Source organism: Muscardinus avellanarius (genome assembly GCF_963383645.1).
Source record: "Muscardinus avellanarius genome assembly, chromosome: 1".
In the NCBI taxonomy this organism is placed as follows: Eukaryota; Metazoa; Chordata; class Mammalia; order Rodentia; family Gliridae; genus Muscardinus; species Muscardinus avellanarius.
In genome coordinates this window covers 189803554-189875642 of record NC_137786.1, presented here as the reverse complement: position 1 = coordinate 189875642, position 72089 = coordinate 189803554, and the positions used below count along the sequence as shown (strand labels likewise).

General features: G+C 38.4%; 2 protein-coding genes across 2 annotated transcripts in view; both read left to right on the top strand.

Annotated features, from left to right (window-relative positions):
- PSMA1 (proteasome 20S subunit alpha 1) overlaps positions 1-10492 on the top strand; it is a gene marked incomplete at both ends in the record, with an annotated part of 14425 nt that extends 3933 nt beyond the window's left edge. Inside the window, 6 exons of the mRNA XM_080690253.1 lie at positions 535-623; positions 1355-1425; positions 1543-1672; positions 4083-4162; positions 8832-8942; positions 10436-10492. Coding sequence (XP_080546379.1) covers positions 535-623; positions 1355-1425; positions 1543-1672; positions 4083-4162; positions 8832-8942; positions 10436-10492 — 538 coding nt within the window. The remainder of the gene's footprint in view (positions 1-534; positions 624-1354; positions 1426-1542; positions 1673-4082; positions 4163-8831; positions 8943-10435) is intronic.
- Positions 10493-17633: 7141 nt separating this feature from the next.
- On the top strand, positions 17634-59155 carry COPB1 (COPI coat complex subunit beta 1; the record flags this gene model as incomplete). The annotated part of the gene is made up of 21 exons (XM_080707520.1): positions 17634-17724; positions 21671-21900; positions 22796-22965; positions 25298-25412; positions 28927-29019; positions 31892-32029; positions 33512-33631; positions 35834-35941; positions 36035-36181; positions 37552-37697; positions 40245-40341; positions 41108-41268; positions 43487-43607; positions 44776-45003; positions 45134-45313; positions 50870-51014; positions 53198-53317; positions 55745-55890; positions 57095-57184; positions 58471-58626; positions 59090-59155. 21 exons carry the CDS (start codon positions 17634-17636, stop codon positions 59147-59149), a joined length of 2862 nt encoding a protein of 953 aa, XP_080563646.1. The 3' UTR covers positions 59150-59155.
- Between the last annotated feature and the right edge of the window lie 12934 nt (positions 59156-72089).

Sequence of the window (72089 nt, the reverse complement as noted above, 5' to 3'; positions counted from 1 at the left end):
AACTAGTATGTAGTATCTCCTTTAGAAGAGAAGTAACATTGGGAGGAGCATGTAAAGATGCCCTCTGCTATGGATTTTACTTCTTGCCATTGCTCTGTTGGCTAAGTTTTAGTCTCAAGACCAAAAAAAAGCAGATTAGGTACTCTTGCTGGTTCAAGACCTAGAATTAAGACAAAATCTTGTTGGCTGGGTGTGGTGGTTTGTGCCTATAATCCTACTCGGAAGCTAAGGCAAGAAGATTGGGAGTCTGTGGCCAGCCTAGGAAGAATAAGAGATTGTTCTTTGTCTTTGTTTAGACTTCTCTCTTTTTTAAGTGACCTAAGACAAAGATTTTCTAGAACTAAGGAATCATTTTTAAAACTTAATGGCCTCACAAAAATACATTCTTGTGGTCATATCTTACCTTTCTGAGTTCCTTATATGGATGTGATCTATGAAAATGTTTGGAAGAAAGCCAAGTGAAATCAAAGAGCTTTACTTAGGTTGGATTAGATCTGTGTGATTTGACATTATCAATATTTATTTCTTTTTTAGTAATTTCATGCGCCAGGAGTGTTTGGATTCCAGATTTGTATTTGACAGACCACTTCCTGTGTCTCGTCTTGTCTCTCTAATTGGAAGCAGTATCCTTTTTTTATGTTAACATTTATAAATGTGAACTTTAAAGGGTTTTGGTACTTAATCCTTGTGTTATTTAGGAATATGTAATACCTAACATAGGTAAAGTTGTAAGAACCCTAAGATATTAAGTTGTTTTTGTAGTAGTTCTTATAAGGAGTTTTTTCAGACATAAGTAAGCTTGATTTTAAGAAAATTGTCCAAGCATCATTTTTAGAGAGGATTTAAAGTTTTTTTTAATTGGTTTTAGATGTCCCACAAAGCCCTGGACCCCTTATATCCAAAACAAATAAATGAGGTTTTATATGGGAAGAGAACATTGTGCTAGCATGTATTCTTGGGTGGTATAGAAAGTCAAACATATTTTTATATTGGACCAAAAAACATTGCTCTAATTTATTTTCTTCCTGTGGATTATACAACAATTAGGAAGAAGCTAGAGGTCTTCGTTAATAATGTTTGATTTTCAAATAAATATAAGCCAGGTGTGGTGATGCACACTTGTAATCCCAGTACAAGAGGGAGGCTGACACAAGAGGATCACAGGTTCGAAGTCAGCTTCAACAACGTAGCGAGGCCCTCTGCAACTTAGTGAGACTGTTTCCAGATAAGAAATAAAATTGGGTTGGGGGTATATCTTGGAGATAGAATGCTTCTGAGTTCAATCCCCAGTACTAAATTAAAAATATGGTTATACTTTATAATGTGATAGAACAAGCTCTTTAACTAGTTTAAGAAACCCAGATACCAACACAGCGGTATGGCCGGAGACCCTATGGTGTCGGACTGCTTATTGCTGGTTATGATGTAAGTTGATAGGTTGTTTTTATATTTTAATGTTTTTTAAAACTCACTAGAAATTTTTGTAATTTTTAGCTCAACCAAAGTCAGGAATTATGTGTTTTGTTTTTTTTTTCTTTGTAGGATATGGGCCCTCACATTTTCCAGACCTGTCCATCCGCTAACTATTTTGACTGTAGAGCTATGTCCATTGGAGCCCGTTCTCAATCAGCTCGTACTTACTTGGAGAGACACATGGCTGAGTTTATGGAGTGTAAGTAACAACTTTGCTTGGTTTTGGTTTTGTTTTGTTTCTTTCAGTCTTTATACAGTGAACAAATGTTGTATCCTAAACGACAAAAACTGTCAGCCTTACATAAAGTTTTTTCTTTTAAATTAAGCCCATGAAGTGTTTGTTTCTGTCATACATATTAGTTTTTACTCCTGATCACCACAGTAATTTCAATCACTAGTAGAACTCTTTGAAAATATGAATGTGTCCCCAATCTTAAAAATTTCTGATTCATTTGGGAACCATGTACTAGCTGCCATTTGTAAGTTCTCTTGACAACTTTTAGTGTTCTGTGATTCTATTCTTATTTTAAGTCACATAGATATTGCTGAATTAAGTAGTTCATAAACAAGTAAAAGGGGGGGTAGTAACAGGAAAGGAAGGTAAAAGATGTAAGTTAGAGCAGGTTTTTAAGTACTTTTCTTCTCATTGTAATGAGGGTTAGTATCAGGGATTTAACATTTTTGTTGGTTATCTTATAAGTTTTCTTGCAGCAATATAGTATTCCAAGAAGAAAATAGTGGACTCAATGAATATACAAAAAATAATGGTCATATTGGTATTACTTTTCAAAGCAACTGTGTTGTAGGATGATAATGGACTTAATATTAGGAAAACAGATTTCTAGGGCCAGATAACTTTGAGAAGTCGTGGATTAAAGCTTAACCTTTCAAATTATGATAATTGGGTTGAGGATTCCCAAGATCACCCCTAGATCCAGAAATTTAGGCTCAGGATTTAGCATGTACTTGTTCTCACAGCTAAGACAGATACATAAAGAGCTGGATCATTAGAGAGAAAAAAAAGACCAGAGCCCAGAGCAATCTATATGCAAGCTTCTTTATGCTCTTTCACTTCTTAGAAAGAGTCCCAGAGCATACTTATAGAGCATGCAGGTGATATTTCTGCCCAAGCAAACTCTTTAAGAAACTCAAGTTTCCAATGATTTATAAAAGACTGGTCTTAAAAGCACCCTTTGCCTACCACATTCCAAACTGGATATGAAAATTCATAAGGATTTCTATAGATTGAATCTACAGAAATTTGGGGATATACTGCTATTTTAATATCTCTCACTTAAGATGGGTCAGTTTACAACTCTGTGTGTGTGTGTGTGTGTGTGTGTGTGTGTGTGTGTGTGTGTGTGTGTTTTCCTAGGAATTGAACCCATTCTACCTCCAAGCTACATCCCCAGCCCTATTTTATTTTTATCTTGAAACAGGGATTTGCTAGGTTACTAAGAGTTTCCTTACATTACTAAGGCTGTCTTTGAACCTGTGATCCTCCTGTCTCAGGCTCCCAAGTACTGAGCTTACAGGTGTGTGCTACCATGCCCAACTTAATTTATAATCTTTTAAGTTTGTGATGGTGCAAAAATAATATGCATTCAGTAAAAACTGAACTTCATATTTTGAATTTTGCTATTTTCTGGGCTAGCAGTATGCATTAAGATGCTCTCATAAGGCAGCAGCAGTGAACCACAAGTCTCAGTCAGCCACAGAATCACAAGAGTAAACAACTGGTATTCTTCCATGTGCTGTGTTGCTAAGGTATACTTTTCAGCAGATTGGGTGTATCAAATGCATTTTTTACTTAAAACATACTCCGTTTAGGAATAAAGATAGTTTGTTTCCTCCTTCCCAACCTGGGTATGTTTTATTTCTTTTTCTTATCTAGTGCCCTTGTTAGAACCTTCAGTGCAGTGATGAGTAGACATGCTAAGGAGCAAATCTCCTAGTTAGCCCCTTACCTTAATGGGGAGCCTTCAGTCATTTACTATCGAGTACCATGCCAGCTGTGCATTTTTTGTAGATGCTCTTTAGTAGTGTAAGGAAGTTCCTTTCAGTTACTAGTTTGTTCAGTATTTTTCTTGTGTTAGAATTTCGAGTTTTATCACAGACTTTTTATGCATCTATTAAAGCAGTCATGCAGATTTTTTCCCTTTAGTCTATTAATGTAGTGTTACATTAATCAATATTATTAAAATAACTTTGCATTTTTGAAAAAAGTACCATTTGGGAAGTATATATAATCTTTTTTCAGTATTGATGGATTCCATTTATAGTATTTGGTTGGCATCTGTATTCATAAGGGATATTGATTTGTAGTTTTCTATAATGACTTTGTCAGGTTGTGGTGTCAGAGTAATACTGGCCACAGAATGAGTAGGAGACCGCTTTTATAAAGAGAAAGACAAAGGCTAAAATTGCAGAGAACACATTCTACAAAACTGGTTGCCATTTTTAAATCAGGATTTTAATTTAACCTAGTAAAAGAACAGGTCACATACAGTAACAAAATCTTGTATCCTCTCATTAAATAAAATAATAGTCACAATGTTATTGCTATTTAAAAATTTCATGAGAAATAACAATAAATTTTTTACATATAGGCAATTTAAATGAACTGGTTAAACATGGTCTGCGTGCCTTACGAGAAACACTTCCTGCAGAGCAGGACCTAACTACAAAGGTAAATATCATGTTTTTTAATTGTAGATATTAACAGTTCTTTATAAGAGCTTTTAATCTCTTACAAGCAGACTTGGAAGAAGGTCGCTTTGGCTTACTCTTTTCCTTTAATCTATTCTCTAAGTGAACTAATTTTGGAATTTTGTTTGTTTGTGGAACTGGAGATTAAACCCAGGAGAGAGTACTACCTCTGAGTGACACCCCAGCCCTAATTTATTAAAATTTTTTTAAATGACCCTGCTAAGTTCCTAATGCTGGCCTCAAACAATCTTTCTGTCTCAACTTCTCAAGTACTAGGATTACAGGTGTGTACCACCATGCCCAGCTTAAAATGTTCTTTTTTAAACACTTCTTATTGGTATAATACAGTAAGACCAGTAAGTGTGACAATGTCCTTTATTTATTTTTGAGCAGAGAGTCATCTTTGTATTATTAGTGAATAATAATAATAATACAAATAAATATATACTAAGCATTTACCATGTGCAAAATACTTTCTAAGCATTGAGAACAACAAAAAAATCTTTTGGCCTTCATTGAATATACAGTCATTTGGGGGGGGAGATAAAAAATATACAAAGTAATTTTTTTTTTCAGGTCTAGGATGGAAGCCAGGGGCATTCAAACTCCGAGCTACACCCCCTGCCCTATTTTTTATTCTTTATTTTGAAACAGGGTCTCACTAAGTTGTGGAGGGCCTCACTAAGTAGCTGAGGCTGTCCGTGAACTGCAGTCCAGTCTCAGCCTCCCAAATGCTCAGATTACAAGCATGTGCCACCACACTTGGCTCAAAGTAAATTATATAGTATAAGTTATATAGTATAAATGTATATAGTATAAATTATATGGTTTACTAGAAGATAATAAATGCTATGGAAAAAAATAAAACATGTTTAGGTGAAGGAAAATGATTTGGTACAAGCTGGATGTAGTGGCACACAAATGTAATCCCAGTACTTGGGAGGCTGAGTCAGGAGGATCACAGGTTTGAGGCCAGGCTCAGCAACTTAATGAGACACTTTTTCAAAATAAAATAGGGCTTGAAGCCAGACATAGTGGCACATGTTTGTAATCCCAGCACTTGGGAGGCTGAGACAGGAGGATCACATAGGTTCAAAGCCAGCCTCAGCTACTGAGTGAGGCCCTGTTTCCGAATAAAGTATGAAATAGGTCTGGGAGTATAGCTCGGAGGTAGAAAAGCTCCTGGGTTCTACCCCCAGTACCACAAAAAAAGTAAATAAATAAATGAAATAAAATAGGGCTGGGAGTATTAAGGCAATAGCTCTTAAGGGAGAATGCCTCTGAGTTCAACCCTCCATACCATATTACAAAAAAAAAAAATAGTGTGGTAGATGTCATTTAAAGGAGGGTTAGCAGACACAATGGCATATGCCTGTGATTCAAACTCTTTGGGAGGCTTAGGCAGGAGGATTGTGGGTTCAGAGCTAGTCTAGGAAACTTAGCAAGTCCCTGTCTCAAAAGTGAATCAAAGCCGGGCGAGGTGGCGCACGCTTGTAATCCCAGCATTCGGGAGGCTGAGACCGGAGGATCACGGTTCGCAGACAGCCTCAGCTACTTAGTGGGGCCCTCTGCAACTCAGTGAGACCCGGTTTCAAAATAAAGAATAAAAAATAGGGCAGGGGGTGTAGCTCGGAGGTCAAATGCCCCTGGGTTCCATCCCCAGGCCCGCAAAAAATAAAAATAAATCAAGTATGGTGATCAGCCAGGTATGTTACAGATCTGTAGTACCAGCTATTTGAGAGGTTGAGGTGGGAGGATCAGTTGAGCCCACAAGTTCAAGACAGGTTCAAAAATATAGTGAGACCCTGTCCCTCGAAAATAATAAAGTGGGTTGATCAAGCATGGCCTAACCAAGAAAGTAAAATTTGAGGAAAACCTCTAAAGGAAGGGAGCTGTGAAGATGCCTCGAGCAAGATTATTCGAGGGAATGCTAGTACAAAGACCTTGAGACCAGAATGTTCACAGTATTCCACACACACAGGAGGCCAGTGAGAAAGAAGGAGAGGAGAAGGGAAACCACCAAGAGATGGAAGTGACGCCAGACTGTGTGTCCTATAAGCCACTGTAGTTACTTTGCATTTTACTCTGAGTGGGCTATTGAAGCAGAGGAATACCATGATGTGGTTTACATTTTAAGAAACCTAGGTGAGCTAGACATAGTGGCACATGCTTGTAATCCCTGCGGTTGGGAGGCTGAGACAGGAGGATCACACATGTTCGAAGCCAGCCTCAGCTACTTAGTGAGGCTTTCAGCAACTTAGTGAGACCCTGTTTCCAAATAAAATAGAAAATAGGTCTGGGAGTATAGCCCGGAGGTAGAAAGCCTCTGGGTTCCACCCCCAGTACCACTAAAAAAAAAAAAAAGAAAAGAAAGAAAGCTAGGTGGAATTTTGATAACAAATTATAGTGGAAGGAGGGGGTGAAAATAGTTTTATGGCCATCACAGCCATTTAGGAAAGAGGTGATGATTCTAACAGGGTCTCAGAAATGATAAATTTAATTTTAAATGTGTTTTGAAATTAGAGCCAAAAAAAAAAATTTGCTAACAGCCAGGCATGGTGGCACACCCTTGTAATCCCAGGAGGGATTACAGGAGGATTACTGTTCGCAGGCAGCCTCAGCTACTTAGTGAGGCCCTTTGCAACTCAGTGAGACCCTGTTTCAAAATAAAGAATAAAAAATAAGTCTGGGGGTGTAGTTTAGAGGTAGAATGCCCCTGGGTTCCATCCCCACAGTACTGGGGGGGGAAATTTGTTAACAAACTTTTAAGGGAGGGGTCTTCAAGGTTTTTGACCTGATCAATTGAAAGGAAAGATTTATGATTTGCTGAGATGGAGAAGAAATTGGAAAGAATTTGTTTGGGGAGTAAGAGCTGAGAAAAAAGTCAGTTTGGGACATGTTAAATTTGAAATGCCTATTTTTCCGATTGGCAATATAGAATAAGCAGTTGTCAACACCCCCTGACTTCCATGGGAGTGGTCTAGTGTGGAGATTAAATTATGGAATCAAATAGACAGTCATTTTGAGGAGTAGGCCAAAGACACTAACCTTTTGAAGACTGAGAGGTTACTGAAGAAACTAAGAAAGATGGCCAGAGAAATAAGTAGGAAACTTGGAAAACAAGGCATCTGCAAGTGAAGAAACTTCCAGGAAGGGAATTGAAAACTGCTAATAGATCAAGTAGAGTGTGGATTGAGAGCTAACGAGATTAGCAATGAGGCTGTCACTCAGGACTTAACGGGACTTATGATTAGTGGGACTGAAGCCTGATGCTGGGATCTGGAGAGAGTGAGAAGAGAAGAACTGGAGGCAGCTCTTTGGTTAGACTAGAAGAGGATGTAGTAAAGGATTGTTCATTGTATTTTTTTAAAGATGGGAGAAAGTATGTCGTATTTGTTCCATGGTTATAAGAAAAATCTGATGTAAAGGAAAGTATTTATATAGAGAAATATGGGAAAAAAAACAGCCACAGCACCATTCTGTAACAGTAAATAAATAGAAAGGTTGGCATTACTAGCCTGGGCAACTTAGTGAAGCCTGTCTCAAAATAAAAAGGGCTGGGGATGTAGTTTAGTTGTATAGCACCCTTGCGTTCAAACCCTAGTACCACAAAAGGGTGGGGGGTGGCCTTAGAGAAGAGTTTGGACAGTTTATTTATAATAACATGAAGGGAGAGATCCTAGAGGTTAGTTATTGCAAAGAGCAGAGATAGTAGGAGCTTGTGAGAATTCTCTTCCAATTGTGTCTGTTTTCTCTGAAATAGGAATAAAGTTTTCCTATTTCTCCTTACATCAAAGATTACATCTTTGATGTAAGGAGAATGCAGAATACAGAGTTGTCAAAGAAAAGAAGAAATTGAATGATATAGGAGCCAGAATATTATTATCCAGAATGAAGCCACTAAGACCTACTTGAGGTTAATCATTAAAGTGACATTGTCAGCGATATAAAGCCATTTTGTTATAATTATTGGATAATTATTATAGTTCACGTGTCTTTTTAAAATAATATTTTCAAGGCTGGGCAAAAGAACCAAGTATATAACCCCAGTGCTTGGGAGGCTGAGACAGGAGGATCGCACAGGTTCAAAGCCAGCCTCAGCTACTTAATGAGACCCTGTTTCCAAATAAAGTATAAAATAGGTCTGGGAGTATAGCCCGAGGTAGAAAAGCCCCTGGGTTCCACCCTCAGTACCAAATAAATAAATAAATAAATAAATAATAAAAAATAATGTTTCTAGATGACATAAACCTTTGGGGTTACTTGTAATAACCAATAGTGAATAAAATTTAAAAATGAAAAGAGCCTACAAGTTTCCTTCTCTATATATGTAAGTAGTTTTGTTTTTGTGTGTATTACTGAGAATTGAACCCAGGGCATTCTCCCACTGAGCTACACTGCCAGTAATATTTTACTTTTCTTTTTGAAACAGGGTCTCACTAATTTGCTGCGGCTAGCCTCAAACCTGCAGTCTTCCTGTCTCAGCCTTTCAAGTACTGGAATTACAGGCTTGCACCACCATGACAGGCATAAGGAATTTTTAAAGTCTTAAATACAAGTGCTTATACTTTTTTCACCCAACATTTTATCATACACATTTTTCTGACCTAAATTCTTTACTTTTTTATTTTCACTCTTTCCTCCCTTAGAATGTTTCTATTGGAATCGTTGGTAAAGACTTGGAGTTTACAATCTATGATGATGATGATGTGTCTCCATTCCTGGAAGGTCTTGAAGAGAGACCACAGAGGAAGGCACAGGTATGTAATTAATCATAACGCAAGAGGTTTTCGTTCTCTTCTAAGATACTGTTCCTGTCACAACTCTGTGATTTACCATTTTTGTCTTTAGTTACTAAGATAGGCCCATAATTCAAATGGCAATAGGAAAATTAAGAACCAAGTAAGCTAGACGTGGTAGCGCATGCTTGTAATCCCAGCATTTGGGAGGCTGAGACAGGAGGATCTGGGTTCACAGACAGCCTCAGCTACTTAGTGAGGCCCTTTGCAACTCAGTGAGACCCTATTTCAAAATAAAGAATAGAAAATAGGGCTGGGGGTAGAGCTTGGAGGTAGAATGCCCCTGGGTTCCATTCCCAGTACTACACAAGAACCAAGTAAAGTAAAATCTTGAAGAACAGCAATCTCTATGAACACAAAAAGGGAGAAGAGTTAATGATTTGGTTATCTATTGCTATGTAATAAACTGCCTCCAAAATAATAAACTACAAGTTTAAAACACCAAACATTACTATCACAATTCTGTTGCTCAGCTAGATGGTTCTTTTGCTGGTTTTTTTTTTTTGGGGGGGGGTATTACAAGTGCTGCAGTTGGATGTGTGGGTGGGGCTGGAATAGCCAAGATGACTTTACTTATATGTCATCTTTACTCACCTGATAAGTATCTTAGAAGGGCACTAGTTGGCTGGATCCTGGCTAGAGTGTTTGTGCCTCTGTCTGTGTAGTGTCAGGGTCTCTCCTTCAGCTGGTCCTCTAGCTGGGTGGCAACTCAGATCTTGCAAGAGCTTAAAAGTGTAAACTACAGCCATTCTTGCAGCTAAGACCAAGGACTGGCACAGCATCACTTCTGCACATCCTGTTAATAGAAACAAGTCACTGGGTCAGATCACATTCTTGTGAGTGGGAACTGTCTTGAAGATGTTTTCATCGGGGCCAGCTTTGAACACTAAATTGGCTCTTCATAGTGGCAGAAGCATTGAGAAATGTTGGTGGAAAAAAATAAAAATTTTAAGAATGGAATTTTATGTAAACTTGGTTATATTATTGGATATAAGGGAGGCTTTTAACTTTGGAGCTTGACAAAGTATGGTAAAGTAGAATTGTTCAGTGATTTTTAGGTATTCAAAAATGAAATATATATATATATATATATATATATATATCAGTACTGAGGATTGAACCCAGAGGCATTCAACCTCTGAGCTCCATCCCCAGCCCTATTTTTATTCTTTATTTTGAAACAGTGTCTCACTAAATTGCAGAGGGCTTCACTAAGAAGCTAAGGCTGTGTGAACCTGGGATCCTCTCCTGGCCTTGGTCCAAGTATTGGGATTACAAGCATGCACCACCATGTCTGGCTAATAGATATTTTTAAAATATTTATTCTGAAATTGAGTATCCAAGATACTTCCTAATCCTTTTTCCTCATTTATTTATAATGCAATAGTTGTGATTAGGAGTGTATGTTGATCAAGTACTCATTTTATATCTTTTCTTTTCTCTTCCCTGTTAAGCCTGCGCAACCTGCTGATGAACCTGCAGAAAAGGCTGATGAACCCATGGAACATTAAGTGATCGGGGTGTCTGCATCTGTATTGTCATACATGTGAGAAAGCAGGAGCACATATGATGAGAGTAGTCTATACTTTGAACCAAAAGATGCAGTGGTGGAATGGTATGTTTTAGGAATCAGTCCAGATGTGAGTTTTTTTCCAAGAAACCTCCCTAAAACCATATAATGGGGTGCATTTTTCTTTGAGAGGGTCTATATAATCATTTTCTAGAAAGTATAGGTATACCAATGTTTTTATATGAAGAAAATAGTGTCTTTGCGGTTTTAAAGACAACTGTGAAATAAAATTGTTTCACCTCCTGGTGTTCTGGTTTTTGTTTATCAAGTAGCTTCAACTATAAATAGTAGTCCAGGATTACAATTGCCATGTTTGCCACATTATATTATCTTGTTTTTAGTGATCTGTAAAAGTGTTTTCTACTACCGCAACCCTATAACAGTTTTCCAGTATATGGACTGGCTACTTGAAAATCCATGGAGATTTGGCTCTGAATATAAATTCTGATTAAACCTAAGAACTCCCAAACATGTTGGCACATACCTATAATCCCAGCTACTTAGGAAGCTAAGGTGGAAGGACTACAAATTCAAGGCCACCCAACAATTTAGCTAGACCTTGACCCAAAAATAAAAAGGAAAGCTGGGCATGGTGGTGCATGCTCTTAATCCCAGCATTGGGGAGGCTGAGACAGGAGGATCATGGGTCGCGGCCAGCCTCAGCTACTTAGGCCCTTTGCAACGCAGTGAGACTCTGTTTCAAAATAAAGAATAAAAAAAGAATAAAAAAAAAGAATAAAAGGTGGCGCACGCTTGTAATCCCCGCGCTTGGGAGGCAGAGACAGGATCGCGCAGGTTCGAAGCCAGCCGCGGGCGCTGGCTTAGGAGACCCTGTTTCCAAATATATAAAAATAGGTCTGGGAGTGTAGCCCGGAGGTAGAAGGGCTTCCAGGAACCCCAGTACTACCAAAAAAAAAAAAAAAAAGAATAAAAAATAGGACTGGGAGCCTACCTTGGAGGTAGAATGCCCTTGGTTCCATCCTTAGTACCTCAATAAAAATAAAAAATAAAAAGGAACTGGGTGTGGTGGCATGTGTCTGTAATCCCAGTACTTGGGAGGCTAAAACAGGAAAATTGCAGGTTTAAGGGCAGCCTCAGCAAGTGGTTATAAACCTAGCAAGACCCCATTTCCAAGTAAAAATAAAATAAGGCTGGAGGTATAACTCAGAGGTAGAATGCCCTTGGGTTCAATTCCCAGTACCACACACACACTAAAAGATAAAAAGTGCTAATGATAGAGCTCGGGGATAAAACACCCCCTGGGCCCAGTCCCCAGTACCAAAAACAACTTAAGAAACTACTGTTTCCCAACAACAAGCATAGATGGGCAGTTTGGGCATAGCCCACTGTAGGCCCTGGGTTTGATTTCCAGCACCAAACACACACATATGTATAAGAAAGCTTGTTAAAGTGTGAACAGTTTTTCTGTCCAATCAGAGGATGACAGTAGTTACAGCTCTGGACTCACTTTTAAACTGTTGCAAAAATTAAAAAAGGCACATTTAAATTCAAATCTCTTCTCCTGCCCAATTCCACTCCAGCATAATCTGTAGGTTGCCTTCTATTATTTCTATGAGCTATGTGCACAGGTATTGCAGAGCAGGTTTTTTTGTTTGTTTGTTTGTTTGTTTGGTACTGGGGGTGGAACCCAGGGGCTTTCTGCTTCTGGGATATCCCCCCAGACCTATTTTATATTTTATTTGGAAACAGGGTCTCACTGAGTTGCTGATAGCCTAAGTAGCTGAGGCTGGCTTTGAACCTGCGCGATCCTCCTGTCTCAGCCTCCCAAGTGCGGGGATTACAAGCATGCGCCACCACGCCTGGCTTGCAGAGCAGTTTTAATCTTAGACCATGTAAGATGAAATTAGAGGAAATATTTTGCTGCTATTAAAGCCTAAGTCCCCCCACCCCACCAAGGTAGCAAATCTTCCAAGAAAGGAAAGTTAATAAATACTAGACTAGATTTTAGAACTTTCTAATAATTAGCTGTTATTGGCTTTGGGCAAGTCATTTAGCCCTATTTTAAGGAAGTCCATTGGAGAATTATTGAAGGGAGAATTTATGATAGCTTATAAACTCAAAAATGTATAAAATACTAAGTTTTCTTTTTCAGGTTTCCTCAAATTTAAGAAGCCTTAGTTGTTTCAATCTTTGTGACTTGAAAGGAAAATGGTAAAGGAACTGGCAACCTTGTTAAAGAAAAAAACCTAAGAATTGGAATGTGTGAGATGTCAGTGTCTGCTCTGGAAGTAGCCTGAAGGATCTACCACTTAAACTTGAGAGTAGTCCACAAGTACTTTATGGCTTTGGAACCACAGTGGAATTGCATCAAATATATGACTTTCAGCCAGTCATGGTGGTGCATGCCTGTGCACCTCAGTACTTGGAAAGCTGAGACAGGAGGATTGCAGGTCCATGGCTAGCCTCAGCAATTTAGTGAGGCCCTCAGCAACATAATGAGACCTTGTTTCAAAATAAAAATAAGTCTGGGGGTGTTGCTCAGAGGTAGGACACCCCTGGGTTCAATCGCTAGTACCACACATACACACAAGAAAATCAGTGAACAGAGGTTCTAATACCATAGTCTAGGGAGGAAACAAGTAGGCAGTTAATTTTCTCTTTTCTCAGGTCTTTTCCCCTATGTTTAACATTGGGTGGCTGGCTGCTGAGTGATTCTGTTTCAAGGTGAAGGTGAAGATGTGTGTGTGTGTGTGTGTGTGTGTGTGTGTGTGTGTGTGTTGTGTGTAAGGGATTGATCTTAGCTGAAACTCAGCTGAAAAGCAAAACATTGGTCTGTTACTTTGGGGGCAATTTTAGTAATTTTTGAATATGTAATTTTTAGTCTTATATACGTTATTTATTTATTTATTTATTTATTTATTTTGTATTGGGGCTTGAATCCAGGAGCAAATCTACCTTTTAGTTACACCTCAAGTCCTTTTTATTTTCTATTTTGAAACAGGGTCTTGCTAAGTTGTTAGACCTGGCCACCAAACTGCAATCCTCTTCTCTCAGCTTCCCAACTCTACTGGGTTTACAGGCATGTATCACCGTGCCTGGCTTGGACACTGACTTTAGAACTTAAAATTTTCCCCACCCCAATGAGACTCACTCCATTGTATTACAAAGTTCACTGTCATGTCTTTTATGTTTTGTCCAGTCTATTGTACTCAGTTTTTCCATTTAGTCTGTGTTGAATGATTATAAATAGATTGCTAAAGTCTTACAAACCCTATCACTTTCAGGTAAAGATAGCAATTCACCTGGAATTTACTGAGCACTGGGTCAGCTGTCTGCTGAGTGATTCTGTTTGAAGATGAAGAGTGTGTTGGGGGCGAGGGAGTCTTTTTGGCTGGAACTCAGCTAAAAAGCAAAACACTGGTCTGTATTGCATCTGTATGTGTAGCTCTGAAGAACCAGCATGGTTAAAAAGAAAAGGCCATAAAATAGATGATAAGACCCAGGTCCTAATCCTAGCTCTTTTAGTGTTTGACCATTGTATGATTTGAGGCAAACCTCTTTTCTTTAGGCCTTGATTTTCCAGACTTCTCAATATTGATGATTCTTTATACATGACAGAGTCTTTGCACTCACTTAAATTATAATTTTAGAGCATTCAAAATATATAATTAAATGCTAGAGTAAAAAATTCTAAAACATAAGTGCATTTTATAACAAGTTAGAATTGGTGAGGCCATATAAAATACATAGCAATACATACCCTACCAGTGATGCTTAGGTGCAAACCTAAAATGCCTTTTTTTTTCTATTTTAATAATTTCCTTGCCAGGTGTGGTGGTGCATGCTTGTAATCCCAGCATTTGGGAGGCTAAAAGGAGGATCTCAGTTCATGGGCAGCCTCAGCTACTTAGGCCGTTTGCAACTCAGTGCAAAATAATAAAAAATAGGACTGAGGTGTAGCTAGAAGGTAGAGTGCCCTAGGTTCCATCCCCAGTACCACAAAAGAATAATGATAATTTCCTTAATAATTCAGAGCCATTATACACCTTAAAATTTAACACAGTGAACTGGGGCAACTCAAGGGGATATGGTTAATCTTAAACTACGTGGCCCTCATCTGCTGAGCTTTCTCATTGCTATGTCTAGTCTTTAAACCATTATTTGGGCTCCTTTCTTGCTGATGAATTGTCACTAATTGGTAAGTCAAGTGGTCTTTGAAACCATATAACTGCATTTATAAAGATTTCATGTAAAAAACGAATCCACAGAAGAAGAACAAACATTTTGCAATGATAATTGGGAATTAGGTTAAGAAAAAGCCAATCTCAAAAGGATTACTTTGTAAAATTCCTTTTTTTTTTTTTTTTTTTGGCGGGTCTGAGGATGGAAGTCAGGGGCATTTGACCTCCGAGCTATACCCCCTGCCCTATTTTTTATTCTTTATTTTGAAACGGTCTCACTGAGTTGCAGAGGGCCTCACTAAGTAGCCGAGGCGGTCCGCAAACTGCGATCCTCTGGTCTTAGCCTCCCGAATGCTGGGATTAAAAGCGTGCGCCACCACGCCCAACTTATAATTCCATTTTTATAACATCATTGAAATAAAATTTTATAGAGAATAAATTAGTGCTTGCTGTAGATAAAAGAGGGAAGTGGCTGTGATTTTAAAAAGGATTCTCCTGTATCATGACATTTGTCTAGTTCATGACAATTGTCTAGAACTAGATGAGTGCAGTAAAACTGGTGCAATCTGAATAAGGAGGAATGAATATCTGTCAGCTTCCTAGATTTGACACTACCATAATGTTATATGTTACGATTGGGACAAAGTGGATAAAGAGAATATGGGTTCTCTGTTCATATCAATCTACAGTTATCTTTTTTTTGTGATATTGGGGGCACAACCCAGGGACATTCTACCTCTGAGCTACACCCCCAACCCTATTTTTTATTCTTTATTTTGAAACAGGGTCTCACTGAGTTGCAAAGGGCCTCACTAAGTAGCTGAGGTTGTCCTTGAACCGCCATCCTCCTGTCTTAGCCTCCCAAATGCTGGGATTACAAGCGTGGGCCACCATGCCCAGCTCTACAATTATCTTTTTTTAAATTTTTATTTGTGTGTGTGTGTGTGTGTGTGTGTGTGTGTGTGTGTGTGTGTGTGTGTTGCTGGGGATTGAATCTAGGGGCACTCTACCTCCAGGCTACATCACCAGCTGTATTTCATAATTTATTTAGAAACAGTCTCACTAAGTTGCTTAGAGCCTCACTAAGTACCTGAGGCTGCTTTCCAACCTGTGCGATCCTCTTGTCTCAACCCCCCAAGTGCTAGGATTACAAGTGTGTGCCACCATGCCCAGCCCTATTTTATTTTGAAACAGGGTCTCACTGTGATCCTCCTGTCTCAGCCTCACAAGTACTGGGATTACAGGTGTGCACCACCATGCCTGTCTACAATTATCTTGACTGAAATATTTGTAAAAAAAAAAAAAATGGATGCACAGATCCCAGTATTTGGGAGTCTGAGATAGGAGGATCGCAGGTTCATGGCCAGCCTCAGCTACCTAATGAGGCTCCGTTTCAAAATAAAGGATACAAAATAGGGCTGAGGATGTAGCTCAGAGGTAGAATGTCCCTGGGTTCCATCCTAGGTACCACCAAAACAAAACCAAAAATGAATGCACAGGATGAGAGGGGACATCTAATTAAAATGTTGTAAGCATGCAGCCTTTGTAATATACTTTAGGTGCTCCAGGAAATTTTTTGCTCAACCGTTCCAAAAGGAGAAGTCTCCAGATGGATTCTAGCTAGAATAGGTACTGTTTGTGCTCTACTTCCTCATTAAGGTTAATAAGAACAGGTTCTGGGAGGCTTTTTTTTTTTTTTTTTTTTTTTTTTTTTTTTAAGATGGTAAGCTGGGGGTGAGATGTGGAACTTCAAATGGCAAAAAGCTCAGGTGCTTTTACAATGAGGTCTTTGGAGATAAAATCCTTCCAGAGTGATTGCCTCCCTTGATTCTACTAGGTGCTCAGAAAGGATCAGAAAAGAGGCCATTACTGAATAAAAAGCAGAAATTACAAAAATGGAACTTTTGATAGTTAAGAAACTCCATTTCAACTAGAAAAGGGCAGATAAATAGTACTGGAGATGTTATGAACATAAAATAGATCTTATTATAACCAAATGGCCTTATTTAAAGAACTGAAATTACTTTCCCAATATAAGTAATTACTTTCCTAGCTTATTAGTGGTTAAAAAAAAAAAAAAGGAAAAAAAAAGGGTGGGGGAGCTCCTAGCTCCCAGTCCAGGGCTCTTTTCTACTAAACCATATAGCTCTGAAAATCGGTTTGCCCTCCCCAAGTGCTTTCTCTCTTCGTTTTTAGTTCCTGGAAAAAGAGAAATTCCCAATTAACTTCTAAATGACCATAGCGCTGAAGTCAGCGCTTGGCGTAGAAGGAAAACTTCATAAAAAGCTTGCTCCCACTCTGCTTCGCGGCCTAAACCAATCCTGCGCGGGAGGGAGGAGGGGGAAAAAAGAACTCCGGACGCGAGTGCGGAGCGCCACCGCAGGACGGAGCAAGCTTGTCCCGGCTGAGACGCCGTACACGCGGCGGCCGGGCCGGGCCCGCCGCTCCCCGCCTCCTTCCACGTCAGCGGAGGACTCGCCGAGCCGCCGCCGGCCGCGCCGAGGAGCCGGGCCCGACCGCCGCCCTCCGAGCCAGGTAGCGCCGGGAGCCGGGCGCGGGCCGAGCCTCGGGCGCCGGGCGGGCCGGGCGGGGGCGCCGAGCCTCCCCGCGGGGCCGGCGGGGCGGGGGCGGCGGCGGCCTGCGGCGGGCGGGGGTCCGCGAGCCTCCCGGCCTCCGGGGCGGGGGCGACACCGGCCGCGCGTGTGCGGCGGTCGCTGCTGAGACCGTGGTTATTTAGGTGTGTGGTTGACAGTGTCGATCGACCCCCGCCTTTGGGGGCCTTAAAACTCATATGTCAAACGGGATCAACTTAGTTCACTGCTGGTTCGTGGGAATTTTTTTGTGCCTTAAAAAAAAAATCTTGTAATGATGTCACTTTGTTTTCCTAGGTTTTCTGGCATCTCTTTTATCTCCTAGCTGGGTTGATTATATCCGGAAACCATGACGGCCGCTGAGAACGTGTGCTATACGTTAATTAACGTGCCAATGGATTCAGAGCCACCATCTGAAATTAGCTTAAAAAATGATCTAGGTAATGCTTCTTTTTTTTTTTTTTTTGGTGGTGGTACTGGGGGTGGAACCCAGAGGCTTTCTACTTCCGGGCTATACTCCCAGACCTATTTTATATTTTATTTGGAAACAGGGTCTCACTAAGTTGCCGAGAGCCTCACTTAAGTAGCTGAGGCTGGCTTCAAACCTGTGCAATCCTCCTGTCTCAGCCTCCCAAGTGCTGGGATTACAAGCGTGAGCCACCACGCCCGGCGGTAATACTTCTTAAAATTAAAGTTTTTAGCTGACATAGAAGAACATGTTGCCTCCTAATGCTATGTGATGTTTTGATACTCATAAACATTGTGTCATGCTTAAACTGTGTTAAACATAGGTCTCCTCAAACAAGCATTTCTTTATGGTGAAAACACTTCAAATTCTTGCATTAGCTATTTTTTCTTTTTGAGTTGATCTAGTTAAGTGGTTAACTCTTACCTAGCTTTTAAAAATACACAGTGCATAATATAGTCACCCTACTGTGCAGTAGCACCCCAGAACTTCCTATTCTTATCTAAGTGTAACCTAGTACCCATTCCTTAACCTTTGCAACCTCTCCATCCCTCTACTCTCCCCAGCCTCTGGGAACCACCATTCTTTCAACTTCTGTGATTAGATAGGTAAACTTTGGTAATATTTGAGAATGATATTAAAAAGACAAACTGAAAAGAAACTCATTTACATTTCCTGTTCCTTTATAACTAGAAATATTTAAGCCAAGTGTGGTGGTGCCTGCTTGTATTCACAGTTCTTGGGAAGCTGAGACAGGAGGATCTTGGCTCAAGGACAGCCTCAGCAAATAGTGAGATTTTCATCAACCCAGTGACACTCTGTTTCAAAATAAAAATAAAATAGGGCTGGGGATGTAGCTCAGAAGTAGAATGTCCCTGGGTTCAATCCCTAGACACACACACACACACGCACACTAATAATAATAATAAAAATGTTTAATTTTCTCTAGGTATTTTTTTCTAGAATGTCTTCAACATTCAATAGCTCTTTTGTCTTATGAAAATAAAAAGTTGTTTTCTTTAGACTTATTGATTTCTTTTTTTGAAGATTTAAAGAAGTTTATTAAAAAGATAGAAATACAGAAAATAGAAATACAGAAAATAGTTACGTGAAAAATATAGAGCCACGTGCCCCATGTTGAAAGTTAGCCCCATGTGGTCGCCAAAGTATGTTACGGATTGGGAGAGTATGGTTGTGGGGAAACTGTTCCCGGGGACCCCTGTTAGGGTCCCAGACACAATTTCCCTCAAACCACAACAAAACCCAAAACGACCAAAAAAAGAAAATTACCACGGGTTCTTGTCCTAAGCTAAGAATAAATATGTATAGCTTGGACAGTTGCTGAAGATTTAAAGAAGTTTATTAAAAGGTAGAAATACAGAGGATAGGTACAGCTCCATACCAGACTGGCATGGAGGGGTGACTCGAATGAATACACCCTGTAATACTGATTTCTGATAGTAGAGTAATATCTCCGTTTAGCTCAGGAAAGCTACAAAAACCTAATTTTCTAGTTGTTAGTTATCCTCAAAATAACATAATTGCATGTGCAGTTTAATGTTATTATACTTAGATGTAGATGATAATTCTCTATAGGTAACAAGTTGAGAATAGGTATTGAAATGGTTTTAATTTCTTTTTAGTCTTAGCTAATAAAACCAAAATAACTTGTTCTTTGAGTTCTTTGAGCAAATGAAGTCAACACTGGAATAAACATGAAATTTTCCTTATAGTTTTAAGTTTTTAATCTGAAAACTTTTTTTTTTTTTTTTTTTTTTTTTGGTGGTGGTACTGGGGTTCCTGGAAGCCCTTCTACCTCCGGGCTACCCTCCCAGACCTATTTTATACTTTTTTATTTTTTGAAACAGGGTCTCTTAAGTCAGTGGGGCTGGCTTTTAACCATATGCCACCATGCCTGGCTGAAAACATTTTTTCAAAGAAGAAAACTTTATTTCTGAACTTTGAACATGTATACTGTCTCTTTTTTAAAAGTGTGTACTGTGGCCGGGCGTGGTGGCGCACGCTTGTAATCCCCATGCTTGGGAGGTGGAGACAGGAGGATAGTACAGGTTCAGAGCCAGCTGGGCTGGCTTAAGAGACCCTGTTTCCAAAAATAAAAAAGTATAAAATAGGTCTGGGAGTGTAGCCCGGAGGTAGAAGGGCTTCCAGGAACCCCAGTACCACCAAAAAAAAAAAAAAAGTGTGTACTATGAGCCAGGCGTGATTGCACATGCCTGTAAATCCAGTACTTAGGATAAGACAGGATGATCACAGGTTTAAGACCAGCCTCAACAATTTAGTGAGACTCTCAACAACTTAGAAGACTCTGTTTCAAAATAAAAAAAGAAAGAGCTGAGATTATAGCTCAGAGGTAGAGTGCTCTTGTGTTCAACCCCCAGTACCACAAAAACAAACAAGGTCTATATTATATAAATGATTTTTTTTTCTTGGTGGTACTGGGATTCCTGGAAACCCTTCTACCTCAAGGATACACTCCCAGACCTATTTTATACTTTATTTTATTTTATTTGGAAACAGGGTCTCAAGCCAGCACGGCTGGCTTTGAACCTGCCCGATCCTCCTGTCTCCACCTCCAAGTGCAGGGATTACAAGGATAAGCCACCATGCCCAGCATATAAATGATTTTATTAAAAAAATTTTTAATTTTATACATCTGGGGATTGAAGCCACATGCTAGGCTTTAGCTACAACCAGCCAAATAGGCTAAGCTACAACCAGCCTGCTATTTTTAGAGAAAGGAAAAGAATACCTGTTTTACAACATTTAACTGATACCATTAGATACATTTCCATATTCACATAAGATCATTGAATGGATTGCACATTGGTAGATATACTTCATTACTAATTTTTCTCATAAATTAAATGTTTCATTATTAGATCCCCCAAATGGCTATCATTGAGAACATAAATCACAAAATCTATCCTAATTGCAACAGTACCCTTGTCTTAACTCTAGCTGCTTTAACTATTCTCCAAGAATAAATAAATAAATAGTCTCTAATTTTGGGTATATTTTTGCCCTTAGGAAAAATTGGAATTTTGAAAAAGTTTATAACTAGTTTCTAATTTTGAGTAACAACTTTTTGGTTAAATATTGTGTTACACCGGGTGTGGAGGATCGCACAGGTTCAAAGCCAGCCTCAGCTACTTAGTGAGGCTCTCAGCAACTTAGTGAGACCCTGTTTCCAAATAAAATATAAAATAGGTCTGGGAGTATAGCCCGGAGGTAGAAGACCCCTGGGCTCCACCACCAGTACCTCAATCAATCAATCAATAATATTGTGTTGCTTCACTTGTTTACTTTTCTTTACCTTTAATTGCTGGCTCTGAACTCTAATAACTATTCATTCCCTGAATTGGGAGGTACTTAGGATATTTTGGTAAATTGAATTGACACTTGAAAACTTTTAAAAGTATTGTTACCAGTGAAGTTCTACTAAACATTTGGGAATTTACTAATTTGTGAAAGATAGTAAAATACTGGAGCAAAAGAAGTTATCAGATTATAGTGATACAATTTTATGAGTTTTGGACTTTGTGTCCTTAATGTTATCAAACAGAGTTGGGAAAAAAACATTTAAAAAAAAAAACCAGGGCCAAGTGCATTTAGGAGCTTCGCAGGTTTGAGACCAACCTCAGCAACTTAGTGAGACAAGAAATCTAACCTCGTGTCTTCATAATATGTAAAGAATATGAGGTTCAAAGATAAATGAATAAATTGTGCAAAGATACATGACTCTTCGTGTTAGACCAAGTGAAGAAATCTTGTCACTTGGATTTGTGCTTTTCTTACCATTGCCAGTAATAGAGCATGTTTTGTTTTGTTTGTTGCTTTTAAAATTTCCTGAGAAATCATCTTTTGAAATAATTGTGTTTTTTTTTTAATTATTGAATCAGAAAAAGGAGATGTGAAATCAAAAACTGAAGCTTTGAAAAAAGTCATCATTATGATTCTTAATGGTGAAAAGCTTCCTGGACTTCTGATGACCATCATTCGTTTTGTGCTACCTCTTCAGGACCACACCATCAAAAAATTACTTCTGGTATTTTGGGAAATTGTTCCTAAAACAACTCCAGATGGGAGACTTTTACATGAAATGATTCTTGTATGTGATGCATACAGAAAGGTAAGCCAAACCATAATTATTTCTGAATATTACTTTAATTTTATTTTTTATCTTTTAGTGTGCAGTACTGGGGGTGGAAACCAGGGGCTTTTCTACCTCTGGGCCATACTCCCAGACCTATTTTATACTTTATTTGGAAACAGGGTCTCACTAAGTTGCTGAGAGCCTCACTAAGAAGCTGAGGCTGGCTTCGAACTTGTGTGATCCTCCTGTCAGCCTCCCAAGCGCTGGGATTACAAGTGTGCACCACCATGCCCGGCTATATTGCTTTAATTTTAAATAATTATAAGACTCTAATGGAATTGAGTTTTAGTTTTTAAAATAAAATCTTGAATAAAATATAAGTTGCAGATATGGAATCAACATCATAAAAAGTAATTTTGAAAAGTTCAATTGCTACTTTTTTCAGATATTTTCCCTGCATTTTATGTGTATATGTTATTAATTAAAAACAATGATACATGTAGGATATATACATATATCACAATGATGAAACTGATAATAATTGCTTTAATCAATAGGAATCTAATGGAAATTGTCTGATAATCTAGGTACTTTCCTCAAACTTTGATTTTTTTTTTCCCATTGAAAATTTTTGCATTTAAAAATTTATTTACAGCCAGGTGTGGTGGCACACACTTGTAATCCCAGCATTTGGGAGGCTGAGACCCAAGGATCACAGTTCAGAGACATCCTCAGCTACTACTTAGTGAGGCCCTTTGTAACTCAGTAAGACCCTTTTTCAAAATAAAGAATAAAAAATAGGCCTGAGTGTAGCTTGGCGGTAGAATACCCCTGGGTTCCACCCCTAGTACTGCAAAAAATAAATAAGTAAATAAATAATAAGTAAATTGATTTACATAAATGATATTTTCTATTTTAAATTTTATATCAGGATCTTCAGCATCCTAATGAGTTTATTCGAGGATCTACTCTTCGTTTTCTTTGCAAATTGAAGGAAGCAGAATTACTGGAACCTTTAATGCCAGCTATCCGTGCTTGTTTGGAACATCGACACAGTTATGTTAGAAGGAATGCTGTTTTGGCCATCTACACCATCTATAGGTAAATAAAGAAGCTTCCTTGACTTAGTTCTGTGAGGAGGACTTTTTAGTCTTTCAGAGGAGAGGTTCTAAAGTCATTGTAGGCTATGTGTAGCTTGTAGATATGATTTGTTGATCTGTACAGTTTTTTTTTTTTTTTTTTTTAAGTTCAACATTGAGGCACATGCTTGTAATCCCAGTACTTGGGAGGCTAAGACAATAGGTTCCGGGTTCGTGGCCATCATCAGCTACTTAGTGATGTCAGCAACTTAGGGAAACTCAGTTTACAAGTAAAAAATTTTTAAAAATGGGCTGGGCATGTAGCTTGGAGGTAAAATGACCCTGGGTTCAATCCCCAGCACCACAAAAAAAAAAATTTAAAAAGAGCCAGCAACAACACTAAAGCCTAGTTTCTGCCTTATAACATTCTGTTGAAATTGAATAATGGTAGCCCCCTTTAAAGATTACAGTGTAGCTCACTGGTAGAGCACTGTGCCTAGCACAAATGAGAACTGTTCATTCCTCAGTGTTGCCAAATAAGTAAAAAACCTTTAAAAAGTAAAAGACATGCATTTTCCAGTTTAGAACAGTATCATTCTCAATTGGATTATTCTGATCTACTTAGTTCATTTTTTTTTTTTTAATGAGATAAGGTCTCATAGGCAGGCTTCAAGTTTGCAATCCTCCTGACTCATCTTCCTGAGTAGCAGGGATTATAGGCATGTACCACTGAGCCTTGCTGAATTTTTTGCCTTGTTACCTTGTTTTAGGATTTTTTTTTTTATATATAATGTGCTTCTTGTCTTTTTACTCTTTAGAGGCTTTGAGGAAGAAACTTTCTTATTGAGAAGGGCTTTAATTCTTAAGTGATTCCTTTTAGAAAGCTGAAGATTTGGGATTTTTAAAAAAAACAATTGAAAGAACTATGTAAATGAGACTAGAATGTTTGGTTTGGTTTTTATAATCACTGATGTCAGTTTATTTAGAATTAGAATGTAATTTTATGTTTTTACTTTAATATATTACTTGAGATATAATTGCACAGTTATCTTAATGTTTTAGTACATTGTATCTGTTGAGGAAAGTAATAGTCTCAATAATATAATTGAATACTTTTGTTTTTCTTTGCAGTACTAGGGATTGAACCCTGGGGCATTCTACCTCCAGCCCTGTCATTTATTCTTTATTTTGAGACAGGGTCTCACAAAGTTGCAGAGTGCCTCCCTAAGTAGCTGAGGCTGTCCTTGAACCCGATCCTCCTGCCTCAGCCTCCCAAATACTGGGATTATAAGCATGTGCCAACACACCCAGATAATTGAATACTTTGAATCTTACCATGTACACTATACAAATTTTAGGATTTAAACTATATTGTACATAAGCCGGGCATGGTGGCACATGCTTGTAATCCCCGCGCTTGGGAGACTGAGACAGGAGGATCGTGCAGGTTCAAAGCCAGCCTCAGCTACTTAGTGAGGCTCTCAGCAACTTAGTGAGACCCTGTTTCCAAATAAAATGTAAAATAGGTCTGGGAGTATAGCCCAGAGGTAGAAAACCTCTGGGTTCCAACCCCAGTACCACCAATAAATAAATAAATTAATTAATTAATTAATTAAACTATATGGTACATGCAAAAAAGGTGACATTTATGAGACAATTGGAAATTTGAACAGTGATTGGCTAAATGATGATATTAAGATAATTTTTAAAGTATAATGGAATTATGGTTATTTATAAATTTTATATAATGGATTATGATTAGTTATAAATTTAGTTATAAATTCTTCTAATGTAGTTATAGAAGAAATAATTTGTCTGAGATTTGCTTCAAAATAATATGGGAGAAGTGAGCAAGGATATAAGTAAAAAAATTGAGAATAATTGTTAAAACTAGGTGATGGTTTTTATTAAGCTGTTATGGATCATTTTGTGTATTAAAATATGTTTAAATTTCTAAAATAAGACATTGTGAGTAAATGAATAAGTACATACAGTGCATAGGTAATAAAATTCAAGGAACTTTTCTTTCTCCAATAATTCTTAGTGAAGAATCTTTCTTCATTAAGGAAAGGTTGCAACTTTGTATTGATAATATATTTTTGAAGCATATAAAAGGTAATTTAGAGATATCAGTTAGAATGCACATTCAGTAAATTAGCATTTTCTATATTGAAGTAGAAAACAAAATTTGATAAGTGATGGTATAACCATGATTTCTTTTCTCACCTCTGACAAAGTTTCAAGAATTGATAGTGTTATAAAGTTGAATTAAGTTTTAATTTTGTCATTATCTAGAAAGTTACTAAGAAAAGCAGGTTTTTATTAAATATGAATATTACCTGTTTTATTTAAAGAAATTTTGAACATCTTATACCTGATGCTCCTGAGCTGATACATGATTTTCTGGTGAATGAAAAGGATGCCAGTTGCAAAAGGAATGCATTTATGATGCTAATTCATGCAGATCAGGTGAAGTACATTTTTAGAAATATTTTATGACTGTAAGTGATCATAAAAGTAATACATAGGCCTGATCATGTTTTCAGGATGCAATTTTAATTATACTACTTGTGGTTTGAATATATTAATGTTTTTAAAAGTTGGGATTTTTTTGTGTGTGGTACTGGGGATTGAACCCAGGGGCATTCTACCTCCAAGCTATACCCCACCCCGATTTTTTTCTTCTTTATTTTGAAACAGGGTCTCACTAAGTTGCAGAGGGCCTCACTAAGTAGCTGAGGCTGGCTATAAACCCGATTCTCCTGTATCAAGCCTCCCAAGTACTGGGATTACAAACGTGCGCTACCACACCTGGCTGAAAAAGTTTTAGATTTGTACAAAAATATTTTTTCTTAACCCTAAATACTACTTATGTACTGTATATATTCATTTTTTTAAGTAAATAATCAAAGAGATGTTCCATAACAGCCACTTCATAATTTTGGAATTTGGGGTGCTGGGAACCTAGCACCCCAAATTTTTTTGCAGTACTTGGGGTGGAACCAGGGGCATTCTACCTCTGAGCTATATCCCCAGCCCTATTTTTTATTCTTTATTTGAAACAGAGTCTTACTGAGTTGCAAAGGGCCTCACTAAGTAGCTGAGGCTGGCTGAACCTCCTGTTTCAGCCTCTCAAATGCTGGGATTACAGCGTGTGCCACCACGCCCGGCTGTTTTTTTCTTTTAAACAGGGTCTCCCTAAATTGCTGAGGCTGGCCTTGAACTGGCATCTTCCTGTGTCAGCTTCTTATGTTCTTTGATTATAGGTGTGTGCTACTGGGCCCAGTCAGATTGAAATTATTATGATTGTAATTATGTATTCTGTGGCACTCTTCACCGGGCTTTGCCCGTTGTTGTTGTTGTTGTTGTTTAAATGTTGTTATAGATCTGAAATCATTTAATAGAGAAAAACAGTAGCTTTGTATAGGGTCCCCCTTAGCATGTCTATGGAAGTACAGTGGCCTTCAGTATAAATGTGAATCCTTATTAGGCTCTTTCAGTATCGTAAGAGTATGCCAGCTCCACACCCACCTCTGCTGGTGGCTAAAGTGTAAGGATCTGATTTTCATTAGCAGTGACCCCATGCATCTAGATGACATCTGCTTTTGACTCGTAACTAATATTTATCAAAATGTGGGGAATTATATTCATAAAAACTGAAAAATATGGATTCTGTCCATTCTTCTGAAATCTAGATAATATCATATTCCCCCAGATCTTTCTATAAAATTTTTTTTCAGTTTTTTTCAATTGTGGTAAGATACATAAAACATAAAAATTATTAAAGTTTCTTATGTGTATGTGGTGCTTGGGATTGAACCCAGGTAGCACTCTACCGCTGACATAAAATTTACCATCTTAACCTTTTTTTGGTGGTACTGGGGATGGAATCCAGGGATATTGTACTTCCGAACTACAAGCTACACCCCCAGCCCCATTTTTTAGTCTTTTCATTTCTGAAACAGGGTCTCACTGAGTTGCGAAGGGCCTCACTAAGAAGCCGAGGCTATCCATTAACCACAATCCTCCGGGTCTCTGCCTCCCGAATGCTGGGATTACAAGTGAGCCACCACCCCCACTCATATTAACTTTTTTTTTTTTTTTGCGATACTAGGGATGGAACACAGGGGCATTCTACCTCCAAGCTACACCCCCAGCCCAGTTTTTTATTTTGAAACAGGGTCTCACTGAGTTGCAAAAGGCCTCACTAAGTAGCTGAGGCTGTCTGCGAACCCTATCCTCCAGTCTCCACCTCCCGAATGCTGGGCTTACAAGTGTGCCACCACGCCTGGCTTTCATCTTAACCATTTGTGGGGGGTGGGGGGTACTGGGGCTCCTGGAAACCCTTCTACCTCCAGGCTACACTGCCTGACCTATTTTTTATATTTTTTTTATTTAGAAACAGGGTTTCTTAAGCCAGCAAGGCTAGCTTCGAACCTGCGCGATCCTCCTATCTCTGCCTCCCAAGTGTGGGGATTACAAGCGTGCGCCACCACGCTTGGCTCATCGTAATCATTTTTTTTTTTTTTTTTTTGCGTGTCTGGGGATGGAACCCAGGGGCATTTGACCTCTGAGCTACACCCCCTGCCCTATTTTTTATTCTTTATTTTGAAACCAGGTCTCACTGAGTTGCAGAGGGCCTCACTAAGTAGCTGAGGCTGTCCGCGAACCGTGATCCTCCAGGTCTCAGCCTCCCGAATGCTGGGATTACAAGCGTGCGCCACCACGCCCGGCTTCATCGTAATCATTTTTAACTGTACAGTTCAGTATATGAAATACAGTCATAATGTTGTGCATCCATAACTTTTTTCATCCTGTGAAACTGAAACTCTATACCCATTAAGCAATAACTCCCCATTTCCACTTCCCCCTAGCTCTGGGAAAGGGACATCTTTACACTTTCTATCTATGATTTTGACTAGATTATTACCTCATATAAATGGAATCATTTAGTATTTGTTCTTTTGTAGCTAGCTTGTTTTATTTATCATGTCTTTAAGGTTAATTCATGCTATAGCGTATATCAGAATTCCCCCTTTTTTTTTTTGAGGCCGAATAATATCCCAAGCGTATATTACATTATGCTTATATATTCATCCACCAGTGGACACTTGGATTGCTTCCACCTTTTGCTAGTGCGAATAATGCCATGGATATGAATGTATAGGCATCTATTCAAGTATCTGCTTTCAGTTATTATGAGTATATACTCAGAAGTAGAAATGCTGGGTCATGTGGCAGTTCTTTTAATTTTTTTGAGCTACGACCATACTGTTTTCATGACCATTGCATTTATATTCTGAACAGCAGTGTGCAGTGATTACAATTTCTCCACATCTTTATCAACATTTGTTATTTTCAATTTTTTGATAGTAGCCATCCTCATAGATATGTAGTGATAGTAGATATTGTCATTTGATTTTCTTAAGCAAGATTTTAAGAAGCTACTTATAGGCACAGTGTTTTATCCTCCTGCAGAACTGGTTTTACTCATTTATATTTTGGATAATTTACTGTTTACTTACAATAAAGGGACACAATCAGAAGTAGTTAAATTTATTAATATTTTTACTGGAGAGATGCTAAGGCCCTAGTTCTCCATAACTTACCTTTAGATATATGAGGACTCAGGTGATTTTTCTTTAGGTCTCAGTAATAAGAATAGCTACTCTTAAGCAGCTGGTTGGTTTTGGTTGCATGAATACCCTCAGTCATGTAAAACATAGTATTCTTTTTTTTATTTAGCTACTGAAAAAGTTATTAGCCCAGATTTGTAGCCTGTGTCTAGAAAAATGTATTTTATTCTCTGTCTTACATTTATACTGTTAACTTCTTTCTTAGTTTCTTACTTTTTTCCATTTAATTTGTTTACCTTAATTTCTTTGTTTTATTTTTAAGCATAATAACATGTACCTTTTAAAGTTCCGTTAAATCATTGTATTGAACAATGTAGAGTATGATAAATATATTCTTATGTTTTAAGGATCGAGCTTTGGATTATCTAAGTACTTGTATTGATCAAGTTCAAACATTTGGAGACATTCTACAGTTGGTTATTGTTGAACTAATTTATAAGGTAAGTGGTAATTTATGAAGAGTAAACTCTACAATTTAGAATGAGTGTTTTTCTGGGGCATTGATTAATTGCTAGGATAATATATTTTAATAATGAAAATGAGTTACAGTGTACCTATTTAAGCCTCTTTTTCTTTTTTTATTTCCTTTTGGTTTATTGTATTCTCTAAGTAATTGCATCCATCCTTTTTAAACTTTTGTAATGAATTCTGTAAAAATCCATGGCTTGAATCAGTACAGCTGTGGAGAAATCATTATTTACTTCCCAACCACTGAATAGTTATTAATTAGGCTTTGGAATAAAATTTAAAATTTATTTTGAATGTACACCAGACTACTTTAGAAATCTAAAACCAAGTTAAAAAGCTATAGATGCTTTTTATCTCCCTTGCTTATTAAAAAAAAAAAAAGAATAGAGAAACCCTAAATATAGGCATACCTCTTTTATTTTGCTTTGTAGATACTGTGTTTTTTACAGTTTAAAGGTTTGTGGCAGCCCTGTGTTGAGCCTGTCTATCAGCGCCATTATGTACTCCACGTTTCTGTTACATTTGGGCAATTTTTGCAGTGTGCGTGTGTGTGTGTGTGTTTTACTGGGGATTGAACCCCAGGGGCATTCTACCTCAGAGCTACACCCCCAGCTCCATTTTTTATTTTTTGTTTTGAAACAAGGTCTCACTAAGTTGTTGAGAGCCTGTGCGATCCTCCTGTCTCAGCCTCCCAAGTGCTGGGATTACAAGCATATGCCCCACCACGCCCGGCTTAGTTTGGTAGTGTAGAACTGAGCCCACCATATCTCTGAGGTATCCTGGTATGTTAAATGACATTTTAGGCCACTGATTAGTAGGAAGGCTAAAACCAGGTAAAATGCAACACATTCAGATTTTAAAATGAGACATTTTATTGGAAGCTTTTTTCTTCCTCTTTGTACTGCCTGGGGTCAAACCCGGGCCTTGCACATGCTAGGTAAATGACTTCTGTTATTGTTTTTGAGACAAGGTCTCATTATTTTACTTACTCAAGCTGGTATTGAACTTCTAGGCTCACATCATCCTCCTGTACTGGCAGTACTTCAATTTGCTATATCCTGTGAAAGAATTAGGTGTTGATGCTCTCATAAAAGGTGTAATACCATCCAGTTTTGCTCTGGATAGATAATAGGCCAACAAAAATACCGAATAAAAATGGCTTTGTAAACTAGGATAGATAGTAGGGACAAAACACCCATGCAGGCGAGAAAAAAAAAACTTAAGGAGAAAAGAAAAATAAACTTAAGGAGAAAAGGTTCATATTGGCTCTTGGTTTCAAGGATTTCAGTGTATGATCACTTGACTTATTTCTGGGCCTGTGATGAGGCAGAACATGAGGCAGAGGAAAGTCACGCATCTGTTGGCAGCTGGGCCAACAGTATATAGCTGTCCATGTTTCTGCAGGAAAGGGGCCCCGCTCAACACAAGGTACCAATCATTTAGAATTGGCATTTATTAAGAAACTGTGATCCTAAAAAATAGTTCCTCTTAATTGTGTATAGTTGAGGGATTCCTCGAAGCTTCTCAAGAATAAATAGTCTCTGCTATCTAGTGGCTTCTTTGTTTAGTAGGGACTAAATTATATTAAGAAGGAATAGTTTTTAAGTCATATCTAAGTAATAGATTTGGCTGTGTATATTTTAGAATAACCTAGTATTATGTTTAAAAAAGAAGAAACAGGAACTTGTGCTTCAGATGTGTAGATGTGTTTAGAACAAGATAGAAGGTTTTTTTGTTTTCTCTTGTTTTTTTTTTTGTGGTTTTTTTGTTGTTTTTCTTTTTGTTTTTGGTGGTACTGGGGTTTCTGAAAGCCCTTCTACCTCCAGGCTACACTCCCAGACCTATTTTATGCTTTTTTTATTTTTGGAAACAGGGTCTCTTAAGCCAGCACAGCTGGCTTTGAACCTGCGCAGTCCTCCTGTTTCCACCTCCCAAGCGCAGGGATTACAAGTATGCGCCACCATGCCCAGCAATAGAAGATTTTCATTTCCTTTCCAATAGTGAATATAGTCTCAAGTAATAGGAAATACTAATTTAAAGTAAGAGTTTACTTTTCATACTTGAAGAACTGGTGTTTTTAATTAGATGTTGAAATTTGTCATCTATTATATGTCCTTTTTGATATGGCATCCAGAATAAAAACTTAGACCAAATTTAATATCCTGTCACAGTACTGTGTGTGTGTGTGTGTGTGTGTGTGTGTGTGTGTGTGTGTGTGTGTGTGGTAATGGAGATGGAACCCAGGGCCATTCTATCTCTGAGCTATGCCCCCAGCCCTATTTTTTATTCTTTGTTTTGAAACAAGGTCTCACCGAGTTGCAAAGGACCCCGCTAAGTAGCTGAGGCTATCCATGAACTGTGATCCTCCTGTCTCAGCCTCCCAAGTAATGGGATTACAAGCTTGCACCCCCACACTCAGCTGGCTAACACTTATATGCCATTCTTACATATTCTTAGTTTTCAAATTAAGAACAATTTAAAGCCAGGTATCATGGTACATGCCTGTAATCCCAGTACTTGGGACCCTGAGACAGAAGAATTGCAGGTTTGAGGCTATCCTGGGCAACTTAGCAAGACCCTATCTAAAAAACATAAAGGATGGGGATGTATCTTAGCAGTAGAGCACCCCTGGGTTCAATTCCAGTACCACAAAAGGGGGAAAAAAGAGCACTAGCTCCTATAAGCTAATTTTTAAAAAATTCAAGTGTCAGGAATGGGGGGTGTGGATCAGTGTCAGAATACTTATTTAGCATGCAGGCGACCCTAGGATCTATCCCCAGCACTTGAGGAAGGGGAAAGCATTGTTTCTGAAATCACTGAAAAACTAAATGTTTTCTTTTCCAGGTGTGTCATGCTAATCCATCAGAAAGGGCTCGCTTCATTCGCTGCATCTATAACTTACTACAGTCATCTAGCCCTGCTGTAAAATATGAGGCTGCTGGGACATTAGTAACACTGTCCAGTGCACCAACTGCAATCAAGGTACTGCTTATTTCTTTTTGTGTCAGATTAGATGATAAACATACCAACTTAGCGCTAGTGCTTTTTCCCTCTCAATTAAATTAAAAACTAGGTCTGGGGAAAATGAGTCAGGATCCTAAGTAATAGATCCTTAAAGTTTCAGTGAGTATTTTCAATAATGAAGTAGTATTTATCTTTTCTTTATATTACCCTAACAATACTTTATCAGAACAGGGCATTTTGGCACACGCTTGTAATCCCAGTTACTTGGGAGGCTGAGGCAGAAAGATCACAAGTTCAAAGCCAGCCTGGACAGCTTCTAGAGACTGTCTCAAAATGAAATCTAAAAAGGCTGGGAAGGTTGAGAGAGGAGGTTTGCAGGTTCATGGGCAGGCTCAGCTACTTAATGAGACCCTGTTTTAAAATAAAGAATAAGAAATAGGTCTGGGGATATAGCTCAGAGGGAGAAATCTCCTGGGTTCAATCTCTGGTACCACAAAAAAAATATTTCATTCATTTAAAAAAAAAAATAAGCTGGGCATGGTGGCACATACTTGTAATCCCAGCCTTTGGGAGGCTAAGACAGGAGAATTGAAGTTCACAGACGGCCTCAGCTACTTAGGCCCTTTGCAACTCAGTGAGACCCTGTTTCAAAATAAAGAATTAAAAAATAGGTCTGGTGGTGTAGCTTAGAGGTAGAATGCCCCTGGGTTCAATCTCTAATACTACAAAAAAAAAAAAAGGACTGGGTTTATAGCTCAGTGGCAGAGCACTCTTGGGTTTAATCATCATTACATCAAATAAAATAAATATTTTTGCCTATAGCAGTTCCTTTTTGTCCTTTTAATTTGTAATGCTTCTGATCTTTTGTAAGCTTGAATACTATTAAGGGTTTTTTTGTGTGTGTGTGGTTCTGAGGGTGGAACCCAGGGGCTTTTCTACCTCTGGGCTATATACTCCCAGACTTTTTTTTTTTTTTTGGTGGGTCTGGGGATGGAACCCAGAGGCATTTGACCTCCGATCTACACCCCCTGCTCTATTTTATATTCCTTATTTTGAAACAGGATCTCACTAAATTGCAGAGGGCCTCACTAAGTAGCTGAGGCTGTCTGTGAACCACGATTCTCCTGTCTTAGCCTCCCAAATGTTGGAATTACAAGCGTGCGCCACCACGCCTGGCTCCCAGGCCTTTTTTTTATACTTTATTTGGAAATGGGGTCTCACTAAGTTGCTGAGAACCTCACTAAGTAGCTGAGGCTGGCTTCAAACCTATGTGATCCTCCTGCCTCAGCCTCCCAAATGCTGGGATTACAAGCATGCACCACCACATCCAGCTAGGGTTTGATAAATTTTAGGAAATAGAGATCCATATTCCTTTGAACAAAATGCTTAAACTCATGCAGGGATTAGTGGGTATACTTTGGCTCTTTAGGGGTCTTTTGTCTTTTGCATATTCATATTCTATGTTTATGGCCTCTTAAATAGGTTTTCTTTTTTATATAGGCTGCTGCTCAGTGTTACATTGATTTAATTATTAAGGAGAGTGACAACAATGTAAAACTCATAGTTCTGGATCGATTGGTAGAATTGAAAGAGCATCCTGCTCATGAACGAGTCCTCCAGGTAAGTGTCTCAAAGAAAGAGATCCTAATAATATATGTTTTCAAAAAATCATGTCCAAGCCTTGCCATCTTAGTTAACTTAAAACTTTGAAGATGAGGTAGTTTAAATTTTGGTCATTTAAAGTATAACTCTTGAATCACCATATAGCCTTTTGGGGTATTACCTTTTTTTTTTTTTTTTTTTTTTTTTTTGGTACTGGGGTTACTGGAAACCCTTCTGTCTCCGGGCTACACTCCCAGACCTATTTTACATATGTATATTTTTTTTCTTTTTTTTTTCATTTGGAAACAGGGTCTCTTAAGCCAGCTTGGCTGGCTTTGAACCAGCGCGATCCTCCTGTCTCTGCCTCCCAAGCGCGGGGAATTACAAGTGTGCGCCACCACGCCTGGCTGGGGTATTATCTTTACCATAAAAAATATTTCTAGCCAGGCGTGGTGGCGCACACTTGTAATCCCCACGCTTGGGAGGCGGAGACAGAAGGATCACATAGGTTTGAAGCCAGCTGAGCTGGCTTAAGAGACCCTTTTTCCAAATAAAAATATTAAAAATAGGTCTGGGAGTGTAGCCCAGAGGTAGAGCGTTTCCAGAAACCCCAGTACCACCACCAAAAAAAAAAGTCTAACATGCCGAGTGTGGTGGCACACACTTGTAATCCCAACATTTGGGAGGCTGAGACAGGAGGATCTTGGTTTGCAGACAGCCTCAGCTACTTAGGCCCTTTGCAACTCAGTGAGACCCTGTTTCAAAATAAAGAATAAAAAATAGAGCTGGAGGTGTAGCTTGGAGGTAGAATGCCTTTGGGTTTCATCCCCAGTACCGCCAAAAAAAAATCTAAAATGAATTAATATGTTATCTTTTTTCTATTTGTGTTATACTAGATATTCTTAGCAATAGTGATATGTTTATTTTAATTTGAATATAATTTATACTTTTTAGAAAGTAATCATAACAATTAATTTAGAATAAGAATCAGATGCTAGAAAATTAACAGCATACCTATTTAACCCATGAGAGTAAAGATGGTTATAAAAATAAAGTCCCATGAGAGCTGTATGCAGTGCTGGTCTTAGAGTAGAACAAAAATGAAACATTGCTGCAAAGTGCATTATTGGGACAGTTTGATAAATTTAGTGTGTGTTGTGGTAGATGCCCATAATCCAGTACTTGGGAGACTGAGACAAGAGGATCACAGGATTAGGGCCAGCTCAGCAACTTAGACTCTTAGCAACTTAGTAAGACCCTGTTCCAAAATGAATGAATGGATGGATGGATGGATGGATGGGCTGGAGTGTAACTTGGAGGTAGAATGGCTCTGGGTTCAATCCCTAGTATCACACCCCAACAAAACCTACAAATTTGATAATTGTGTTTATATAAAAAATTGTCTAGAACATGTGCCACCATACCCAGCTTAAAGTGGGTTTTTTTTTTTTTTTTTTTGGTTTTGGTTTTGGTTTTTCCTGTGGTACTGGGGGTGAAACCCAGGGGCATTCTACCTCCAAGCCACACCCCCAGCCCTATTTTTTATTCTTTATTTTGAAACAAGATCTCACTGAGTTGCAAAGGGTCTTACTAAGTAGTAGCTGAGGCTATCCACAAACCACAATCCTCCTGTCTCCCCCTCCCAAATGCTGGGATTACAAGTGTGTGCCACCATGCCTGGCTCTCCAGCCCTATTTTCTATGCTTTATGTGGAAACAGCATCTCACTAAGTTGCAGCAGGCCTCCCTAAGTAGCTGAGGCTGGCTGTAAACCTGTGATCTTCCTGTCTTAGCCTCCTGAATGCTGAGATTACAAGCATGCACCACCACACTGGGCTTGAACAATGTCTTTTTTCATGACACTGATTTGTTGAACAGACTAAATCAATCCTCCTTTCTATAGAACACCCCTCTTTCTGGACATGAGTGGATATTTCTTATAGCTATCGTTCAGCTTGTTCCTCTGACTTTCATATTTCCTATGTAAATGTCAGATGTAAAGCTTGATAGATTCATAGTAAACACTGTCAGTTTGAATTCATCATATGTGATATTAGTTCATACTGTATTATATCAGGAGACCCAAAATATCTGGTTCTTCTACTAGTAGTAATTTTGTTATTAAAGGATTGTGATGATTGATAGAACCATTCTGCAGTTAAGATTTTCTTTTTGTGACCAGAAAGATTAGTGTTAATTCTTGATACTTTGCTCTCTTCAGGATCTGGTAATGGATATCCTAAGAGTATTGAGCACACCAGACTTAGAAGTACGCAAGAAAACTCTGCAGTTAGCATTGGATCTTGTCTCTTCTAGGAATGTTGAAGAGGTAAAAAAAAAAAAAAAAAAAAAATTTGATGGCACTTTGCAAGCAGTCAGGCCAAGCATGATGTAATTCTCACTTATTTTACTTTGTCTCTAGCTGGTTATTGTCTTGAAGAAGGAAGTGATTAAAACAAACAACGTGTCTGAGCATGAAGACACTGACAAATATAGACAACTCCTCGTACGAACATTGCATTCCTGTTCTGTCCGGTTTCCAGATATGGCTGCAAATGTTATTCCTGTGGTATGTAATTCTGATGACCTTAATTTGGAAATGCTCTACAAGAATTTTTTTTTTTTTTTTTTTTTCAGTACTGAGGATGGAACCCAGGGGCATTTTACCTTCAAGCTACACCCCCTAGTCCTATTTTTTATTCTTTATTTTGAAATAGGGACTCACTGAGTTGCAAAGGGCCTAAGTAGCTGAGGTTGTCCACAAACTGTGATCCTCCTGTCTCAGCCTCCCAAATGCTAGGATTACAAGTGTGCTTTGAAGAAATTTTTTCTTAATTTTAATTATTCAACAGTTAATCTGAAACATCAACTCTCTGGAACCACTGAATCTTACAGTAAGAAGAGATCTTTATCTGCACCCTTAAGCTCAGAAGACTAAAGACATAGACTACTTTTTTCCCACATTTTCTTTTTTTCCTTTTTTTTTTTTTTTTGGTGGTACTGGGGTTCCTGGAAGCCCTTCTACCTCTGGGCTACACTCCCAGACCTATTTTACATTTTTATTTGGAAACAGGGTCTCCTAAGCCAGTGCGTGCGGCTGGCTTCGAACCTGCGCGATCCTCCTGTCTCTGCCTCCCAAGCGCGGGGATTACAAGCGTGCACCACCACGCCCGGCCACATTTTCATTTTAAAAAGTGACAAAAAATAGCTCTGCATCTTACTTGTTTTATAAATATTTATGCAGCATATTTTATTATTCAGGTAATTATAATAAATAATGGTTTTGTGCACACATAACAGGCACACACCACTGGGCATTGCATGTTAGGCAAGTGCTCTGCTACTAAACTATATTATCAGCCCTTTTTATTTTATTTTGAGAGAAGGTCTCACTAAATTGCCCAGGCTGTCTTTAAACTTGCAATCTTTCTGCTCAGGCTCCATGGTAGCTAGTATTACAGGTGTGCTCTGCCGAGCCTGGCTCAAGTTGAGAGTTTCTATATTTTCTTCTATAGTGAGTTTTATAATAAACTTTGCTATACATAGAAAAGCCATTGTGGTTTTATTTACATAATAGTCTCTCAACTTACCTTTTGTTTTATATTTTAAGGTGGGTTAGGTCTGGGTGTGGTGGCACACCCTTGTAATCCCAGTACTTGGGAGGCTGAGACAGGAAGATTGCACAAGTTCAAAGCCAGCCTCAGCTGTTTAGTGAGGCTCTCAGCAAATTAAGAGACCTTGTTTCCAAATAAATACAAAAATTAGTCTGAAAGTGTATCCCGGAGATGAATGCCCCTAGGTTCCATCCCCAGTACCAAAATAAAAAAAATAAAGATGGGTTACATTTTTTGTAACTTTTTAAATTTATTCTTGTCTTAGATCATTTTCTTTCTGAAGATCATGTAATTGCTAATCCTATTTGCGCTTTTGTTCTTATAGCTAATGGAATTTCTCAGTGACAATAATGAAGCAGCAGCTGCTGACGTCTTGGAGTTTGTTCGTGAAGCCATCCAGCGCTTTGATACCCTGAGAACGCTAATTGTTGAGAAGATGCTTGAAGTCTTTCATGCTATTAAATCTGTCAAGTAGGTTTTCTGTATTTTTAGTTGTAATGTCAGTAAGCATTTTATTCATTTCTATCTTCAAATAGCCAATTGTTCAGATATATAATGGAAAGAGCTAGGCAGAGTAGCACATACCTGTAATTCTAGCTGCTTGGGAAGCTGAGATAGGAGAATTACAAGTTTGAGGCCATCCTGGGAAACTTATGCTACACCCAAAGACAGACCTTTTATTTTAAGCCCTATCTCAAAATGAAAAATGAAAAGAACTGAGGGCATAGCTCATAATTTACCCCAGTACTCCTGGAGGAGTGGAAAGTGTGTGTGTGTGTGTGTGTGTGTGTGTGTGCGCGCGCGCGCGCGCGTGCTTATCAAAAGTAACATGATAACAAACATTGCCTTGTCCCCACTCTAAAATCCATAATCTGTAAGCAAAATAATTTTTTGGATGAGTTAGCTATTTTTCTCCATTCTGTTTTCCTCTAAAACGTTGTAAATCTTAAAGTAACTAAACATAATTTTATAGCATAATAGCATAGTTTGGGGATATCATTATTATTTATATTCCCCCTTTTTTTAGTATTGGGGATGGAACCCAGGATATTCTACTTCTGAGCTACACCCCCAGCCCTATTTTTTATTCTTTATTTTGAAACAAGGTCTCCCTAAATTGCAGAGGGCCTCACTAAGTAGCTGAGACTGGCTGAGAGCCCACAATCCTTCTGTCTCATCCTCCCAAGTACTGGATTTACAAGTATGCGCCACCACTCCCGGCTTATATCCACTTTTAACATTGAAAGATTGAGAATACAATCTGAATCTGACCATGTGTTTTTCCTTTCAAATAGCCCTTTGCTAATGAGAAAGAATTGTTTGTGGTTTTTGTTCTTTTTTATGGACTGGGGATTAAACTTAGGGGCATTTTACCTCTGACCTATGCGCCAGCCCTATTTTTTATATTTTTGGTGTCAAGGATACACTGGGGATTTAACCTAGGGGCATTCTACTTTCCAGCTACACACTCAGCCCATTTTATTTTATTTTTATATACTTTCTTGTAACTAGAAATTTAACTGAGGGGCATTCTACTTCCAAACTTAACCCCAGCCCTTTTTATTTTTTATTTTGAAACTTAGCATGTCCCACTAACACTAAGTTGCTGAGGCTGACCTTGAACCTATGATTCTCCTTTCTTTTTTTTTTCTTTTTTTTTTTTTTTTTTTTTTTTGTGGGTCTGGGGATGGAACCCAGGGGCTTTTGACCTCCAAGCTACACCCCCTGCCCTATTTTTTATTCTTTATTTTGAAACAGGGTCTCACTAAGTTGCAGAGAGCCTCACTGAGTAGCTAAGGCTGTCTGCGAACCGCAATCCTCCAGTCTCAGCCTCCCGAATGCTGGGATTACAAGCGTGCGTCACCACGCCCGGCTTGATTCTCCTTTCTTACTCTCCCAACTACTGGGATTACAGGCACACATTGCTGGTTGGCTAAAGTTTTATTTTTGATAGCCATGGTCTCTTGAAGCTTCATTTTCTCTGATTGATTTTTTAAAATACATATATTTAAAATCATAGGGAAAAGATGACTGATTATTTTATTCGTTTAATGTTTTAAGCTAGAGAATTACTGCTGTCATTTTTCCCCTTTGAGGATCAAACCTAGGACCTCATGCATGCTAGACAAGTACTCTACCAGTGAACTACATTTCCAAACTTTTTTTTTTTTTTTTTTGCGGGTCTGGAGATGGAACCCAGGGGCATTCAACCTCCGAGCTACACCCGCTGCCCTATTTTTTATTCTTTATTTTGAAACCGGGTCTCACTGAGTTGCAGAGGGCCTCACTAAGTAGCTGAGACTGTCCGCGAACCGCGATCCTCCGGTCTCAGCCTCCCGAATGCTGAGATTACAAGCATGCGCCACCACGCCCGGCAACATTCCCAATCTTTACTTTATCTTCTTGCATTTTTATATTCACTGTTCTGTTCAGCACTTTATTTCTTCTTTTCAGTGACAAATAAGTGAATTTTTAAAATTAAGATAATAAGTTTTATAATAGAAGGTGATAAAGCTAAATTTATCTTAACTGAGCTCTAAATGGACACTTCTGGGGAGCATTTTGGTATTTCTAAAATTGCTAAGCCAGCCGGGCATGGTGGCACACGCTTGTAATCCCCGCACTTGGGAGGCGGAGACAGGAGTATTGCACTGGTTCGAAGCCAGCCGCTGGCTTAAGAGACCCTGTTTCCAAATAAAAATATAAAAATAGGGTTGGGAGTGTAGCCCAGAAGTAGAAGGGCTTCCAGGAACCCCAATACCACCAAAAAAAAAAAAAAAATTGCTAAGCCAATTTAAAATATTTCTAATAATGATGAGTGAGAAGAGTTATTTTCCTTGTGGCTGCTGGAAAAAATCAAAACTTGTTGTCATACTCTTTCTGAAGTATAACAGTCCATAGTCCCTTAGAATTATAGAATCTTCTTTTCTTCTTTGAGCTTAAGTTTCACAAAGAAAGATTTCTGCTTCAGGATTTGTCTTCCAGTTCTGTGTTTCAGATTTTGTATTCTTGTCCTAGGATTTATCGAGGAGCATTATGGATCCTGGGAGAATACTGCAGTACCAAGGAAGACATTCAAAGTGTGATGACAGAAGTCCGCAGGTCCCTTGGGGAGGTAAGTTTTATTTTAGGTAATCCTGCTTTAGGAAAATTTGATGAGCTGTGCATGTAGCTCAGTGATAGACTACTTGCCTAGCATACATGAGGCCCTGAGTTTGATTCCCCAGCACCAGCATGACCAAAAAAAAAAACGAATGCCTTATAGTAAGAATGACTACAATATTTATATTCTAAACTAACAGCATTTCTACATCTAATAAGCATTTTTGTAGAACACCTGGGTTATACTCTTGGTTCTGCCAATCATTAGCTTTGAGACTGTGAATATAATATGTTCCTTAACTGATTGGACTTCAATTTTTTATATATAAATTTAAAAAATTAAAATTGATAATGATTAAAGTGAGAATTCAAACTCAGCAATGTCCAACTCCAAAGCCCCTGTTTTCCCCACATTACAATATCCTGGGAAGGAAAGCAGAGTTCCAAATTTAAAAAAATTCCACTGAGAGGATGTCTTCTTTTTCTAAATAATTGACTATTGAAATGTACTTTTGTGCCAGGCTTGATGGCGCACACTTGTAATCCCCGCATTTGGGAGGCAGAGACCAGAGGATTGCAGTTCATGGACAGCCTCAGCTACTTAGCGAGGCCCTTTGCAACTCAGTAACTCTGTTTCAAAAATAAAAAGACCAAAAACAAGGGCTGGGGGTGTAGCTCAGAGGTACAATGCCTCTGGGTTCCATCCCCAGTGCCCCCCCCCCCAAATGTACTTTTGCTTGCTATTGATATTATTGCTAAACTGATGTTTCCAATTTTAGATCCCAATTGTAGAGTCAGAAATAAAGAAAGAAGCTGGTGAATTAAAACCTGAAGAAGAAATAACTGTTGGACCAGTTCAGAAATTGGTTACTGAAATGGGTACCTATGCAACTCAGAGTGCCCTCAGCAGTTCTAGACCCACCAAGAAAGAGGAAGACAGGTAACTGAAGAACTGCCAGCTAAACTACTTGTATAACTCTTGGTTACAATACAGTCACTTGATTTCTCTTCTTAGTTTGTTTTTGTGATCACAGTTTAAAAATCTTTGTATGTAAAGTACTTGAAAAGAAGCCAGGCATGGTGGCACACTCTTGTAATCCCAGCATTTGGGAGGCTGAGACAGGAGGGTGGTGGTTCATGGACAACCTCAGCTACCAAGTGAGGCCCTTTACAACCCAGTGAGACAGTTTCAAAATAAAGACTAAAAAATAGGGCTAGGGGTGTAGCTCAGAGGTAGAATGCCCCTGGGTTCTATCCCCAGTGCTGCAAAAAATAAAAAATAAAAAAAATAAAGTAATTGAAAAGAGAGAGATATTTAAGTCCCCCTCCCCAGGAATTATGTCAGCAGTTTTTTGTTGTTGTTGTTTTTTATTTTGGTTTTTCTTTAGGTGGTACTGGGGTTCCTGGAAACCCTTCTACCTCTGGGCTACACTCCCAAACCCATATTTATATTTTTATGTGGAAAGAGGGTCTCTTAAGCCAGCAAGGCTGGCTTTGAACCTGCGCGATCCTCCTGTCTCCGCCTCCCAAGCGCAGGGATTACAAGCGTGTGCCGCCACTCCTGGCATATCAGCAGTTTTAATCTTTTGCTTTTTCCATCTGTTTTCAGTGAAGTAACTTTTACTTATTTTTTATTTATTTATTTATTTATTTATTTATTTATTTATTTATTTATTTATTTATTGGTGGTACTGGGGGTGGAACCTAGAGGCTTTTTACCTCCAGGCTATACTCCCAGACCTTTTTTATATTTTATTTGGGTCTCACTAAGTTGTTGAAAACCTCACTAAGTAGCTGAGGCTGGCTTCGAACCCATGCGATCCTCCCATCTCAGCCTCCCAAGCGTGGGGATTACAAGCATGCGCCACCACGCCCGGCTGAAGTAACTTTTATTTAAACTAAAGTTATTTCACTCACATAAAAATGCCAAGTCAAGCCGGGCTTTGTGGTGCATTCTTGTAATCCCAGCATTCAGGAGGCTGAGACCTAAGGATCACGGTTTGCAGACAGACGCCGCTACTTAGTGAAGCCCTTCGCAACTCAGTGAGACCCTGTTTCATAAATGAAAAGACTAAAAAATAGATCTGGGGGTGTAGCTCGGAGGTTGAATGCCCCTGGGTTCCATCCCTGGTACCACGAGAGGGGGGGGCGGAGGGAAAGAAAGATGCTAAGTCAAGGTAAATGTGCTCATATTTGAATTTGGTTGCCTATTAGCATCTGGAAAATTTTTGGAAGATCCTCTTCCTCCTCTACTTTGTATTTTCTCCTTCCTCTTCCTCTTCCTCCTCTTTCTTCTCTATTTTTTCATCTTCCTTTTCTTCTTGCAGTGCTGACAGATCACCCCAGGTCTTGTGCATGCTAGGCAAGTGCTCTGTCACTGACCTACACCTCAGTCCAAGATATTTCATCTATTTGACAGAATAACACTTTGATGTTTTCTTCTTTATTTTGTTATCCATTTTTATCTTCTTTTGTTTTGTTTGTGGCACTGGGAATCGAATCTAGAGGCATTCTACTTTTGAGCTATACTCCCAGACCAATTTTATTTCTTATTTGGAAACAGTCTCACTAGGTTGCTGAGCGCCTCACTAAATTGCTGAGGCTGTCCTTGAACCTGCAATCCTCCTGTCTCCGCCTCCCAAATACTAGGATTACAAGTATGTACCACTATGCTTGGCTTTCCATTTTAATTTTGAAGATAATGAAAATGATGCCTGAAATTTTATTGCATACTTACTATGTAGTAGGCATTGTGCTAAGTAGTTTATCTCTTATAGTTTTTGACAACAACCCTTTGAAATAAGAGTGTATCACCTCCATTTGACAGAAGAGGAATTTGAGACCTAGAGAAGTTGTAAATTACCATTAAATAAATAGGTAAACTGGGATTTGCAAGTGTCTCATTAGCTTCAATACATATACACGGAAACTGTTTTTTTCTTTCTACTATTTGGTCTTGAGTCATTTGAAGTATAAAAGTTATGTATTTTCCCTTTTTTTTCCTTTTTTTTTTTTTTCTTTTTGAGCTAAAGAAGGAGTTAACTAAGGTCCTTATCACTAAAAGATGGTGGTGAGCTTGGTGTATGTGATTCAGTCATACAGAAGCTGTTTGCTTCTTCAGAGGTTGATGGGTCTCATCTTCCCTGATTGCTTTGCAGACCTCCCCTGAGAGGATTCCTTCTGGATGGAGATTTCTTTGTTGCTGCCTCCCTTGCCACTACTCTGACTAAGATTGCATTGCGCTATGTAGCTTTGGTTCAGGAGAAGAAAAAACAAAATGTAAGTTTATTTATTCTACATTTTCTCAAATTGATTGTTTAGCACCTCATATATGTATTCAAAAAATAATGCTTACGTTCCTGTCATAAAATAATACCTTGTGTTTAGTACAGTGGAGGAAATATTAGGATTTATGAAGTCACTTCTGTTTGCTAAGATTAGTCAAGGACTAGTGAAGGAAATGCCTTCTCTTTAGCATCTTTATCTAGTCACTCATTATTATATTATAAGAAGTATCTTAGATGATTCTTATCTAGAGTTTATATTTTATCACAGCTTCTGACCATTCTGATCATAGGGCTGGGTATGTAGCTCGGAGGTAGAATGCCCCTGGGTTCCATTCCCAGTACCGCAAAAAAAGGGGAGAAAAAGAAAGAAGATGACTTCGAATAGCAGGCCAAACAATATGGATGTCAGTATGAAGAATGAGGAAAGTCACTAAAGGCTTAGGCATGGAGAGTGAAATACTTGATGGAGTACAAAATTAAGACAGTAGTAAATGATCACCAATAATGTGACAACTTGACATTATGTGCCTCCTATAGTTAGGATCGTGGCTTAAAGTGTGGAACGTCCTTTATATTAAAAAAGATGGTCTGGGTTCTTTTAAAAAGTTGGCATGACTAAAAATAAACCAACAGGCAGGAAATTGATCTAGATTAGAAGAATAAAGAAAATAATAGCCAAATAAAATGAATGAAGTTGATCCTGGACTTAAGAAAGTAAAATTGGTTTTATTAGAAACTGTCATAATTCCTAGGGGATAAATGCTAGTGTATTATTAGGTGAAAGTCGTAATAAGAAATGTAGTCAGCCCCCCAAAGTAACTATATTACATATGAGAGAATAAGAAAGCAAATATGGCAAAATGTCAATAAAGGTAAAGTGTTTTTATTCACTCATTCTATAGTTGGGATTGAAAGGAAAACCATTAAAAAGCCACTGTCATTTTTCAACTATGGGTTAATAGAAGTCTTAGAAAGTGGCAGTTAGGATAAAAAAAGGAAGAAGGATGCAGAAAAAAAGATTGAGGTAAAATAGAAAGGATCTAAAGTCTTACTCAAGTGAAATGAAAAGTGAGGTGTATTTTTTGAATTATGAGTTAAAATAAAGTGACATTGTTGCAATGGGAGAATCAGTGCAATAACCAGTTTCTCTGCTTTTCTAGTCTTTTGTTGCTGAGGCTATGTTGCTCATGGCAACTATTCTTCATTTGGGAAAATCTACTCTTCCTAAGAAGCCAATTACTGATGATGATGTAGACCGAATTTCCTTGTGTCTCAAGGTCTTGTCTGAATGCTCACCTTTAATGAATGACATTTTTAATAAGGAATGCAGACAGTCCCTTTCTCACATGTTATCTGCCAAACTTGAAGAAGAAAAACTGTCCCAGAAGGTATATATGATAAGGCCATAAAAGTACTTTGTGGGTTTTTAAAGTTTGTTGATTTTTTTCAGCCCCTATAAAGGCCTGTAAAAAACTATCTTTCCATAAAAAAGAAATGTGTATTATTTCTTCAACACAGAAAGAATCTGAAAAGAGGAATGTGACAGTACAGCCTGATGACCCGATTTCCTTCATGCAACTAACTGCTAAAAATGAAATGAACTGCAAAGAAGATCAGTTTCAGCTGAGCTTGTTGGCAGCAATGGGTAACACACAGAGGAAAGAGGCCTCAGATCCCCTGGCATCTAAACTTAACAAGGTAACAAAATATCAAAGATACTGTAAGTTATTTAAGTTGGCTACTTAAAAAAGTAGTGATCATTGAGAGGCTGGGACAGAAGGATCACAGATTCAAGGCCAGCCTTAGCAAATTAGTGAGACCTTGTTTCAACATAAAAGGGCTGGAGATGTGGCTCAGTGGTAGAGAAGCCCCTCGGTTTAATCTCCAGTATCAAAATAAAACAAAACTGTAGTCATCAAAAAGTTGCTGGTGCTGTTGTAAAAGGAAAAAATAGCTAGTCTTTTCATGTGTGGCTTTTTGGAGGAATGTCTGTTCAAGTCATTTGTTCAAGGCAAATTTTTTTGTTTGACTTGCAAAAATTTTTATGTATTCTAGATATTAACCCCTTATTCAATTTGTAGATTATTTTCTCCCATTCTGTGTTTGTATGTTTGTTTTTAACTATTAAACCAGGATGGATTTATTACCTCCACTGGTAAGCAGTAGATTAAGTCATTGAATATTCTGTTGTCCTGAATACTTATGCAAATTTTGTTGTTACAGAGATTTTACCATATTCTTTAAAGAAATTGTATTTACCTCCTGAAGAACTGCATTGCCAAGTTTTGGAGGGGAAATAGAATAATTTAAGTCTACAATTTTCTTTTTTTTTATTGGTGCACTGTATTCATACATCATAGTGGGATACAAACTTTTGTAGACATACATGCACACATCGCCCAGTCAGCCCCCACCCGATCCCCACCCCATTCTCTCCCCATTCCTCCCTCCCATGCTTGGCTTAGTGGTTGACATCTAGTATTATAGCAATTTATCCAAACTTAAAAATGATAATCTCACATAACAGTTTCATTTGTCTGATACCAAGCTTTTGATGACTTAAAGATAACATTTCAATATTTCTTTTTACTTTCTTTCTTACCAGAGAATATTTTTTTCTATTTTTTTAGGTGAAACTATCATATATTTATATATTTATTTTTCAGAAAAAAAACTCTATCCTAATATGTAATATGGACTTTAGATACCCACAACGATCTTGAAAAAGAACAAAGCTAGAAGATATATATTATCTGATTTCAAACCATATAAAGCTACAATAATTGAAACAGTGTAGTACTATTCTAAAGGCAGATATGTAAACCATTGGAGTTAAATACAAGCCTAGAGCTAAATTCTTCCCTATATTGTCAAGTTATTTTTGACAAGGTTTCCACGAACATTTGGTGGTGGAAATGATAATCTTTTAACTAAATATTGTTAAAAAAATAATAATTACATGGAAAAGAATAAAATTGGACCCTTACCTAATCCCATATACAAATATTAACTCAAAATAGAAAAAAGACCTAAATATAAATCTTAAGACTATAAACTTTTAGGAGAAAATCTGGGTCATAAAACCTCACAACATTGAAATTGGCAGTGATTTCTTGGTTATGATTTCAATGACACAGGCAACAGAGGAGTATACAGACTCCGTAAAAAATAAAAAAATAAAAAATTGTATATCCAAAGACAATGTAAACAGAGTTAACAGTTACTAATAGAATGGGATAAAATATTTCCAATTGCTATATCTGAAGGTATATTAATATTCCAACTAGAAATCCTAAAAATTAACAACAATAAAGGCAAACAATACCATTTAGAGATAGCTAAAAGACTAACATAAATAATGAATCTCCACAGATAACCAATCTTAATTGTCTGTTGGATGGAAACTCTTGTTTCTCTGGTTCTGGTGTGTGTTACCTATTTCTTCTTTGTAGTTAATCTCTTTGAGTATTTTCTCTAGCGCTGGTTTTGAAGACATAAATTCCTTCAGTTTCTGTTTGTCATGGAAGCTTCTTATTTCTCCATCTAATTTGATAGAAAGTTTTGCTGGGTAGGAAATTTTTGGCTGGAAGTTGTTTTCTTTCAGAGTTTGGAATATGTTACTCCAAGCCCTTCTGGCTCTCATGACTTGGTTTGGGAAGTCTGGAGTGATTCTAATTGGTTTTCCTCTGAATGTCACTTGGCCCTTTGTTTTTGTTGCCTTTAAGATTCTCTGCTTGGCTTCCACATTGGTCATTTTGACAATTATGTGGCGTGGGGATCCTCTTCTCTGATCCTATCTGAAGGGAGCTCTATAGGTTTCCTGGACCTGTGTATCAACCTCTTGCTCTATGTTTGGAAAATTTTCTGCTATTACTTCCTTGAAGAGATTGTTGATCCCTTTGGTTTCACTTTCTTTTCCCTCCTCTAATCCAATTATTCTTAGGTTAGCTCTCTTAAAATGGGCCCATATTTCTTCAATATCAGATTCCTGCTATTGGATATTTTTTTCTAGATTAGAAACTATGAGTTCATTTTTGGAATGATCATCTTCTAAGAGCGAGATTCTGTTCTCCATGTGTTCTAATCGGTTGTTTGTGCTTTGAATTGAGGCCTTTACTTCATTAATTGCATCCTTTATCTCTTTTTGGCTCTCTCTGAGTTCTTTTCGAAGCACCTCTATTATTTCTACAGTTATTTTCCTGATTTGATCTTCTAGAAATCTCTGATTTTCTGTTTTATCGGGTTCTGATGTTGTGGGGTTGTGGGCATTCATTGCTCCAGTATTATTCCTCTTTCCCATGATTTAGGAAGTTTGTGCCTTCTCTGGGTTCTTCCCTTAGGTCACTATGACTTCACTTAAGGTGTTCTGGATCTTGAGTCAGTAGTATCTCAGACCTCACTACTCCTTTACTGGATTGTATCACAAAGTCTCCGACCCAGAGAGTTAATAGAGGCTGCTTTAGACTGTGTGCGGTGCCAGGTTGCACGTTCTCCTATGGTGTGATATCTCTGCCACTGCCCCTCCCCCACTGGGTCAAGTCCCAGGGAGTACAGTACTGGGATTTCTCCTCTGTGGCCCGCAATTTGACTCACTGTTCTTTAGTACACAGATGTAGCTGTGCTGGACATGGTGAATTCGCTGCTGCTGCCGCCGCCGCCGGTGGCAATATGGCGCTGCTGCTACGCCCTCGGCCGTGAGGCTGGCGTATTTCTTCTTGGTTTTGATTTCCACTCTGAATCCCTGCGGCGTGTGCTGAGCTCAGCCACTGGGAGCTTTAGATGCTCCCTGCGCCGAGAGATCCCGCCTGGCTGTTCCTCAGTGGCTCACCTCGGCTTGCTGTAGCCGTCCGGTGAATTCGCTGCTGTCGCTGGCAGTATGGCGCTGCTGCCGCGTCCTCGGGCGTGAGGCCGGTGTATCTCCTCTGTGGCTCTGAGCTCTGTTCTCAGTCCACTTTCTCTCTGGAGCCTGCTGATTTTTTTGTTTCTCTAGTGATGGTATTTTCTGGCTATGAAAGGCGCTGATTTTGTGTTAATGGAGATTGGTTGTTAGCGGGGCTCTTAAGCCCCGCTTTTCTTGGTCGCCATCTTCCTACAATTTTCTTATTAAATCCTTGATACCATTTTATGCTATTTTTGTGGCTTGTGATATTTATGTATTTACTTTTTAAATTTTTTATTGTAGTATTGTAGTCCTACATCTTAATGGGGTACAAGATGGTAGAGGCATACATGCACACATCACTCCATTCCCTCCCCCCATCCTTCTCATGTTTGGCTTAGTGATTGACATTGATATGTTTGTTAATGTGCATCATGTGCATTAGGGAATTTCCCTCTTTCCCCTTTCATCCTCTCAGTTAGGTTGCCTTATTTGCTCATCTATAATATCTCTTTTTTCTAGAGTTTCTCCTGTGACCCATTTGTTCCTAGCTTCTGCATAATAGGGGGAGCATCTGATTTCTTGTTTTTTGTGACTGACTAATCTCACTTAGCAAAATGTTCTCCAGTGCCATCCATTTCCCTGTATATGACATAATTGTGTTTTTCTTTATGGCTGAATAAAATTTCATTGTGTACATATCCCACAGTTTTGTAATCCACTCATCTGTTGATGGACATCTTAGTTGGTTCCATAGTTTGGCAATGGTGAATTATGCAGCTATGAACATAGATACACATGCATTAGTTTGGTAGTTCAGTTTCTTTTGGGTAGATACCCAGAAGTGGTATTGCTGGATCAAATGGTAGATTTGTTCCCATTCTTCTGAGGATTCTCCATAGTGTTTTCCAAAGTGGTTGCACTAATTTGCAATCCCACCAACAATGTCTTAGAGTTCCCACTTCTCCACATCCTCACTAGCATTTGTTGTTTGTGTTTTTAATGATTGCCATTCTAGTTGGAGTTAAGTAAAATCTCAGGCTAGTTTTAATTTGTATCTCTCTGATTGCTAATGATGTTGAGCATTTTTTCATGCATTTATTGGCCATTTGAATTTCTTCTTTCATGAAGTGTCTCTTTAGTTCACTTGCTCATTTTGTGATTGGGTTATTTGTTTTCTTAGTGTTGAGTTTCTTGAGTTCTCTGTATTCTAGATATTAGTCCTCTTTCAGAAGAGTAGGTGGCAAAAATCTCCCATTCTTTGGTTTTATTTTTCTTTTAACTCTGTTAGTATCCTTTAATGCACAGAAGTTTCAAATTGATCTGTTTTTACCTTAGTTGCCTATCTTTTTACATTTTTTTTTAAGTACTATCCTTTGGATGTTTTTAAAATTTTAGAGAGAAGCATTTTAAGTTTTTTCTTTGTGGCAGTACAGGCATGTCTTGCTATTATGATCTGTTCAGTTATTGAGCTTGGGTAGCAGAGACTATCATTTTCTCTTAACTTCATTTGGTTTCTAAGTTTCAGAATGCAAGTTGTGAACTCGGCTACCTATCCAGGCATTTAACTGAAAAATGTATTTAAATGCTAAGTATCTACTTGCTAAGTTGACATTGTTTAATGCATTTTCTAAACATACTTAACATCTTTTTACTACTGAACTAGTAGCCAAAATATAAAATACTATATACTGAGCTAATGAACTTAAAAAACAATAGATGAACTGGGGGTGTAGCTCAGTGGTTGGGCATATGCTTAGCATCTATGAGGCCTTATGTTCAATTCCCAGTAACAAAACAAAACCAATAGATGCCTGGGTATCATTTTTTACGTTAGGGAGCTCTTTGTTCGGGACTTTTTTGTTTTTATATTGGTGGTTGTTTTGGGTTTTTTGGTGTTTTTTGGTTTTTTGGCTTTGGTATTAGGGATTGAATTGATGAACATTCTACCTCCAAGCTGCACCCTCAGCCCTTTTGGCTTTTTATTTTGAAACGTGTCTTGCTAAGTTGCTGAAGGTCTGGCTTAGTTGCCAAGGCTGGCCTCAAACCTGAGATGGTCTTGTCTCAGCCTCACAAGTACTGGGATTACAAGCATGTGCCACCATACCCAGCTTGAATTAGTTTTAAATTCTATGTTGTTTGAATAACTTTTTAAGCTCTAGAATCTGTTGCTTATAATTGTCCCAGGTTCAAATTTCATTTCTGCATTACAAAACAATTTTATTAAACCTATCTGAAAATGACTTTTCTAATCTAAGTGTCTCTGTTAATTATCAGATTTAAGTGTCTCTGTTAATTATCAGATTTAATCATTTTGTCAGACTGTTTGGTTGAATTGTATCTCATTTTATTATGTTTTATTTTTGCTCTGACAGGTTACCCAATTGACAGGTTTCTCAGATCCTGTGTATGCTGAAGCTTATGTTCATGTCAACCAATATGATATCGTACTGGATGTACTCGTTGTCAACCAAACTAGTGACACTTTACAGAATTGCACATTAGAGTTAGCTACTCTAGGTAAGGAAATTTATTATAAAAGAAACATTTCAGTATAAGAATTTTCTTGAGCCCTGTGTGATATTTGGAATCAAGGTTTAGTTTTATATTTAAGTTAGTCTCCAACTCCAGGTTTTGTTTTTGCAGTACGGAGATTTAAGCCCTATATTTTATTCTTGTTTTGAAACAGGGTCTCACTGAGTTGCGGAGGGTCTCACTAAGTAACTGAGGCTAACTGAGAACCGCAATCCTCCTGTCTTAGCCTCCCAAGTACTGGGATTACAAACATGCACACACCACACCTGGCTCAACTCCAACCTTGTCTTGTTGATGTGCTATGACACTTGGCACATTTGAATAGGTTCAATTCTGAGTTTGATTCAATAAATGTCAGTTTTGGCTGAGCGTGGTGGTGCATGCTTGTAATCCCAGTACTTGGGAGGATGAGACAGAAGAATTGCAGGTTTGTAGCCAGCCTCAACTACATAGTGAGGCCCTCCATAACTTAGTGATAAAAAATAGGGATGGGGGTGTAGGTCAGAGGTAGAACACCCCTAGGTTCAATTCTCAGTACTGCAAAAAAAAAGGTCAATTTTGCTAGATATAAGAGATTTTTTAAGTGACAGATTTACTAGGTATCTCGCACTTAGTTAAATTTTAGTTGCTTTAGTACAGAATGAGTTATTTTCAGAATCCATACTATTACCTATCTCATGTGGCCAAAGTAATCATTATTACTTTTAGCAACATGTGATGTCTCTTTTCTTAACAAAGAGACATGAATCAGACTTTTTGATCACTTCTACATTTGGTTTTTATTTTTTTATTTTTATTTGTTTTGAAGATTTAAAGAAGTTTATTAGAAAGATAGAAATACAGAAAATAGAAATATTTCATCACCCCCCAAAATGGCATGGGGGGTGATGAAATGAATACATCCTATTTTTTATATTTATTTATTTTTATTTTATTTATTTATTTATTTATTTATTTATTTATTTATTTTTGTGGTACTGGGGGTGGAACCCAGGGGCTTTTCTACCTCTAGGGTATACTCCCAGACCTATTTTCTATTTTATTTGGAAACAGGGTCTCACTAAGTTGCTGAGAGCCTCACTAAGTAGCTGAGGCCCGCTTCGAACCTGCGTGATCCTCCTGTCTCAGCCTCCCAAGCGCGGGGATTACAAGCATGCGTCACCACGCCCAGCCTACATCTGGTTTTTAAAATGTAAGTTATGTATAGGAATAGTACACTACTCCTAGAAAACTCCATATGTCTTACTAAAGAGTTAAGGAACTTCAGAATATCAAGAGAAAAACATTTTTTGTCCTGTTTTCTTCAGCATAACTTGATGCCTATCTACAATGAACTATCTCTAAGAATTTAAGTCTTGCCGGGCATGGTGGCGCACACTTGTAATCCCCGCGCTTGGGAGGCAGAGACAGGTGGATCATGCAGGTTCGAAGCCAGCCTGCTGGCTTAAGAGACCGTTTCCAAATGAAAATATAAAATGGGTCTGAGAGTGTAGCCTGGAGGTAGAAAGGTTTCCAGGAACCCCAGTACCACAAAAAAAAGAAAAGAATTTAAGTCTTTTTACAGATTTTTTTTATTGTTTGTTATAATGGAGTATAGAATTTAAGACCTAATCTTTTTTGAGAAGTTATAATTCACTCATTGAAATAAGATGATATACTTAAATTACCCCTCCACACATATAAATTAAACATAGAATTACTCTGAGATGCCTGTTATCTTTTTTTTAAATGTATAGATTGATACAAGTAATAAATAATAATGATACTAAATAATTTCTTCATTGTTGTCCTCCTGGTAGTTGAATCATAGTCTTTTCATATTCCTAATTTCCCTAGAAACTGTTAAGTTGTATACCACTTCATGTTTTTGTTTTTGTTTTGTGTTTGTTTTTGGGTTGTTTGTTTGTTTGTTTGTTTTGTGGGTATGCGGATGAAACCCAGGGGCATTTGACTTCCAAACTACACCCCCAGCCCTATTTTTTTATTCTTTATTTTGAAACAGCATCTCACTAAGTTGCAGAGGGCCTCACTAAGTAGCTGAGACTGTCCACGAACCGCGATCCTCCAGTGTCAGCCTCCCAATTGCTTGGATTACAAGCCTGTGCCATCACGCCTGACTTTGTGTTTTTGTTTTTTTTTAACCACGTCCAAACTTTTTTCTTCTCTAGGTGATCTGAAACTTGTGGAAAAGCCATCTCCTTTAACTCTTGCTCCTCATGATTTCGCAAATATTAAAGCTAATGTGAAAGTAGCATCAACAGAAAATGGAATAATTTTTGGTAATATAGGTAAGGTACTATTTTATGGCATATGTTATTTGATTATTTTTTACTAAAGAATTTCTATAGTGAGTAGCTGTGGACATGCTTAAGGACAGGACTTGAATCCACTTATCATTTATAGGGCACTTTGTGGTACCAAGCATTGTAATGTGTTCTAAGTACAGAAATGAACCAGATAGCATCTGTTCTCAAGAAACCTCCAGGCAAATGGAGAAATAAATAGGGAAATAATTAGAATATAATATTATAAGGGTTTGTTGATATACTTTGTGCTCTTGGATCATACAAAAAAATACTATGAAAAGCTTTATAAAGGAAGAGGGTGTATTATCAAAGGAAAACATTTGAAATGAATCTAAAATTTAAATAGGTACTTATGGCCAGACACACAGAGGTATTTCAGATCTAGGGATTAGTTTTTACAGAGGCATTCAGTTAATAAGCATATTTTCTAGCAATTCTATCATAGAAATAAGGCTACCATAGCAAGGGAAAAATGATGTGTTCAGATAGCTTATAATTGAGTAAAGGAAAGCAGATATGCAAAATAGTGCAATACATAATGGTAAGCACTTTAACAGAAGTCTGTACTAGTGAGCTGGGAGTCCAGATAGGAATTTAGCTAATTTTCTGAGTGGTGGAGGATTGGAGGGAAAGGTTAGAAAAGACTTCATGGAGGGGTTAATATTTGAGGAGGGTTTTATTTTTTCTTTCTTTCTTTTTTTTTTTTTTTTTTCCCAGTACTGGGGGTGGAAGCTAGAGGTACTTTAACCTCTGAGTTATACCCCAAGCCCTATTTTTTATTCTTTACTTTGAAACAGGGTCTCACTAAATTGTGGAGGGCCTCCCTAAGTAGCTGAGGCTGGCCACAAACCATGATCCTCCTGTCTCAGCCTCCCAAGTACTGTGTGTGCCACCGGGCCTGTCTTGAGGAGGGTTTTAAAAGATCAGTGTTCTGCAGATAAGGTTGTAGCTTCAACAAGTCATCTATTTTGTTCAGCTCTTCTTTCCTTTGAACCATTAATTCCCTTGATTTAAGCCTTCTGTCATCTCACTTGGGCTTCTGCTAGATATTGCAGGAGAACAGTAATGTTAAAGGTTTGGTCAGAGTAAGAGGAACCTACAAAGGAATCTGAAGTGTGGTTACAGAAGTAAGGAAAAAGATCTGTAAAAAAAAAAGTTTTTGAAGTTTCAAGAGACCAAGTAAAATGAATCTGAAAGAGGAATCCTTTGGATTTGTCAGTCAGTAATCTTAAAATAACCTGTGGATGTTTTGGGCAAAGGTGGTGGGTTGAAGACTACATAGGAGTTAAAAATACAAAAAATAGTGTAGATTATTCTGAGTGTAAGATCTTGCTTTGATAGGAGTAAGAGAGGGCAGTAGCCAGAAAAGAAGGCAAGGATGGGGTAGGACTTATTTTTTTTTAAGAAAAGAGCCCCTTGATATGTGTATGTGCTGTAGGGAAGAAAGCTGATAGTGAAGGTAAAGACATCAGAGATGGTAACTGATGGAGGGAGTCCTGAGCCAAGCAAGGATCACAGATGGCAGGAAGGTCAGTCTTGAAGAAGAACTCAGAACTTCTCTGATAGGAAAGGGAAGGAAGCCAGAGTGAATTCTGAGAGAAATTTTTTTTTAATTTTTTTTATTGGTGCATTGAAAAACTTTTTTTTTTTTTTTTTTTTTTGTGGGTCTGGGGATGGAACCCAGGGGCATTTGACCTCCGAGCTACACCCCCTGCCCTATTTTTTATTCTTTATTTTGAAACCGGGTCTCACTGAGTTGCAGAGGGCCTCACTAAGTAGCTGAGGCTGTCCGCTAACCGTGATCCTCCGGTCTCAGCCTCCCTAATGCTGGGATTACAAGCGTGCGCCACCACGCCCGGCTTGAAAAACATTTTAGATATAATAAATTTATTTATTTATTATGTCTTGGTACTTTAAGTTTTCTCTGAAATTAGGAAGAGTTGGGGGATGTCAAGAAAAGAGGCTAGAAAGAGGAAAGCTAGACTCTAATCTTTTAAGTACCATGATTCAGTAGTGTTCATCCAAAAATATTATGGAAAAAATAAATGGGAACACTGTATTGCTTGTGTATCTGCTACAGTGCCTACCACACTACAACTACTTTATAAGCACACACTGAATTGAGTTATTTAACAAAAAAAGAGCATGCCCGAGTTTGAATCCTGACCTCACCACTTACCAGTTATGACCTTAAGCAGCCTACTTGGTTTCTCTGTGCTTTCCTTTCCTCTTGGCTAAGATGGGAAACTATGAGATAGGATTGATAGGAGTATCAGGTAGTGTCTATAAAGCCCCACACATAGTATTATATCAGTATTTGCTAAAACTATAATTACCTTTTGGATATACTAAGTTTTTATTGAAGTTTGCCCTTTTGATTGGGAATCTCTTTGTATATGTATATTGCAGTTTATGATGTCTCGGGAGCAGCAAGTGACAGAAATTGTGTGGTCCTCAGTGATATCCACATTGACATCATGGACTACATCCAGCCTGCAACTTGCACTGATGCTGAATTCCGTCAGATGTGGGCCGAATTTGAATGGGAAAACAAAGTTAGTCCTCTGTTCTTCTTAATCTTTCTTCCTTTTGACGAGGGTTGAGGGGTTCTCTGCTGAAATTAATCCCACTGAAAAATGTAAGATGTGAAATGCAAATAGTCTTTTTTATCTGTTCTTATAAATTGGCTTTAAGTAGAAATCATGCAAATAGTTTGATGATTTACTATTGTAAATGGATTAGAATAGCGATTCTATAATTAATGTGATTGATTAAAACATTATAGATAATAATATTCCATCCTGTCCATGTATAAATGATAATCTACCATTGAATCTAGTGTCTATAAAAAAGGCTTTTCTAAGTCTATGGACAACTTTTTTTTTTTTTTTTTTTTTTGGCAGGTCTGGGGATGGAACCCAGGGGCATTCGACCTCCAAGCTACACCTCCTTTATTTTATAAAAAAATAAAATATTTTGCCGGGCGTGGTGGTGCACACTTGTAATCCCCGCGCTTAGGAGGTGGAGACAGGAGGATCGCTGGCTTAAGAGACCCTGTTTCCACATAAAAATGTTAAAAAAAAAAAAAATAGGTCTGGGAGTGTAGCCTGGAGGTAGAAGGGCTTCCAGGAACCCCAGTACCACCAAAAAATAAAAATAAATAAAAATAAAATAAAATATTTTTTATTCTTTATTTTGAAACAGGGTCTCACTAAGTTGCAGAGAGCCTCACTAAGTAGCTAAGACTGTCTACAAACCGTGATCTTCCGGTCTCAGCCTCCTGAATGCTGGGATTACAAGTGTGCACCACCACACCCAACTTGAGGCTTAATTTTTATTAGAGCTATTCTGTGTACCTCTTTTTGACCTTCTGTGAAAATTATCACTATCAGAAAATACTGATACCAACCTATACATTGTTAGATTTTGTAGCTGTTTGCTTTTTTCTTGCCCACTCTTCCCCTACATAGTTGAAAGATAGTTCGATCGTTCTAATATGAAATACCAGTGATTTGCCAGGCGTAGCAGCTGGCACACGCTTGTAATCCCCGCGCTTGGGAGGTGGAGATGGGAGGATCGCGCAGACCCTATTTCCAAATTTTAAAAAGTATAAAAATAGGTCTGGGAGTGTAGCCCAGAGGTAGAAGGGTTTCCAGGAACCCCAGTACCACCAAAAAAAGAAAAAAGAAAGAAATACCAGTGATTCACAACTTTCTCTTTGTAGAAATATGATCTCCGCTTTATTTTTCTTCTCTACAGGTGACAGTTAACACCAATATGATTGATTTAAATGACTATTTACAGCACATATTAAAGTCAACTAACATGAAGTGCCTCACTCCAGAGAAGGTAAGATTTGACTGGGAAGTTCTTAAATCTGATAGAGAATAGTACAGTAGATTCCTGGCTCTCTTGTATTTCTTCTAGTGCATTTTTGTTATAATTCAGCATGAAAAAACAGTATCATTTTGGAATATCTAAAAGAAGTCATCATAGAATGTTTAAATCGGCTTACCTCTTTCTATTAGAATATATCATCCTACTTCTTCCTGGGACAGTGACCCAACTGAATAGTCAAATTCCTTTTTTCTTTTTGGTCTCTTCCTTGGGTAAGTTTCCAAAGTGGGCAGTCCTGCCCCAGAGAGGGTGCTGGAACTAAACATAGAGGCATTAAAAAAATGCAAATTTGTCACTATATTTATCTGTTTACTTGAAGAAGGTGGATTTCTAGGCAAGTGCTGAGCAGTTTGTTTTCTGAAAAGGGCAATAAGCCAAATAAGTTTGGAAACCTCTGAGATACAGGATTTTTTGTTCCAAAATTGTTTGTAATTTGGACTAGAAAATGTTCATAACTTCTGTGGACTCTGATTGTAGGTCAGAGTGTATTTGCTCAAGTTCAGTTGCTATGACTTTCTGTTACAGCTGTGAGTATATGAAAAAAGACTTGAAAGAAAGAAATGAAGCAGGGGCTCTAAGAAAGTTATTTTCTTTATCAAAATTTCTGTTAATGTTATAATACTTTAGCAATAAAAGAATATATACTGTCAGCTTAGGGGTGTATCTTGGTGGTAGAGAGCACTTGCCTAGTATGCAGGAGTCCCTAAAACAGCAAAATAAGAAAGAAGAAAGAATGTCTGCCGCTGAACAAGCAGCTGTTCATTTATTCAACAAATACTGAGTCCAACCAAAGTAATTTCTTTCTTCATGGAGCTTATCATCCAGTGCAGGAGGCAAACAAGTGAGTAAGCAGAGAATATATAAATACAAATTGGAATAAGTACTATTTTTATAAAGTCAAGTTTATTGAAGTATAATCCTCTGGTGTTAAGTACTGTTTACTACACACAGTAAAATTCACACTTTTTACACATAGTATTGACAGACTCATATGGTCCTGTAAGAACCACCACCACATTTATTTTTATTTTGAAATGGTCTCACTAGGTTGATAAGAGTCTTACTACTTGTTGAGGCTGTCCTCGTATCTTTGATCCTCCTGTCTCATCCTCCCCAATACTGGGATTACAAGCATGTGCTACCATGCCTGGCTGGACTATTTTAAATAATATAATTTACTTATGCTATTTGGTTTAGTTCTCTTGCAAACTATTGAATTTATCACATTTTTCTCCCAGGCCCTTTCTGGTTACTGTGGCTTCATGGCAGCCAACCTTTATGCTCGTTCCATATTTGGAGAAGATGCGCTTGCAAATGTCAGCATTGAGAAGCCAATTCACCAGGGACCAGATGCTGCTGTTACTGGCCACATAAGAATTCGTGCAAAAAGTCAGGTAACGATTCCTTTTAAAGAGAGCATCTCTGAACTAAACAAAAGAGGGAGAATTTCTCTTTCTTATTTCTGTAGATGATACTTTCTATCATACTTGTGTTTTATGTATTAGGGGTGTTTATGTGTGTATAGGATTTTCTGAATAAAAACATAACTTTTGCCTCACTAAAATGGTCCCCCTTTGGGCCTATCATTCTGGGATATTTGCATACAACTAGATTGTTTCCTGTGGGTTTTGGTGAAATGGGTTCTGTAATTTTTGAAAGCCAAGGTATAATAAATCTAATAATTTATAAATCTAGCACTAAACTGTACTCAACCCAGTAAAGTTTGGGGGAAGTCTATTTTATGTATCCTTGATTTTGTTTTTAATGTGTCATTGAATAGAAGGCTTAGCTCAGCTGAAATAACTTACTGGTTGTACATAGTTTGAATAACTGTAAGTATCTTCATTTTTCTTACAGGGAATGGCCTTAAGTCTTGGAGATAAAATCAACTTGTCTCAGAAGAAAACTAGTATATAAGAATAAACAAAAAGTCCTTGAAGCTTTACAGTTAAATTTAGGTATGGGCTTATTGGACTCCAACGTATTTTGTATTCTCATGCTTTATGTTATATAGAATCTGAGTTCATGCTAAATGCATTCCAGCCAATAATTTATAGCCTTCCCTTAAATCAAGATTAAGTTTAAAATTATAGTTTGTCTTTTGTCTTAACAATTCTGAATGCTGCCCTCAAAGTATAATGTTTCTCATATCTTCCAAGACTGTTTTCACAGTACAATAAACAGATCTATTCATAATTTTTGTCATTTTATAAATAAATAATTATATAATTTGAGTTATGTAGCAGTGGATTTTTTAGTTGGTTTATAAATTTCCATTATGAATTTAAAATACTGTTTAGATTGCTAATATATGCAGTGATATAAAATGAAACAGACCTTGATTGTTTTTTGCTTATGTAATGTTCTAACTTGATATCTTTAAAAGTCTTAATCATGTTCTAAAGATCTTTTCTCAGACTTAACTTCAGGGAGAAAACATGAAAATAACTTGTGCAAAAAGATCCATCTTTGAAGGATTTATTATGAACCTTGATTGAAATTAATATACTATTCTTAATTATACTCATTTACAATGGAGTAGGTAATTCAAAATAGACTTTTTAGTATTTAAATTTAGCTTTGGATGTTCTATGTTAGGAATTCAATTGGTTCAAGCCAGTTACTGAAGCGCTAGTAGGAGGTTTAACTAGAAGATTAAAAAATCTGTTCTAGGGGTGGGCACAGTGGCACACACCTGTAATTCCAGCTTCTCAGGAGGCTGAGGCAAGAGGATGGCAAGTTTGAGGTCTACATTGACAATTTAGCAGGGCCTCATCTCAAAATAAAAAATGTTTATCTGTGGCACTTATGTTATCTCAGTACTTGGAAGGCTATAACAAGAGCATCACAGGTTGGAGGTCACTTCATGAGACCCTGTTTTAAAATAAAAAATAAAAGCCAGCTGTGGTATCGCACACTTGTAATCCCAGTATTTGGGAGGCTGAGATGGGAGGATTGAGGTTTGAGGACAGCCTCAGCAACTTATTGAGAACTTGTTTCAAAATAAAGAATAAATGATAGGTCTTGGGATGTAACTCATGGGTAGAATGCCCCTGGGTTCCATTCCCAGTACTGCAAAAATAAAAAATAGGACTGGGGGTGCCGGGTGTTGTGGTGCACGCTTGTAATCCCAGTACTTGGGAGGCTGAGACAGAAGGATTCAGGTTCTTGGCAAGCCTCAGCTACTTAGTGAGGCCTTCCCCAACTTAGTGGGACTATGTTTCAAAATAAAGAATAAAAAATTGGGCTAGGAGTGTAGCTCAGGTAGAATGCCCCTGGGTTCAATCTCCAGCACCAAAAAGAAAAGAAAATAGGTCTGGGGGGTGTAACCCTATGTAGTCAGAGATAGACTCCCCTGAGTTCAATCCCCTTACCGCCCCACACACACACACACACACACAATGTTTTTAAATGGGCTCAGTCCCCAGGGGAGGGGCTGCTCTGTTGCTATCCTCGGCTTTAGCTCACTCCTCACCTTTCCCTCACTTTTCACTAGGGCTGGGCACTGTCATCCCCATCCAGGTGTGGTTGTGGGCTGAGTTTCCAAGTCTTTGTTGTCCTTTTGTCTCTGACCTTTACTGGAGGTGACCTCCATAGTCTAATCTTTTAATTAAATGGGAATTTATTTTTGCGGTACTGGAGGTGGAACCCGGGGGCTTTTCTACCTCAGGGCTATACTCCCAGACCTATTTTATATTTTATTTGGAAACAGCATCTCACTAAGTTGCTGAGAGCCTCACCAAGTAGTTGAGGCTGACTTCAAATCTGCGATCCTCCTGTCTCAGCCTCCCAAGCACTGGGATTTCAAGCTTGTGCCACCACACGCTGCTAATTTAGGAATTTAAACTGTTATTCTTTCTCTTCCATCTAGGACTTCCATCTACATGCCCTGTGAGTATGTAGATAAAGTCTGTGACTAGAGTAAACACGGCAACCTCCATTTCAGTAAGAATGGAATGATTGGGTGGGGGGCATGTAAGGAGCTTAATACCTTGAATGATTAAACTTGAAGGTGCTTGGCTGTTGCGGGGGACACTGGGGATTAAACCCAGGGATGTTTCTGCCTCTAGACTCCCAGTCCTGCTTTTATTTTTTACTTCAAAACAAGGTCTTCCTAAATTTTTGAGTCTAGCCTGGAACCTACCATCCCCCTGTCTTATCCTCTCACGTACTGGGATTACAGGCATGTACCACCTCACCCAATGGCACTTGTTTTTGTAATGAATATTCAACTACAGAACTCCAGGGCATTCACAGTGCCAGAATACAGACATCTTAGAGCCAGTGGCTTCAAGGAATTCAGGAAAGGGCTTGAATTGAGTCTAGGGGTGGAGAGTAAAGGAAGCAATGTAGCTTGTTTAGATTACATCATTTCCCAGACTCTGTTCTGTTGAATATTAGTTTCATTAGAGGTCATTAGCTACTCAGGAAAGAAAAGAATTCCATAGTAAATTTGAGGAAAGTGGTATCCTTCCTGTATTGGGGATCCATACTACATATTAGAATACTAAAGATTCTGAGAGTTCCTTAAGTAAAGAAATCAGATTAGGTTTGGTTATCCCAGAGCATTCTTCTTTTATTTTCTTTTATTTTTATTTTATTTTTGAGGTACTGGGGATTGAACCCAGGGATATTCTACCTCCAAACTACAACCCAGTCCTATTTTATTCTTTTATTTTGAAACAGGGTCTCACTAAGTTGCGGAGTACCTCACCAAGTAGCTGAGGCTGGCTGTGAACCTGCAATCCTCCTTTCTCAGCCTCCCAAGTACTGCGATTATAAATGTGAGCCACCACGCCCAGCTTCTAATTTTATTTGACCAGAAAATATTTTCTTCATAGAATACCTGTTTACTCATCATGTAAGGTAGTATACTCAACCAGTTTAAATTTTCAGGGAGGGCTTGGGATATAGCTCATTGGTAAGAGTGCTTGCTTAGAATGCTCAAGGCCCTGGGTTTGACCCCCAGCACCACAAAAAGAAAGAGATAAAGACCTTAAGGAATTACGCCTCTGTATGTCTTAGACTATGTCTCTGTTAATAACCTGAGAAAGTTAGCTGGGCATCATGGCACACACCCAATATTTAAGAGCAAAGAAAGGGGGATGGCAGATTCCAGGATAGCTTCAACAAGTTGCCAGACTCATCAACCTAGTGAAAGCCTGTTTCAGAACAAAATAATAGAAAGGGCTGAGAGTGTGGCTCAGAGGTAGAATGCCCCTGTGTTCAATCCCCAGCACTCTACACACAAAAAAAAATAATATCAGAAAATTGCCTGACATTTTCAGATCATTTTTGTTGGAATTAGATTATTTTGTTTGCCTCACATTGCCATGAATTTTTTCAAATTCATGAAGGAAAATAAAGAGAAAGACATTAATGCAGTTAATTGCAGTTGAAGGTATTTACTTTCTTAGCCCCCCTCCCCAACTAGGGGTTGAATTTAGGAATGCTTTACCACAGAGCTACATTCTCTCGTGTGTGTGTGTGTGTGTGTGTGTGTGTGTGTGTGTGTGTGTGTGTGTGTGTGTTACTGGGGATTAAACCACCCAGGGGCATTCTACGTCCAAGCTACATCTCCAGCACTTTTTATGTTTTAAAATAGGGTTCCCATTAGGATGCTGAGAGTCTCACTATACTCCTGAGTCTGTCCTCAAACCCATGATCCTCCTATCTCAGCCTCCCAACTACTAGTATTATAGACATATGTCACCATACCTGGCTTTATTTTCCATTTTTGAGAAAAGGTCTCACTAAATTCCTAAGGCTGACCTTGAACTTGGGGGTCCTCCTGCATCAGTCTCCTGAGTAGTTGAGATTATGGGCATGCACTGTCCATATCCGGCTGAGTTTTTTATTTTTTTGTGCTACTGGGGATCAAACCTAGCTTATGGTAGGAAAGCACTGTGGAACTGAGTCACATTCCCGGCCTCCTCATTAGTTTCTTCTTTTGTGCATGTAATGATTATTAACTGAAACAGATAGCAGCACTTTCAGAGAAACTCTGTACACTTTACCATCTCAGTTTGGATATAATATACGTTCTGCTCACACTATAAGATACCATGTAATAAGCCTGGTGTGTAGCACACGCTTGTAATCCCAGCATCTGGGAGGCTGAGACAGGAGGATCACTGTTCATGGACAGCCTCAGCTACTTAGGCCCTTTGCAACTCAGTGAGACCCTGTTTCAAAATAAAGAATAAAAAATAGGGCTGAGGGTATAGCTTGGAGGTAGAATGCCCCTGGGTTCCATCCCAAGTGCCACCAAAAATAATAACAATAGTAATAATAATAATAATAATAATAATAATAATACCATGTAATTAATTAGGGCTTAGCTGAGGATTTAATGTATTGAGTGAATAAACTTGTAAATCTTATGAGAAAATTAAATGACTAAATATTTCACTAATGTCATGACACTAGAGGGAGCTCAGTACATTTATTTTCATTTGAGGACTAGATGTGATTGAAGGTTTTTAGGGGGTTATTTTTGTTTTGTTTTGTTTTTTGGTGGTACTGAGGGTGAAACCCAGAGGTTTTCTACCTCTGGGCTATACTCCCAGACCTATTTTATACTTTATTTGGAAACAGGGTCTCACCAAGTTGCTGAGAGCCTCACTAAGTAGCTGAGGCTGGTTTTGAACCTGTGTGATCCTCCTGTCTCAGCCTCCCAAGCACGGGGATTACAAGAATTTGCCACCACCCTGGCTTGAAGGTGTTAAAAAGCAGGGTAATTTTTTTTTAATAGCAAGTTAACTCATAAACAAAAACAACAAAAAAAATACAGTTGTCCGATATATTAAAGCTGTTTACTTGCCTTGCTGATAGAAAAATTACCTTGCTTTTTCCTTCTATAAAGACAGCTTCAGACTTGAAGGTTGACTGTGAGATTTTGCTGCCCCTTGCCTGGGAGAGAGCCTCTCCCTGGATCTCAGTATACTCTCGTGTTTTCTCCCACTCTCAATTCCATTCTCTACCTCCAAATGTGGCTGACACCTCAGCTCTAAGGTTTAAATTCAAGACTTTAGATATTAAGAATTTGGAGAGGAAACATTTAAATAAAAGCCATGGGAAACATAGTGACTGACCTACCTCATTATTTTTTTCAGGATATGGGAAGTTTAATAAATTAAATTCAGAATCTTTGATCAGCCCAAACAAATAGTCCTATGTGTGAAAATTGTTTGGTCTCCATAAGAAATGTCTTTCTTGTCTGATAATAACACTGCAGACTTTTTGTTTGTCTACTCTAAAGTTTTTTGGGTTTTTTTCTGTCATAGAAGAAATGCCTACAGCAGATCTAAAGGTTTTGCCATTTAGACGTGCTTCTTGGAAAGGCAGCGTGAGTGTGAGGACCCAACAAGGGGGACAAGAGCCTTCATCACCTGGGGACACACACGTATCCAAATTCTCTGGAAAACTCTTTCCAGCTCTAAGAAAAGGGCAAGATTTCAGTGACCCATTAGGGTCTCATGTAGTCAACTTAAAGGGTTGCAGCCAGAAATTTTTTAAATAAGTAAAATTTAAAGTAGAAACAAATGTAGCTGACATAATCCATATTCCTCATGTGATAGATTGTCTATATGAATATACTGGCTTTGTTTACTTTCATAATGATACTCAAATGGCTGGTTCTTTAAAAGATGGACATCAGAGATATATTGTGAGATATAGTACTGATGTGATAATTAGAGTTGTTCACTGTGATCAGAATTTACTTTTGACCACATCCTCTTTATTTTCTCAATCTAGCAATGGAAGGGTCTCTTTATCAGTTCTAATCCCAGCATTGGGAGGCAGAGATGGAAGGATCACAAATTTGAGGTCATCCTGGGCAATTTAGCAAAACCCTAACAAGATTCATGGAGACATTGCTGAGTGTTAGGGTGATGCTGGGTTCAATGCCCAATACTACCAAAAAATAAAAAAAAGTATGAGCAGGACTTGTGCCTTTTACCTGGGGTTTTATATATTATTGGGGGATTCTGAAAAAAAAAAAAAAAAACTTCCCTTTATATATTCTGGAATAATTGTAAAACCACCAAGATATACAAATGGAATACAGCATAATAGACTGAAATACCTCTGAATGAATCTTCCTAAATTTAATCCCTGTTCTCTAAGTACCTTTCCAAAAGTAGACAGATATATGTATCTGGGCCTGTCCCATTATCTATCAAATGAGACAATTTGGGTAGCAACCTCCAGGGTTTCTAGCTTAAAAGTCCATACACAAAAAGCCAGTGTTTTTACAGCTACCTCTACAGTAAAGTTTATAATCAGCCAGGCATGGCAGCACATGCCTGTAATCCTAGCACTTGAGAGCCTGAGACAGGAGGATCTCAGGTTCCAAGCCAGCCTCAGAAACCTAGGGAGACCCTCCACAACTTAACGACACCCTGTCTCCAATTTTTTTTTTTTTTTTTTTTTTTTTTGTGGTACTGGGGTTGGAACCCAGGGGCCTTCTACCTCCAGGCTATACTCCCAGACCTATTTTATATTTTATTTGGAAACAGGGTCTCTTAAACCAGCTGAGGCTGGCTTCAAACCTGCGAGATCCTCCTGTCAGCCTCCCAACGGGATTACAAGCGTGGGCCACCACGCCCGTCTTTGTCTCCAAATACTTTAAACTCAACATTATGAAATAGGCTGAGAACTTGCTCAGCATGTACAAGGCCCTAGATTCAGTCTCTAGAGTTCAAAAGCAAAGTTTTTAAAACACGAAATGGAACTTGCCTTGCTCTCCATACTTCTACTGTGTTCTCTGGTAACTTGTGCTAGAAACCTAGTAGTCATGGATCTCAAGTTTGAGGCCAGCTTTTGCAAGTTAGCAAAGAACTGTCTCAAAATCAAAAAGATCTGGAGATGTATAGCTCAGTGGTTGAGCACCCCTGGATTCATTTTCCAGTGCCACATGCAGAAAAACTTTTTTTTTCCAAAAAATAAATATTAGAGCCGGGCGTGGTGGTGCACGCTTGTAATCTCAGCATTCGGGAGGCTGAGACCGGAGGATTGTGGTTCGCGGACAGCCTCAGCTACTTAGTGAGGCCCTCTGCAACTCAGTGAGACCCTGTTTCAAAATAAAGAATAAAAAAATAGGGCCGGAGGTGTAGCTCGGAGGTTGAATGCCCCTGGGTTCCACCCCCAGACCTGCCATAAATAAATAAATAAATAAATAAATAAATAAATAAATAAATAAATAAATAAATATTACAAAATATTTGACTCACAAAAAAATGAGTATTGACAAGCAAAGGAAACAAGGTACAAAAATAGGTAGTAAATACTTAGTATTTGTTGACAGGTTTAGTGGCTTGCATACCTGTAATCCCAGTACTTGGGAGCTGAGACAGGAGGATTACAAATTTGTGTCTATACTCAGTAATAGCAAGACTCTCAAAACCATGTTTCAAAATAATAAATAAATCCAGGCATGGTGGTACACGCTTATAATCCCAGTACTTGAAAGGCTGAGACAAAAGAATCACAGGTTCATGGCCAGTCTCAGCAACTTAGGGAGGCCCTGTTTCAAAATTTAAAATAAAGAGCCAGCATGGTGGCGCACGCTTGTAATCCCAGCGCTTGGGAGGCTGAGCCATGAGGATCACACAGGTTCGAAGCCAGCCTCAGCTACCGAGTGAGGCTCTCAGCAACTTAGTGAGACCCTGTTTCTAATAAAATATAAAAATAGGTCTAGAAATGTAGCCCGAAGGTAGAAAGCCCCTGGATTCCATCCCCAGTACCACACTAAAATAAAATAAAATAAAATGAATAAATAAAACAAAATTAAAAATTAAATTGAAGCCAGGCATGGTGGCTCATGCTTGTAATCCCAGCATTTGGGAGGCTGAGACAGGAGGATCACGGTTCACCAATAGCCTCAGCTACTTAGGCCCTCTGCAACTTAGTGAGACTCTGTTTAAAAAAAAAAAAAAAGAATAAAAAAACAGAGCTGGAGTTGTCACTTGGAGTTAGAATGTCCCTAGGTCCATCCCCAGTACCACAAAAATAAAAAATAAAAATAAAATGAATGCCCCTGGGTTCAATTCCCAGCACCAAAAAAAATTTTAAAGGCTGGGGATGTAACTTAGAGGCTGAAGGCTCCTGGGTTTAATCCCCCGTACCAAAAATAAATATTTGTTGCATGACCAAATGGATGAAGCATGTAGCCATAAAGATAGAGTGGGGGTTGGGGGGAAGGGGTAACTCAGTGATAAAGCACATGCTGAAGACCTTGGCTCGGTCCCCAGCAGCAAAAACAGTGCTGTGGATTTAAGTGTATCATGAACATGAACCTGTGAAATAACAGTGAGAAAGAAGAAGATACTGCTGATAGAATGTATGTATAGGATGGATGGATGGATTAGGATATGACATAGATATACTGCCAGTGTTCCTAAGTGAATAGAAAACTGAAATATCACAACAGTCATATTATTATACAGCTTGAAAATAAATGCTGTCCACCCCACCCCAGTTACTGGGTGTGGTTAAATTCTTCATTGCTGCAATCCCTGATTCCAGCTCTTGGGAGTTTTAGGTCTGTGATCTTGATCTCTTGGGCTTCAAAGTAGCTGAAACCTCAGCCTGTTCTGGGCCCACCCAGAGAGCTGGCATCCCCTTGTGAGAAAGTACTGCATTCTCTGATGAGGGTGGGGTGACTGACCACACAGGACTTCACCAGTCCGGCCATGGGGAAAATGCCCATCTGACTCCAGGAGTCTGGGAAAATTACTGTACTTTACTAAGCTGTGCAAACTAGTTCTTAAAGCCCAACAACATAAAAATGTGAATTTAATGAATAATAATCAAAATGTTCTCTTTCTACCAAATTGTTTAAGGTCACACTTTTTTAAACTTATTTTTTAATGACCCTTTGCTTTGAGTAAAGGTATAATTGGTCTCTGTTAGGTTATGAGCAGGGCTTTTAAACTGTCTGCTAGTATTCCACAAGCTAGACCAATGTGTGTTCCCACAACTAAAATCAGAAAATGGTGAATTTTCCCCCAAGTCCAAGAAAGCACATGGTGGTAGGATTTTGTTGATTTTATGTTTCTTCTCTATAAATGTTTTCTAACATTTTAATACCTACAACCAAATTTTAAATGCACTGAAGGAGCATTGTGGGAACATTTGGTTAGCTGAGTGTTCATGGTCTAGCAGCTTGTCTCTCTGTAGCCATGTGTGCTCCTCATGGTTTCATATTGCATACATGTATTTTTGTTTTTGCTAGTAAATTGCTCCTTATTCACCAAATTGAATTAAATGGTCAGTATTTCGTTGTAGCACCACAGGACAACTTAACTTTTAGGTTTTCCACCCCTGGCCTAAGTGTCTGTGTAAAATATTCTTGTAAAATCCAAATGCTAATGTAATTCATAAAGATCGTGTACCCATGGGCACTTTTTAATGAAATAAGCCTTAAGAATGGACATATAGCTCTAAGTTTAGGTAGTCTGGCTTTACCTTCAATGCCTAGAACTCTAGAAGAACCCTGGAGTGTGCACCCTTGTTTTTGGCATTTAACCTATAGGTAAGATTTTTCTCTCATTTCCTAGGAGAAGGTGCAAGCTGAGGACTTTCTAGGTCCCTGGTTCTGACTGGTCATACCCACTGCATGTCTAGTGCTGTGCTAGACCAAAGTTTCTCAGAGTAAGCTACAGCCTGAGCCAAGACAGGAGGATTGCAAGTTCAAGACCAGCCTCAGCAACTCAACAAGACCCTGTTTCCAAAGAAAAAACAGACTAGGCCGGGTGTGGTGGCGCACGCTTGTAATCCCCGAGTTTGGGAGGCGGAGACAGGAGGATCGCACAGGTTCGAAGCCAGCCTTGCTGGCTTAAGAGACCCTGTTTCCAAATAAAATATAAAATAGGTCTGGGAGGGTAGCCCAGAGATAGAGGGGTTCCATCCCCAGTACTACAAAAAAAAAAAAAAAAAAAAACAGAATAGGGCTAGTGTAGCTCAGAGGTAGATGAGTTCCACTGACAGTACTACCAAAAAAAAAAAAAAAAAAATACAGTCTGGCGAATATTTTAGGAACAAAAAATAAAATTAAAAAACAGTGAATCTAAGCACTAGCTAAGTCTACAATGAGAAAAGATACCAACTGCTGTGAAAGCACAGAAAACTGGTGGCTATCAGAAAAAAGTCAGGCATAGTTTTGTAAAAGGTGATATTTGAGAGCTGGGTGTGGTATTTGAGAGGCTAAGACAAAGGATCACAGGTTTAAGGCCAGCCTAAGCAACTTAGTGAGACCCTGTTTCAAAATGTAAAAAACTTAAAAGAGCTGGGGGGTGGGGGGGTATAGCTTATAGATAGAATGCCCCTGGGTTCAAACCCCAGTATCCCCCACATAAACATACACACAAAGATGATATCTGAGCCAAGTCTTGAAAAAGATGTTTGCCTGATAAACGTCAGATAAAGGGTAGATATGTCAGATAAAGAGTGGAAGAGCTATCCCAACCCCAGAACAGTTTGGATAACATTGCAGATGTGGCACAGACACTTGGGTTCTACTCTAGGGTTTGCTGGGAGACAATGGCAGATCAATGAGGCTGGAGATGGCAGCCAAGGCTCAGAACAGAGAGAACAGGCTGAGGCGCTTGAACTTCCTCTTGTAGAAAACATTAAAGAATTACTGAGGGGCGGGGCGTGGTGGTGCACACTTGTAATCCCCGCGCTTGGGAGGTGGAGACAGGAGGATTGCGCAGGTTTGAAGCCAGCCTCGCTGGCTTAAGAGACCCTGTTTCAAATAAAAATATAAAATAGGTCTGGGAGTGTAGCCCGGAGGTAGAAGGGTTCTATTAAAAAAAAAAAAAAAGAACTACTGAGAACTACTGAGGGGTTTAAGCAGGTAAGCAACATGTTTGTATTTAGAAAAAAAAAATAGATTGAAAGTGTGGGATGGAATTCCACTAAAAGCCTGCTGTACAAATCATATCAAGAGTGATTTTGAGCCAGGTGCTGTGGCGCACACTTGTAATCCTAGTACTTGGGAGGCTGAGACAGGAGGAGGATTGCAGATTTGAGGACAGCCTCAGCAATGTAGCAAGACTCTCAGAAACCTAGTAAGACAAAAACAAACAAAAAATGGGCTGGGTGTATACTCAGAGGTAGACACCTGTTGGCTCAATACCCAGTATCACACACAGACAAAAAAAAAGTAAGTGATTTGACAACACTGAGAGAGTGGAATGTTACTGGGCAGGGAGTGGGAACCGTTAACAAGAAGTCCCAGATTTCCCCAAGGGCAAGTGCTGCTCTGATAAATGGGAAGGATTGCCAAATCTGCTTTTTTTCTCATATAAAATGGAACTGTCTTTACTCTTCCTATCTCAAAGGGTTATGGAAAGGACAATGAAATGTCATCTGTAAAAGTGTGTTCAAATGGGCAAAGATGAAGTCATTAATAGTACTGTTAGAGTGATCTTCATCTTTAGGACTTTACTATCATGAGGTTGAATAAATTGAAATTGCCTCTTTTATGGGTTAAAAAGTCAAATCTCAGCAATTCCGTATGGATTGCTCGGTTTTCTTATTCCTGCTTGTTTTCAGCCATATCATTCATTGCCTTTTTTTTTTTTTTTTAGATGAGCAATATATTTAAAGGGGATTTCCAGGAATAAATCTGGAACTAGATTCCCCTCTTATTTATTTATTTATTGGTGGTACTGGGGGTGGAACCTAGGGGCTTTCCACCTCCGGGCTATACTCCCAGGCCTATTTTTTTTTAATATTTTATTTGGAAACAGGGTCTCACCAAGTAGCTGAGGCTGGCTTCGAACCTGTGCGATCCTCCTGTCTCAGCCTCCCAAGCGCGGGGATTACAAGTGCAGCCACCACGCCCAGCCAGCCTCATTTTTTTAAAATCTGGAAAATTGAAATAAATATTGCCTACCTTAAAGAATTATTAAATGATAGAATTCATGGCTTGTTAGTGTGCAGCATATAAAAGGTGTTTAATAAAAGTCTCTGCTATTTCTTATCCCCTCTCTCCCTCACTTTTCTTACTTGGCACAGAACTCAGCCACTTCCTTTGTCCCAGAAAAGTTGAGTTATGCCAGGGATTTTGGCATATATAAGAAATGTTCAGAAATGTTCAGCTGTCCTAACTTCGAGCCAAAGTCTTTTAAGCTGAGTGGCCATGGAAACGACCAAACATTCCATGGAATTGCTTTTGGCGAACAATTTGTGTCAAGTTTCTTCCAAATGCCACAAGCCTCATCACTTTTCACATCATTCAGGAAGTTACTCATTTAGCTGGGACTTCCAATTAACTCATACATATTGACTGTGTCATATTCCCCCTGGAAGTGTCATCACCATTTTCTTTTTTAATATGATAATTGATTTTTGATGCCAGGCGTGGTGCTTTATGCCTGCAATCCCAGTGCTTGGGAGACTGAAACCAGAGAATCGCAGGTTCAAAACCAGCCTTAGCAATTGGGTGAGCCCCTGCTTCAAAAAGAAAAATAAAACAGGGCTTGGGGTGTATCTCAGAGGTAGAGTGCCCCTGGGTTCAATCCCTCGTACCAAAAAAATTTTTAATTGTTTTTTGAAAAAAACATTGTTTAAATGACATTTATTTCCTTATATTTCTGACACTGAATCCAGCCTCAAAAGGTGAACTCAGAGTTAGTGACCCTCCATACTCCTGGATCACTATAGCACAGCTGGATTTCTGCATCAGTTTCCTTGCTTAGCCTGTTTTTTTGGGTTTTTTTTTTTTTGTTGTTGTTGTTGTTGTTGTTTTTTTGTTTTTTTTTTTTTTTTGGTACTGGGGATGGAACTCAGGGGCTTTCTACCTCCGAGCTACATCCCCAGCCTTTTTTTTTTTTTTTTTTTTTTT